The sequence below is a fragment of the Vulpes lagopus genome, chromosome 10 (genome assembly GCF_018345385.1).
Source record: "Vulpes lagopus strain Blue_001 chromosome 10, ASM1834538v1, whole genome shotgun sequence".
Lineage (NCBI taxonomy): Eukaryota > Metazoa > Chordata > Mammalia > Carnivora > Canidae > Vulpes > Vulpes lagopus.
In genome coordinates, this window is record NC_054833.1 from 102,103,974 (window position 1) to 102,164,921 (window position 60,948).

The 60,948-nt window shown below is 43.3% G+C and overlaps 2 protein-coding genes across 12 annotated transcripts; one reads left to right on the forward strand and one right to left on the reverse strand.

Moving 5' to 3' along the window:
* Positions 1-8,556: 8,556 nt before the first annotated feature.
* Positions 8,557-35,172, reverse strand: ZFP1 (ZFP1 zinc finger protein). 9 transcript variants are annotated; one of them, XM_041772561.1, is made up of 5 exons: positions 34,787-35,171; positions 34,129-34,255; positions 29,523-29,581; positions 13,436-13,587; positions 8,557-11,460 (listed from the first exon to the last, which is right to left on the reverse strand). In XM_041772561.1, exons 4-5 carry the CDS (start codon positions 13,584-13,586, stop codon positions 10,385-10,387), a joined length of 1,227 nt encoding a protein of 408 aa, XP_041628495.1. In that variant the 5' UTR covers position 13,587; positions 29,523-29,581; positions 34,129-34,255; positions 34,787-35,171; the 3' UTR covers positions 8,557-10,384. The 9 variants fall into 9 exon arrangements, with proteins under 9 accessions (XP_041628495.1, XP_041628502.1, XP_041628498.1 ...); XM_041772568.1 differs by lacking the exon at positions 34,129-34,255 and adding an exon at positions 16,359-16,432 and having other exon boundaries at positions 13,436-13,562; positions 34,787-35,170; XM_041772564.1 differs by lacking the exon at positions 34,129-34,255 and having other exon boundaries at positions 13,436-13,520; positions 34,787-35,172.
* A 19,085-nt stretch (positions 35,173-54,257) lies between these two features.
* On the forward strand, positions 54,258-59,909 carry LDHD (lactate dehydrogenase D). 3 transcript variants are annotated; one of them, XM_041772556.1, is made up of 12 exons: positions 54,262-54,392; positions 54,761-54,808; positions 55,362-55,474; positions 55,713-55,854; positions 56,072-56,213; positions 56,350-56,509; positions 56,768-56,967; positions 57,062-57,190; positions 57,270-57,397; positions 57,895-57,985; positions 58,070-58,181; positions 58,263-59,909. In XM_041772556.1, exons 1-12 carry the CDS (start codon positions 54,318-54,320, stop codon positions 58,426-58,428), a joined length of 1,506 nt encoding a protein of 501 aa, XP_041628490.1. In that variant the 5' UTR covers positions 54,262-54,317; the 3' UTR covers positions 58,429-59,909. The 3 variants fall into 3 exon arrangements, with proteins under 3 accessions (XP_041628491.1, XP_041628490.1, XP_041628492.1); XM_041772557.1 differs by lacking the exon at positions 54,761-54,808 and having other exon boundaries at positions 54,258-54,392; XM_041772558.1 differs by lacking the exons at positions 57,895-57,985; positions 58,070-58,181; positions 58,263-59,909 and adding an exon at positions 57,747-57,888.
* Positions 59,910-60,948: the final 1,039 nt, after the last annotated feature.

The following is a 60,948-nucleotide window of genomic DNA, read 5'->3' on the forward strand; positions in this document are numbered from 1 at the left end:
TCTCTCTGTCTCTGTGTCTCTCACAAATAAATAAAAATAAAATCTTTAAAAAAAATTACAGAAGGTGGTAGCTCTTGATGCCATTGGACCCACGTGATCCCCACTCACATGTGACTGTGGAGGTGTCTGCCACCTGTAGTCCTACAGACTGGGGCTTAGGGCAAAAGCCCATGAGCACCTCCACGGAGAGCAGGATGGAGTCACTGATGTCAAGCAGTGACGTAAGCAGCCCAAGGGCGTTGTAGCTATGGCCCTATAGCTCCAAAGCCAGCACAGAGCGATAGGACTAAGGACTGGTCATCTCTGAGGCAGTGTGAACCTCTCTGGAAGAACTGAGAGGATGCTCACTAGAACCAGGAGATGTGCAAAGGCTCAAGGCTGATGACACTCCTTGAAAAAGGCGGACTTTGGGAGCAGACTGTCGGACTCCCTAGGTGCCGTTTCATAGCCGACCACCTTAGAAAGGCAGCTGCCACCAAAGGCTCTGCCCCCTGATCTCTGGACATAACCCAGCAGCTCCAGTGTTGAATGTAATAAGCAGTAAGTGTCGACACCTGACCCGGACAGGACAGCACAGGGGCCTCATCTCAACCGCCTGCTCACAGACCCACTTCACGCCTGTTTCGTTAACTTCTTGCCCCTTGGGTTAGCTTTGTGGTGTGACTTTGTATTATTGGACTTGGCTCCGTATGTGCCACACAAAGCAAAGTTAAATGTGTAGTGAAATGTCATGGAGTTTGGAATCCTGAAACTGCTCTACAATTATGTTAACTTTGCTTTATGATTGAATAAAACTGCACCTTTTGGAAAAGATCTTGTGGACAGACAACGGGCAGAGGTGCTTTTATAACATGCTCGTCACCGCCTCCCAGTGGTGACTGGGGGACCTTGGACCAGAAAGTTCTCAGAGGGCAGATGTTGCGGCTGGTGTACACTATTTGAGCGACAGTTATTAGCCTGCTCTTGGGCACTGATTGAGACGCTTCCAGGGTATACCTGGAATCATGCAACCTGAGATGCTCATAATGTCTGGGGTGTGGTGTCTGAGAAACGCTCCAGTAAGGAAGGCCATGCCTAGAAGTGTTCTATAATAACATGGAAATCATGCACACAGGAGCACGCTGCATCCACAAGCAGGGAGACTTCCTCTGGGATAGTCTTTGGAGCCACCTGAGGAGCCATCAGAACTAACTGTCATGTGGATGGTGCCCTAGAAACAGCTCTCATCTGGCCAACACGAGCTGCTTGGTTTATGGGGGGAAGTATCGAGATGAATGGACAACATTCTGCTTGGAAATCTAGACCAGCACAATGGCCAAACCTAATGTCCCTTCCAAAGGGGGAAAATAGAAGTATAAATGGAGAGAAGGAAAAATAATGGCTACAAGTAAAGGATTGAATACATGGGTTATGTGATGAGGGAAAATAAATATTACATTAACACCTTGAAAGAGGCTCTGAGCAAAAGGATATACGGTCCTTAGCTGGACAACCCCAGATGCCCGAAAGGGTGCAGGTATCATTGAGACCACTCCTGCCTTTGGAACCCGACTGGACTGAATGGTAGCCTGCAAACCTGAGTGGCCTCACCATAGGAGACATTTTCACAGGACGTGATTGGATAGTTATCAATGACTGAATGGGATTCTAGTAATATGCCAGTAACTTCTGTTAAGATTTTTTTGCTCTAAGGGATCCATGTTTGAAAACAGGGATGGGCTGTGTGATGTTGTGATTCATGATAAATGTATACTTGGTCTTTGTCCCCATTTCTGGCACAGAGCTAATAAATCCTTGGAATTTCCTAAGTGATAAGAAGGATAAAGTTGTCTTTTGTTATATTAATAAGCTGACTTTTGGAACTCTGCTAAGGATGGGGGCTGGTTGCCAATGGAACCAATCAGGGGACTAGCAGGTTGGAACTTTGAGTCCCACCCCCTGACCTTTGGGGAGAAGCGAGAGCCTGGAGATTGCATTTAATCGCCAACTATCAATGATTTAATCAATCGTGCCAAAGTAATGAAGCCTTCATAAAAACCCCAAAGGGGTTTAGGACTGAAACTTTAATCGGTGGAATCTGATGTGATCTCTAAGTGGATAGCGTCAGAATTGAGCTGAGTCTTAGGGCACCCAGCTGCTGTCTGAGAATCGTTGCTGGCTGGTGTGGGGGAAACCCCACTCCCACACGTGCAGTGGGAGCAGGTGCAGAGCCCTTTACCGACGGAGCCAGCTACCTTTGTGCAGCAGGTGATGAGCCTCCTTAATGTTCTCCATTCACTGGGAGCCTTAGCTGTCCTCACTGTGATGGAAGGGTGGGCACTGCACCGGCGGTAAATATCCCAGTGATGAGAGGGAGGGCCCTGGTACAAGTGGGTGCTCTGGGGCCTGGACCTCCCCTTCTCCATCTTCCTCATCACTGCAGGTCTCCTAACCCTGGCAGCTTTTCTTCTGGCGGCAGGGGAGCCGTGTGAGGTAGGTTTCTTGGTTCTGCCCTGATCAGGTGAAAGCAGAGGGGGCTCCGGATCTGTGGCATCTCGGGGGACACAAGCCTATAACCCGGATGGATCTTTAGCAGGTTATGGGTCCTGTGGTCTCTGGACGTACTGGCCAGTGAAAGCATTTCAGCCACTGGGAGTGATAATGCAGAACCCAACCCCCACACATGTGAGAGCCAATCAATTCCCTTCTCTTTCCTGCTGCATAAAATCTTAAAGGCTTGAGTTTCAGTTAAGGTACAGTTTCTTTCTTTCTTCCTTTTCCTTTTCCTTTCCTTTATTCCTTCCTTTCTTTGTTTAAAGATCCTATCTACTCATTCATGAGAGACACAGAGGGAGGCAGAGACATAGGCAAAGGTTGAGGGAGAAGCAGGGAGCCCGATGGGGGACGGATCCCTGAACCCCAAGGATCATGCCCTGAGCCGAAGGCAGAGCCCAACCACTGAGCCACCCAGGCATCCCTAAAGTATAGTTTCTGATCTCAGTTTCTACTTTTGATTTTCTCCTGTTAACCCTAATCTCATGTTGCTGGAAAATCTGTGGATGATATTCTTGTGCACCCTCTTCCTAGGCAGCCAACTTTGCTTTCCGTGACCCCTCTGGGGTTGGGGGTCTGTCTCCATGAGTGCAATACTCACTTTGGGAAAAGCCCCTAGACCTCTGGAGTATTAATGTCCAAGACCTGGCAGTAGGCGTGCCATGGCACTGAGCAACGCCCCCAGGAACCTTTCACAGAGGTTTTGCATTTGTCAAGGGACTGATGGACCCCCTGAGTTTTTAGGGGATGCTGGCTACAGATGTTGTGGACATTTATATTTGTCCTTTTTTTTTTTTTTTTTTTTTAGTAGTATCACACCAGGGATTGAACCCACGATATCCCACTGGGTCAGGGGACTCAAAAGGACAGCAGGGAGGGAGGCAGTGACTCAGAGACCATAGTCCTCTGCTGCATTTCCCTTTCGTGGTGCCACTGGTTTCCATTTGCAAGGCTATTTCACTCGGGTTAGGATGTATTGTCTGGGCCCACTCACTGACCAGGTGGGCCCAGTGGAGGTCTCCTGTCCTTCTTGCTTGTGGGGTGAAGGGGTGGAGTGATGGATAGCCTTTCCTCACGCCTTCAGCCCAGAGCCTCTCCTCGGGTGTGACAACAGTCTTGTGATCCAGTGTACTCTCCTTAACTCCCCTAGGCTTCGAGGCATGGAGGACCCTTACATACATTAATAGTTAAGGCTTTTATAGCTACTGGACCAATCTTCTTGTCAGACAATATGGCCTTGACCCTGCTGCTCTGGGGAGACGCTGAATTATTCTGGACATTTTGGGATGAATGCCGCAGGCAACAAATGAGAGAGGTAACAGGCAAAAGCACACAGCAGTGTGACGGATCCTGGCAACTGGTGTTCCTTTCCTAGATTGTTACCCACTTGGGTTCGTCAGTAAACCAGTCGTAGCTAAAGGGCTTTCCTCTTATTTGAGTGCAAGAGCAATCAAGGAATCTTGCCGACTCTGCCATTATTTTGGTCTCAGCCTATCGGTGGTGTGGCTATCAGCTAGAAACGCCTGGGGGAGCTCACCTGGGCCCAGTGAACTCACCCCCAGACATCTCCCTTTTCTGAACCAATGTGGCTGGACCAGCCCTTCTTCCAATTGCAAGACTCCTTCAGTAATAACTATTGGGTTATTACTGGAAATTGTGTGTGTGTGTGTGTGAAAGGACACTGAGGTTTAGTATTCACAGGTTCTGGAGAGGACATGACCTGTCCCAGAGCCTATGTGAAGTTGGAGAGGAATATCAGTGAGTAGGCCTGGGGTTGAGGGTGGGGGCCTAGTGTTTTGAGTTCACTCTTCATTGGTGGATTTAAGGGCAGGAATTAAAATGCAGGCAGGGAAAAACAAGCCAAATAGTTACCTAAGTCAACCAGAGAGCTCTAAAATAAAGGAAACTTTAGGCGTGTGTGTGTGTGTGGGGGGGGGGGGGGGGTGAGGTCAGGGAGCAGCCTGGCTACTTACCCAGTTGTGTTGTGCTGGCAATGTGTTCTTTTGAAATAGTGATCTTTCAAGTGGATGGCTTGTCAGGCGCTTGCATTACAATAAAAAAAAGGACCGACAGTCAGGTGCTTACCCTACATTTATCTTGTTACTGATTTTTATTTAATTTTGTTGTGGTCAGAGAACACCCTGCAGGATTTCAACCCTTATAAATGCATTAAGACTTCTATGGCCCGGCATACATCTGTTTTGGTAAATGTGCTACAGGCACTTGAAAAGAATGTATATTCTGTAGCTGTTGGTAAAGTGTTCCATGAAAACCAATTAGATCAAGGTGGTTAATAGTGGTGTTCATATTTTCTATATTTTTTAGTTTTTGTCAAGTTGTCAAGTTTTCTATATTTTTGAGTTTTGTCAGTTGCTGAGAGGTGTTAAAATCAACTGTGCTTGTGGATTGTCTTTTCCTTTAAATATGTCCATTTTTGCTTTCTCTATTTTGAAGTCCTATTATTGGGCACCTGCATGTTTATTCTCCTAAACTGACCCCTTTATCATGAATTACCCTTTGTCTCTAGAATCCTGTCTTGAAGTCTACTTTTTCTGATATTAATAAGCTTCTTAAGTTTAGTGGTTATATGTAAGGTTTTTCTCACTTTCCAAATTTTCTTTATAATAAAAATAGCTCTACAGAGCATGTAGTTGGATCTTGTTATTATTCACTGGACAATATTTTTAATATGGTTGAACTTCAGGTCCACCGTTCTACTTTTTGTTTCCTGTTTTCCCTTCCTGTTTTGTTCCTTTTCTTCTTTCTTGCCTTTTTTGGGGGTTAAAAATATTTTTTTTTGAGTTCCATTTTATCTATTGGCTTTTTAGATATACCTCGTCATGATTTTTCTTTTTTGTGATGGTTGTTCTAGACTGTGATATACAACCTTAACTTTTCATATGCTTCTTAGTATTGTAACCACTTCATGTAGTTTGAGCGGGTATCTTGGCCTCTCTGAACTTGTTTCTTATAAACAATAAGAAACGTATGGGTAAAAAATAATGGGTTATTTGACTATTAAATGAGCTAATGCATATAAGGCAAGTAACATGCTGCCAAAAGCATAATAAGCAGGCAATACCTATTTACCATCACTACTAGCAGTACTGTTGTTACTACTACTACTGGTCTGGTGGCGGCTGTTGCTATTACTTTTTATTAGCATTTGACCTCCTGGGGCCACAAAGGAGCCATATTGAGTATCTGCAGTAGCTTGATCCATTTGGCCATGTTTTCTCACCTACTGTCAGTCACCCATTCCTCTAGATGGCCTGTTCCATCAATGACAGTTTGTCTCCACTGCCCCTTCCTTGCTCAGACCTGGCCATTCGGTGCCTACTCTTCAGCCTGATCCTGTATCCAGTACAGCCAAACCAGCTAACCACAGCCAGTCCCTGCCCCACTCCTTGCCTGATCCTTATCACAAAGTCTGGCTTTATTTTTCAACATTACAATGTCTATTGTCCTGAGTAAAATGATCTGAGGCCATGGTCCCACAGGCCTCCTGCTACCTTCAAATATATACTTCCCGGCATGAGAGGACTTCTCACACGTTGGTCTCTGCCTCAATTTAAAAGGGGCAGCCCCTGTCAGTCCTGGCCTCTCATTTTGCTAAGAGGTATCAACTCTCATGCACTATTCCTCCTTTTCTCACTTTCAGTAATGGCCTCAGCACCTTGCAGGGATTCCAGCCTCAGGTAACTCCCCTTCCCACATTCAGCACCAGCCAGACAGGGAAAGTGCTCAGGTCAGCCCTGTTCCAGATCACCTGGACAGTTATTCTAAATGTTCTTTTGGGTGTGGAATCCCAGAGTTTTGAGATGAGGATGGGCTCATGATTCTGGATGGTTCAAACACCAGAGACATTAGGAAGAGATCTATGCAGGAATTCAGGTGAACTTGGATCCCTGCAAGAGGATTTCTCATAAATTGCCAACAATCAGTGATGAAATGCTTAGTTGCTATTTGAAGTTTTGTTGAAAGCCACTGAAATGGGGGTCATGAGTTGGTAGAACTTTCTCTCTTAGGATTCTCTTCCTAAGTGGGGGGTTTCTATTTGAGGGATCTACCCCAATGCTCCTCCCAGTTAACATCAAGCTCACTTGTTAAAAAGCAGATGATGCTGTCCCTTATTTGAAGCTCTCCTATGGCTTCTCATTTTTCTCACAGGCCTTACCTATGTCTCTAGCTTCGTGTAGTATGTCCTCTGCCCAGGTTTTCCATCTGCTCCTGAGAAGCACTGCTAATACGTAAACACCTCCAAGACAGGAGCTCTCTGTCACCGTACGATCTTGTGTACTGCTGTAATCCCTGGCAGCTCACTTTGTTGGTGCTTAAAATGTCTTTTGGGATGAATGAATGTCCCCACATCCACTATCAGTGTCAACAGCTGTGGTCTTCTCATGGGGGTTATTCTCCCTTTACTACTAATAAAGTCTTCAGTACCCATCTTGGAGTTCTTTCACTAGCTTTTATAGGTGTGTTTTGGTTTGTTGTATTTTAACATTTTGACCATCCTTTTAAAACTGAGAAAGGTAGACTGTCCTTTAATCAAATGTGTTACATAGAATTCAGTGTGTATGTCTAAGATAGAAGAGCAGTCTCTCAGGACAGAAGAGGTAAGATTTGAGGATAAGAAGGTCACCAATTATGAGCTAAGATCTGGAAAACCGGAGCAGAGGGTCTGAGATACATTCAGCAGGATGAACTATGGAGTATTCCTCTTCAAAACCCCCAGAGCACAGACCTAGCCAAGTGAGGAGATACAAGTGGAGAACCAGGTACCAAGAGTCCTCTCTACTTTGGACATCAGGATTTGATGGGACAATCCAGGCAAGTAGTTGAGTCAAGAAAAATTATGGCCAGACAAGGCCTGAGGATGGCTCAGGTTGCTGACGTCCCGTCCCAAACCAGCTGTCCAGTAGGGAGAGGGGCTCTGTGTCATCATGCAGCTGCAGAGAATGAGGACAGAGCAGGAGTGGCTAGATGAGATCTCTAGCTACATTCCACAAAGTCACCTCCCAACCCCGAGGACCCATAGCATCTCACATTTCCATGTTTTTTCAAGCTTTGTGCCTTGGCACCTCAACCCCCATTTTCCTTAGATACACAATCCCCCCATCATCCTTACACTTAAGAGAAATGCCAATTAGATTTATCGATGCCAGCTTTATGACAAGATGCTCCCCAACTTTAGATTTATAAAGTGTTAAGTACTTAAGCATTTTAGCTATGAAAAAAATCAATGGAAATAGAAACTATGAAATAATATCAAATGGAATAAAGACAGATAACAGGGCCAAGTGCAGTGGGCATAGGTGTTAGGAGTCAGGTAGGCAGAGGTTAGAATCTGGAAACAGCCCCTACTGGCTGGGTTTTGCTGTGCAAAGTGCACTGCCTTTGGCCTGCCGTACCCAGAGAACTGCAAGGCTGAAATGCAGTCATATGCCCAGGCTCTAAGAACCTGTTTCAGGAGAATATCAGCTAAAATGACTTTGGTTAATAAGGATTACGAGAGATTTATTTTTTTAAATTCTGATATGGATTTCTAGGGCCTTGGTAGCAAACAGCTCACAAAATATAGTCACCCCAATGGTGACCTTTGCATTTGTAAGGGTGGGAATGTTTTGTCAAGGCATTTGTAATCTGCTGATTTCTAATAATGACCTTGACGTTCCTGGCAATTTTTTCACGGATTTTTCTGTCTTGACTATTTTTTTTTTTGAATTAAAGGTTTCCTTGTGTGAACAATGAATGTCAAATATCTGTTTTCGTGGAGAACATAGGCTCAAGCATATCATAAAGCTATGAAAACTAGAGCCTGAGAACAGCAGACAGCCATTTTATAAAGTAAGAGAACCTGCTTTATGTTGTTAACTAATGTTAATTATCTGTGTTATGAGTTATGGTGTTATTTTAGTATAAATACGTTAATTTAGGGACCAAGGAATGCTTGAAACATTTTCCATTAGACTTAATGGTAATTATATTTTTTGACATAGAATTCTATTCTCCAGGACCATAAAATCATACAAATACGCATAATGTTCTTAGATCTTTATTTTAAAAATGTGGTGTACACACATAAACTTCCTTCTCTCCCCTTCCCTCTCCCTCTTCTCATCTGACCTGGAGGCATTTGCTCCTACATTCTTTTCCATGGAATGCCATCCAGCATGGTATATTTTTACTGAGGTTTATTCATTCTCTTACTGATGGTCATTCACATTGTTTTTGTCTTTATCAAAAAATACAATATACATTGATAAACATATAATCTTAAATACTGGCACTTTATTTTTTCTTAGGGATAGATTCCCAGGAGTGAGACTCCTGGATTGAAGGGTATGTGTATTCTTAATGTTAGAAGAGTTATACTTTACACATTTCTAACAGCAGTGTATGAGATGAATCTTTTCCCCTGCTTCCTTGCTTGGTAGTAGACAAGATGACAATTTGGAAAGACAAAGACTTACTGGACATAGATGTTCTGGTAAATCTGTTCAGGTCACTCATATTCATATATAGTCACAGCACATCAATGACATTCAGAAGCAAGGAAGAAAAAAGGCCAGTTATAGTTGCCAGTGACAAATCTAGTGTGTGATTTATGACTGATCAGGAGAGAAACTTGGGAATCTGAAATCAATACTTTGCCTCTGAGTTATGCAAAAAGCTTTTTTTAGGTTGTTAAACATATGGAGAGATAGCTGAAAAGTCTAACTTATAACCTTTAATGTGTGAACCTTTAAAGGAAAGGCTTAACTTATACTTAAGTTCCAAAGGGAGATGCTTCTGGTTGATGACCGTGAAACTCAGGGAGTGGAAATGCCTCCTTTACACAGAATGGGGCAAAAATGCATTTCTAAAGTGGGTTGTGCACATGGACACTTAAAAAAGCATTAAGACATTTACTGACAGTTTAAATTTTTTCTCTAAAGTCTCTAAAATGTAACATTTGTGAACCACATACATATTCTACTTTTTGTAAGACAATTTGTAAAATATTAAGAGAAATAGGGAAACACGCAAATAAAAGTACAAGTAATTTCTGGGTTATACAATGTTAAAAGACATGCATTTGTATGTAAACACCCCACCGCAAAGTAACTGCGCACTAGAGATGGGGCGCACTCTTCAGCTGTGGTGCCTATGGAGAGACGGCCCACAGTGGTCTGTCTCTAGATCTCCTCTTAATTCTCTCTCACGTACATATTTATATGAATAATGCTTCTAGCAACCCCAGAAACAAGCTAAAACTTCAACTTTGTCTTCTGTTTATTGAAGAGGCAGCTGAATAATGTTGGTTGGACCGACTCTCTATGCCAACGAGCAATAGGAGAAAACATATGCAACATGCCACTGAAACTCTGTTACCTATTTCCTGTGGAATGCATACTGGCTTGGAAAGGTACTGAAAAACACATGTTTAGCATGGAAAATCTTATTCATGTCCCAATTATAAGAGGACAAGGATTTCAAACTCCCAATGAGAGTGTTAAATTTACATGTGTGGATCTAAGATAGGATCACACACAACCACTAAATTCCTAAGGTACCGATCCTTAATGCTGCTGCTCAGAATATTTCATTCTTGAGTAATTCACTGTAATACAACTAAGCATGTCTATTTACAATTGGATATATGCTGATATATATTCCTTAGCTGGGCATCATATCTAACTTTGGGTATAACATTGTTCTTAGGGGACCCTGTTTTTACGTGTTTTTTGATTTGGTAGATTGTATCTCACTGTGAACTTGTACGTTCTGTCAGTACCTTTGTGCAGTTTTTCCCCAACGGGAAGGGTTAGGGTGGAAGGGTTTCCCACAGTTCCAGCTGGCTGCAGTCTCAGGGCTTTTCCCTCATGTGAACTCTCTGATGGACACTGAGTCGGGACTTCCTGCTGAAGGCCTTCCCACATTCCGAACACTCATACGGTTTCTCTCCTGTATGGATTCGCAAATGCAATCTAAGGGTTGACCTCTGGCTGAATGTTTTGCCACATTCAGTACATTCGTAGGGTTTTTCTCCCGTATGAGTTCTCATATGTATAATGAGTTGTGAGTTCTGGATAAAGGACTTTCCACATTCACTGCACTCGTAGCGTTTCTCCCCCGTGTGAATTTTCTGATGTATGATGAGGTTTGATTTCTTAAAGAAGGTTTTTGCACATTCGTTACACTCATAGGGTCGTTCTCCTGTATGAATTCTCTGGTGTGTAGTAAGTTCAAATTTCTGGGCAAATGTCTTGCCGCAATCACTGCATTCATAGGGCTTCTTCTCCATGTGTGCTCTCTGGTGTACAATGAGGTTTGACTGGTGCGTGAAAGCTTTTCCGCATTCAATACATTCAAAGGGTTTCTCCCCTGTATGAATTCTTTGATGTTTGATGAGGTTTGCCTTATGGGAGAAAGTTTTCTTACACACATTACATTCATAAGGTTTCTCTCCAGTGTGTATTCTCTTGTGACTAATGAGTAGTGACTTAAAGGAGAAAGCCTTGTCACAGTAATTACAAATAAAAGGTTGGACCAAATTTCTTATTTTCTGATGTTTAAAAATGGATTCTTTAAAGACTTTCCCACTTTTATTATATTCAGAGTATTCTAATCCATTATGGGTTTTCTCTTGCTTCAGATAGAGGAGTGCTTTTCCAAATCCATTACACTCATCAGCTCTCTTTCTTATATAGCTTCTATTACTATTAAGTAAGTCTGAATTTGATTTCAAAGTTTTTTCATATAAGTCATATTTATAGGGTACTTGCCTTAAAGAAACAAAATCTGTGCTCAGATTAAATGTTTTTCCAAAGAGATTCCCTCTTTCCTCAATTGGGGTTTGGTTTTTAAAGATGATAAATGGTCTCGCCTGCTCATCTGGGTTGCTGTGGTCCCTCTCCATCTGGTCGTCAGCCTTCCACACCTCTAGGAAAGAGCACACAAAATATGATCTGTCAGCCCCTTCCCTATAATGTTAGAGAATGTGAAATCTCCACAAATGTTCCATCGGGGGGCTGCCTCTTTAGGTAGGATTTGGTCTTCCAGTATTAAAAAGTCTCCAATGCCTGGGTGGCTCAACACCGCCGTCGGGCTCCTTGCAGGGAGCCTGCTTCTCCTTCTGCCTATGTCTCTGCCTCTCTCTCTCTCTCTCTCTCTCTGTGTGTCTTTCATGAATAAATAAATAAAATCTTTTTTTTTTTAAGTCTCTAATGGAAATTTTGCCTAATTCTTAAACTTTGAAAAAGAAATGGAAACGGACAATGGACACAAGTAGCATTGCTAGATTACAAAATGACCCTAGAAGGTGAAATAAAAACAAAAGGCAGCAAACATGATGTGGGAAGGAGATTCAAAATTATCCTTAAGGACACCAAACAGCACGGATCAAGAAAATAAGGAGTTGGGGCAGCCCGGGTGGCTCAGCGGTTTAGCATCGCCTTCAGCCCAGGGTGTGATCCTGGAGACCCGGGATTAAGTCCCACATTGGGCTTCCTGCACGGAGCCTACCTCTTCTGCCTGTGTGTCTGCCTCTCTCTCTCTGTGTCTCATAAATAAATTAAAAAGTCTTAACATCTTCATCTCCTTTTCTTTAAGAGAAAAAAGCCAAGGCAGATCTGAGTTGAGCAACTATCCCTCAAGCTCTGAATTACTGTGGTCTGCTCCTCTCTGCCACACAACTTCCTAAAGCCAACACTTCTCACAGGTCTGCAGAGCTGATCCTATTGCAAAGATCCAAATCTCTAAAGTCTGACTTTTGCAAATGGATGTCAAGACCCAGAACTATTTTGTGGGAAACAGAAAATTAATCAAGGGTCCAAGAGCCTTTTGACAGAAACATTTTACTACTTTTTTCTACTACAATATTTTTCTAATATGTTCCATTTCTTCTTAAACCAATCTTGTCCCTGCTTTTATTTGAAGGAAATTTACCCAACCCTTGACCTTTAATAACCTTTATTTTCATCTATGTGTTCCTGATTATTCCTGACTCTTGTGATCTTGCTGCCATTTGTGTTTAGGACAATATCACCCCACACTAAAAAAAAAAATAAGTGTGTGTGTGTATAATCTGTATTTTCCTTAAGGTTGTTAAGCCAATTTCATGACCTAAAATATCAAAGTCACCATTCTGGCAAGCAGAGAATACAAATGAAAGAGCACAACTAATCACAAAGGCTTAAGACAGGTAGACAAATGCCAAATGTGAAAGGAAAAATGTAAGACTGATACTTTAGGGATATGATTCTGAGACCTGAGGAATATAGGTCATCCAGTTTGGCCATCACTGAAGGTTTGGAGATCTGAAAAATTGATTCTTAAAAAATATTTTAGGGGTACCAAGGTGGCTCAGTCAGTTAAGCATCTGCCTTCAGCTCAGTCATGGTCCTGGGATCGCGCCCCACATTGGGCTCCTTGCTCAGCAGGGAGTCTACTTCCTCTGCCCCTCCCCGCTGCTTGCACTCTCGCGAGTGGGTATGCACTCTCAAATAGATAAAATCTTTTAAAAAAAATTTGAAATATTTCAACCCATTCATAATCCCTAGGCTATCATTTCCATTGGCTTCTGGTTCTCCTTCCCTCTTTCACCATCTTCCCTAGAAAGTTGTGAACTTGCAATTCTTAATATGCTATCTATACCTCTTCCTGATGCTTGAAAATTATATCTGGTTTGATAATATCAGAGAACTTGCTACTGGAACATAGCTTCTAACTGCTTTGACTTCTGAAATCCCTAAAATAAAGAGTGCAGACTCTCAAGTTCTTCCTTATTGCTCAGCTTTAACAACTGAAGCTCAAGGCCAAAACTACCTTGTAATTCAGAAGCTCAGAATTTTTGGTTAATGCAGGAAGTACATAAATCATAGGCAAACACTGAACTACACCCGAAAGCTGTCCTTACCCACTGACAGTAAGTTGCTATAATTCTCCAGCATCACATCCATGTACAGGATCCTCTGTGAGGGGTCCAGTTGCTCCCATTCCTCCTGAGTGAAGTCCACAGTCACATCCGTGAATGAAACAGATCCCTGAAATGGCATATTGCTATTCATTCTGAAATGATCAACATTTGGTGATGTAGAAAGGATATGGGAAAACTTATTCTTACCTTGTTATAAAACATTCATTCACCATGAAAATTTATATAGAATACCAGTTATACATCTTCAAGGTTTCATGTTTCCAAAAATATTTTTTATAATAGTTAAAGCATTTATTTAGATTCCCCTATACCTCTGGCACTATCATAGCTGACAAGCATCTAAGATTATAAAACAGTGTTCTCTGAAAATGTATATATGGAGATTAATACATAAATATGCAGTATTTAGTGTTACCAGGGCAGAGATGGTGCTCTGGTGTTTTTGTGGTATCAAACCAGACAGTATTAAAGAGTCAATTAAAGCTCTGAATATTTAAAGGCAAAATATGAACTTCTAATTATAAGACAAAATGTCAGGCATAAACAGAACTCTACCATATCCAAGTGATAAAAATGATAGGCAGAAATAAAAAAGTGGACCTATATCAAGCTAAAAGTGTTCTGCACAGAAAGGAAACCATCAATATAAGGAAAAGGCAACCTACTGAATGGAATAAAATACTTGCAAATCATCTGATACGGGGTTAACATCCAAAATCTACAAAGAACTCACGGCTCAATAGCAAAACAATCCAATTAAAAAATGGGTAGATCTGAACAGACATTTTCCCAAAGAAGACCTATATATGGCCAACAGGTACATGAGAAGATTGCTCAACCCATCACTAATCGATTACCTCATATCTGTTAGAATGGCTCTTATCAAAAAGATAAGAAATGTTGGCGAGGATGTGGAGAAAAGGGAACTCTTGTGGACTGTTGGTGGAAAGGTAAATGGTGGAAAGGTAAACTGGTATAGCCACTAAGGAATACAGTATGAAGCCACCTCAAAAAACACAACTATCACATGACCCAGCAATTCCACTTCTGGTATTTATCCAAAGAAAACAAAAACTAACTTGAAAAGATCTATGCACTCCCATATTCGCTGCAGCCTTATTTATGATAGCCAAGATATGGAAACAACCTAAGTGTCCAATGACGAATGGAAAAGGAAATGTGGCAAGCACAATGGACTATTACTCAGGTAAAAAAGAAAATTTGTGGTCACTTGTGACAACATGGACGGATCTTGAGGCTATCATGCTAAGCGAAATAAGTCAGAGAAAGACAAATACTGTATCATTTCACCTATATGTGGAATCTAGAACAACCCCAAAATAACCAAGCTCATGAATACAGAGAACAGACTGGATGCCAGAGTGGAGGGTGGGGAGTCGGCAAAATGGGGGAAGAGGGTTTGTTAAAAAGATACAAACGTCCAATTATAAGCAAAGATGTGGTGATGTAATGTGCAGCACAGTGACTACAATTAACAATACAGTACTGCAAATGTGAAAGTTGCTAAACTCTCATCACAAGGAAAAAAAACTAATGTGTATAGTAATGGATGTTTATCAGAATCACTGTGGTGATCATTTAGCAATATATATTGAGTCATTACACTGCACATATGAAACTAATAATTCTACGTCATTATACCTCAAAAAATTTTTTAAAAATGTTCACACATTTTACATTAAGAGCCCAAAGCTGGAAAAACAAATGTTTATCAATAATAGATTAATATCCTATGGTATATTAAAGCAACTGAGTCCTATAAAGCAATGGAAATGAACTAATTCCAGCCACACAGGGAGGATTTCACAAGAGCTTCAAGAATCCTGGCTAATATCTATTTCTTGGCCTGAATGGTGGCTACATGGATTTTTTTTTTTAAGATTTTATTTATTTATTCATGAGAGACAGAGACAGAGAGAGAGAGAGAGAGAGAGAGAGAGAGAGAGAGGCAGAAACACAGGCAGAGGGAGAAGCAGGCTCCATGCAGGGAGCCTGACGTGGGACTCGATCCAGGGTCTCCAGGATCAGGCCCTGGACTGAAGGCGGCACTAAACTGCTGAGCCACCGGGGCTGCCCAGCTACATGGATTTTATTCATCTACATCCACTTGACCAAAGTTCTTAGTACAATAAGAAATTTTGTATGGCTGCCAGACCAACAAGGAGGATAAACCTGTGGCACATTACTTTGACTCAAATAAATTAACTTTGACTACAATAATTTAGAAATGACTCCAACATCAAATGTGAAACTATTTTGTTTTTTTTTTCTCAGTGTTATTCTTCCATACTCTATACAAACAACTCAAAAAATTGTTGGATGAAACATAATTATGATCCAAGAGCATTAAAAGTGATATAAAGCATGACTGACTTGAAAGACTTTTGTCAAGACAGTATATTTTCCATCTGGAATGAATTTGGTGTTCTGGGTAGAAAGCCTATGCCCCAAGTAGAGTAGATATTTCACATCCAGAGCAGACTATTTTTTAATACTCCTTCCTCAACTCTTCAGACTGTTAGATCTTAACTTATGATGGGGTTACACCCTGATAAACCATAATTGTGAAAATATCTTAAGTTGAAAATGCATTTAGTACACCTAACCCACTAAACATTGTAGCTCTGCTTAGCCTACCTTAAATGTGCTCAGAACATTGACATTAGCGGACATGTGCGCAAATCACTCAACTCTAAGCCTATTTTACAATAAAGTGTTGAATATTTCATATAATCTATTTAAATCTATACTGAAATGATAAACAGAATAGCTGTATGGTATAGAATGGTTTTAAGTCTACTGGTTGTTTACCCTCTTGATCATGTGGCTGAGTGGGAGCTGTGGTTTGCTGCCACTGCCCACCATTACAAGAATATCCTACCACATAGTGTTTGCCCAGGCAAAGTTCAAAATTCCAAGTACAGTTTCCACTGAGTGTGTATTGCTTTCACAACACTGTAAAGCAAAAAAAAGAATAAGTTAAACAATCTCATGCTAGGGGCTTTCTACATATCTAAACTGTTGCCTCAACTTCACTTTTGAGTACAAGAATTTTCTTTAACCTATTCACATTTTCTCTATTCTGAATCTATAATCTTTCATCTTCAGTTATGACCTTTGATTCCTTAGGCCTTTGTGATTCTTCCCAACTCTCACTGTCCATGTAAGATTCCATATCTCCAAAATCTAGATTACACTTGTCACCATCTTTAAAACCCTTGCCCTACTGACTTCTCAGCATCTCCCATTCATAACTCCAAGCCTTGAGAAAAATTTTAAGAAAACAAAGGACATAAAGGTCTGAGTATTACAAATGACCTAGTTATACTCCACAAATTTGCAAGTAGCTTAATCAGCATTATTTCATGACATCTTCTAGGATTTTTTAGCCACTTGGCATGAAAGTAGAGAATGTAGGTCGTGGGTCATACCTGAGATTAAGGCCATGGAGGGTCAACAATCAGAGAATCAACATTTTCTCAGTAGTAAATATTTATTACTATTATCAGATCGCTTCTAAAGTTATAGTTCAAAAAACAAGATCACTAGGAAATTTCCAAGGGACTAAATTAAGTACTAGGGACACAAAAAGCAAGACCAATCTTCCCCTTATAGGCAAGCTAGAGAACCCCTCAAGTCTTTCATCTGTTTACTGTTTCCACTGCCACCCCAATTATTACAAAAGCCTCCTCTTATTTTCTGTCTCCTCTTATTCTCATCTACCTTATATTCTAAAACTAACATCATTTTTCTAAAGAGTAGCTCTAGTATATGATACCTTGAGTAGATACTGAAAACTAATAAATAACTATCTCAGTATTCAACATCATTCAAATTTCTTTTCCAACCCTCTTTCCCATGGCTCTCCTCTCTGAAAGATCTTTCCAGGAAGATCACATTCTAGATTACTTAGGTGTGATCCTTTCATATTTTGAGTTTCTGCTCAGTTTTAAACCCAGGGATATTTTATATTTCTTGTGGCAATTTTACCTTGCTTTCTTTTGTTAAATGTGCCTTATTCCTTCCACTTCCCCCACTAGATAATTTTTAAGATTTTATTTATTCATGAGAGACACAGAGAGAGGCAGAAACACAGGCAGAAGGAGAAGCAGGCGCCCCACAAGGAGCCCTATCCTATGTGAGACTCGATCCCAGGTCCTGGGGTCATGACCTGAGCTGAAGGCAGATGCCCAACAAGTGAGTCACCCAGGCGTCCTGATAAAATTTTTTAGACTAGAAATTGTATCTTGTTCATCTTTATATTCCTGTTAGCACAAAGTACATTAGTATGTTAGGCACAAACAAATAAAATAATGCTAAACTGAATGGAGTATTCAGTTTTATTTTTCATTATTTTCTTCTTCCTGGAGACATGCCACATAATTCCTATAGCAACATCCTAAGTAGCCAGCCAAAATAATATAGTATCTGTACTGTTCATACTCAGATTATGTAAAGATTTTTTTTTTTTAAAGATTTTATTCATCTATTCATGAAAGACACACACAGAGAGAGAGACAGAGACATAGGCAGAGGGAGAAGCAGGCTCCATGCAGGACCCGATCCTGGGACCTCAGGGTCACGCCCTGGGCCAAAGGCAGGCGCCAAACCACTGAGCCACCCAGAGATCCCCAGATTATGTAAAGATTTTGGTAATATTTGCTAAATCCTAATATATGGCTCATTTCTCTAAGATGTCATGCATGCTCCAATATGCTTGTCTCCTCATTAAAAATGCTTTTTATTCAGTTTTTTTAAAAAGATTATTTATTTATTCATGAGAAACACAGAGAGAGAGAGAGAGAGAGAGAGAGGCAGAGACACAGGCAGAGAGAGAAGCAGGCTCCATGCAGGGAGCCCAATGCGGGACTTGATCCCGGGTCTCCAGGATCACACCCTGGGCTGAAGTCAGCACTAAACCGCTGAGCCACCTGGGCTGCCCTTTATTCAGTTTTAATCTATATGTTACTAGATCAATTCTAGCTTTATTTGTACTTGACAATTTCATTTGTATCTGGATATCAGTTTTACTAGTGGTTAAGCTTTTCATCACCCAAGATATGATCACTCCATTCATGAAGTAAAAGTGAAATCACCTCCACATTGTCAGCATAACGTACGTAGAGACAAACAATGTGACTTGTCATCACCCAGGCATAAGTCATGGGTCACAAGGGCACCTGGGTGGCTCAGTGGTTGTGTCTGCCTTTGGCTCAAAGCGTGATCCTGGGATCCTGGGGTCCTGGGATTGAGTTTTTCATCCAGCTCCCCATAGGGAGCCTGCTTCTCCCTCTACCTAGGTCTCTGCCTCTCTGTGTCTCTCATGAATAAATAAATGAAATCTTAAAAAAAAAAAAAGTCATGGGCCACATAACCTCTCACAAAAGAAAGGAACAGCACAGAGTAAAACTAAGCAGGAAAGAAAGAATATTAGAAAACATATTTTTAAAATATGTAACTGGATTTAACAGCAGGTTAAACACACCTTAAAAAGATGACTTGAAAACTGGATAGGTCAGTAAGGAACGGAGACTGAAACTGAGAAAGAACAAAGGATGGGAACACATCAAAGAGACTAAAAGGCACATGGTTTTAAACTAAAAAGGCATAATATGGGGCAGCCCGGGTGGCTCAGTGATTTAGCGCTGCCTTTGGTCCAGGGCCTGATCCTGGAGCCCCGGGATCGAGTCCTAAGTCGGGCTCCCTGCATGAAGCCTGCTTCTCTCTCTACCTGTGTCTCTCTGCCTCTCTCTCTCTCTGTCTCTCATGAATGAATAAATAATCTTTTTTTTTTTTTTTTAAATGATAGTCACACACAGAGAGAGAGGCAGAGACACAGGCAGAGGGAGAAGCAGGCTCCATGTACCGGGAGCCCAACGTGGGATTCGATCCCGGGTCTCCAGGATCGCTCCCTGGGCCAAAGGCAGGCGCTAAACCGCTGCGCCACCCAGGGATCCCAATAAATAATATTTTAAAAAATAAATAAAAAATAAAAAGGCATAATATACTTGTAGTTGGGAGTCCCAGCACGAGGCAAAATGCAAGGAAACTACATGGAGACAATGGCTTAGAATTTTCCAAAACAGCTCACACATCAGACCATCAAACACCATTAACCCCAAAAAGAACAAATACAAAGAAAAACACACTTATATACACTATACAACTGCTAAAAATCCCAGAGGAAAAAAGATGCACTGCCTACAAAGGCACAATAAAACTGACAGCTGACTTTTCAACAGAAACAATGTAAACCAGAAAATAACAGAGTATCTTTAAAGTGATGAAGATACTAGAAAATGAGTTGGCAAACTTTCTATAAAGGGCCAAGCAGTAAATGTTTTTGATTCTGCAGACCACATGCAGTCCCAACTATAACCAATAAAGTCTGTCATTGTATGGAGACAGCCGCCATAAAAAATATGTAAATAAATGGGCATGGCTATGTTCCAATAAAACTTGATTTATGGACACTGAAATGTGAATCTCATAATTTTCACACCATGAAATACTATTCTTTTGATTTTTTTTTACTAGCCATTAAAAATGTAAAAAACACTCTTAAGCTGTGGGCCATACCAAAGAAAGCAGAAGGCCATTTGGCTCACGGGCATAAGTTCAACAACCTGATTTAAAATGATGGCTACTAGGCACCTGGGTGGCTCAGTGGGTTAAGCACCTGCCTTTGGGTCAGGTCATGATCTCAGGGTTTTAGGATCAAGCCCCATATCAGGCTTCTTGCTCAGTGAGGAGTCTGCTTCTCCTTCTCTTCCTCCTTCCTGCTTGTGATCTCTCTCTCTCTCTCAAATAAATAAATACAATCTTAAAAAAAATGGTAGCTACTAAATAATAAATGTCAGGTAAGTGTTAGCTATTTTTATTTACTACTATTGAATGATATGAACCATAAAGAAGAGTCAGTTGGATGCAAAAAACATCAGGGAGCAAAAAAGTCAGCAAAATATGTTGTTAAAATAAGTATATATGGGGTATGGGAAGAAGGTATTAAATAGTTAGCTGAAACTAATTTTAGGATTCCAGCAATTGTAGCAGAGGGAAAATAGGAAAATATTGTGTTTGGAAGGAAAATATAAATTGTGATTAACTTTTTAAACTTTGTTTAAAATATAAACAACAAAAGAGTAAGCTAAATCGTTAAAAGAATGGAAATAGGGGTGCCTTGATGGCTCAGCTGGTTAAGCATCCAACTCTTGGTTGGGCTCCGCATGGAGTCTGTTTAAAATTCTCTTTCTCCCTCTCCCTCTTCCCATCCCCTTCACTCTCTAAAATAAATATGTAAAAATCTTAAAAAAAAAATGGAAATATATTTTGACAGACCAGTAGAGGAAGAAAAGTGCTAAACGTGCCAAGAGAAAGAAAAGCCTGCTTCTCTCACTCTCTCTGCTGTTCCCCCCACCTGTGTTCCCTGGCTTACTATCAAATAAATGAAATCTTAAAAAAAAAAAAAAAGAATAAACATTTATTTATTTATGTATTAGAGATTTTATTTATTCATGAGAGACACACAGAGAGAGAGAGACAGAGAGAGACAGAGACACAGGCAGAGGGAGAAGCAGGCTCCATGCAGGGAGCCTGATGTGGGACTCGATCCTGGGTCTCCAGTATCAGGCCCTGGGCTGAAGGTGCGCTAAACCACTGAGCCACCCGGGCTGCCCCAAATAAACATTTAATAAAAGGTTAAGACCCTTAGATAATTTTTTTAAGGTTTATTTATTTTAGTGGGGGAGGGACAGAGGGACTTTCATATAGCTCAACATAATACAATTTTATTTGTATTTCTCTGCATTTTCACACTTTACAAAATCAAACAAAGGTGAGAAAAAATATAAACTACCATGCTGCAAACAGGAATTAAAAAACAATCAGAAAATTTTACAATCCTGAATACAAAGAGGAAAGCCTACTAGTTTCAGTAGAGAACTGAAAGGTCACATTCTGGTAAGTAGAAAGGCCTTTGGACTTCATGCCTACAACACTAAAAAGCAATCACTTTGAAATTCTGAAAGAGAAAAACAATAAAAGCTGGACAAATATATAAAACAATTTGCAGGCACAGGAGAGCAACCATTGCAGGACTATAATTATTGAAAGGACAGTGAACATGAGGGAACCCTACATCCACAATGATGATAAAAGTGCTGAAAAATCAATCTTGAATTCTATATACAGCAAAAACCTCCCTAAAGGTATTTCTAAATGGTAGCACAGAGAAATAGAACCTAAGCAGCAAATGGCACTGCTGCTACATTGAAAAAATAAAAATTAGGGATCCCTGGGTGGCGCAGTGGTTTAGCGCCTGCCTTTGGCCCGGGATACGATCCTGGAGACCCGGGATCGAGTCCACGTCAGGCTCCCAGTGCATGGAGCCTGCTTCTCCCTCTGCCTGTGTCTCTGCCTCTCTCTCTCTCTCTCTCTGTGACTATCATAAATTAAAATTAAAATTAAAATTAAAATTAAAATTAAAATTAAAATTAAAATTAAAATTAAAAAAAAAAGAAAAAAGAAAAATTAGCATTTGGGTCTGCAAAGCAACTGAGATTTGGAGGCAAGGTAATGAAGATAAAGAAGACACAGAGAAGGGGCTCTAAAATTCACCTCAGATCTTTGGCTGGTTCCTAATATGTGCAGGTAGGGCAAGTCTCTAGGAGAAATAGCAGATGGCAATAGTTTTGTTCTGGTAGACAAGTTGTTGGCAAAACAAAATTTAACATATTTTGTTATGTGTCATACTTGTGTCCAGCATATAAACAAAAATTACTAGACATATGGAACACCAAAAAAGCAGTGATGCTTTTTTTTTAAAAAGGGGGGGGGGGAGAGATGAAAAGGGGGGGGGGGGAGATGAGAGATGAACAGTCAACAGTCTATATGCAGAGATAATCCACTGATTACAGTTACTGCATAAGACTTCTGGGGATCCCTGGGTGGCTCAGCGGTTTAGCGCCTGCCTTCGGCCCAGGGCGTGATCCTGGAGTCCCAGGATCACATCCTGCTCCCTGTGTGGGGCCTGCTTCTCCCTCTGCCTGTGTCCCTGTCTCTCTCTCTGTGTGTCTCTCATGAATAAATAAATAAAATCTTAAAAAAATCTTAAAAAAAAAAAAAACCTTCAGATTAACTGTAAAGCAGTATGTAAAAGAATACAGAAAGGGGTGCCTGGCTGGCTCAGTTGGTAGAGCATGTGACTCTTGATCTTGGGGTCATGAGTTCAAGCCCCACATTGCGGGTATAGTTTACCTAATAGAAAAAAAAATACAGAGAAAAAGATGGATAATGCATATAAAAATATGGGAATATTTCAACAAAGAACTAGAATCTACAAAAAGGAAGCAGATGGACATACAGAACTGCAAAATATATTTTTTAAATAAAAAGATCATTTATTTGAGACACAGAGAGAGAGAGCATGCACGTGAGTTGGGGGGACAAGACAGAGGGAGATGGAGAAGCAGACTCCCCCATAAGTAGGAAGCCCAACGTGGGGCTGGATCCCAGGACCCTGGAATCACACTTGAGTGGAAGGCAGACACTTAACTGACTGAGCCACCCAGGCACCCCTGCAAAATATAGTTTTTAACTAAAATTAAGAACTCACAGTATAGACTTTAATAGAAGACTAGACACAGGAGAAAACAAGAATGGACTTGAAAACAAGCCAATAGGGATCCCTGGGTGGCGCAGCGGTTTGGCGCCTGCCTTTGGCCCAGGGCGCGATCCTGGAGACCCAGGATCGAATCCCACGTTGGGCTCCCGGTGCATGGAGCCTGCTTCTCCCTCTGCCTGAGTCTCTGCCTCTCTCTCTCTCTCTCTCTCTCTCACTGTGTGCCTATCATAAAAATAAAAAAAAGAAAAAGAAAAAAAAAAGAAAACAAGCCAATAAAAATATTTTCAAGTTAAAACAGAGAGGAAAAAAAAATGGAGGAAAACCCAAAACATAAGAAATGTGATATGCCCAAAAAGTTTAAAGTACTACTGGTTAAAATATTTTTCAAAATAAAGGTAGGGACATCTGGGTAGTTCAGTCATTTAAGTGTCTGCCTTCGGCTCTGGTCATGATCCCAGGGTTCCGGTATTGAGCCACACACTGGGTTCCCTATGCAATGAGGAGTCTGCTTCTTCCTCTCCCCCCTGCTGATGCATGTACATGCTCTGTCTCTCTAATAAATATATAAAATCTTTAAAAACAAAAGTAAAACAAGGGTGTCTGGGTGGCTCAAATGGTTGGGTGTCTGCCTTCGGCTGGGGTCATGATCTCTGGGTCCTGGGATCAAACCCAAGTTGGGGTCCCTGCTCAGTGAGGAGTTTCCTTCTCCCTCTGCCTCTCCCCTCCACTTATGTGCTCTCTCAAATGAATAAATAAAATCTTTTTTATTTTTTTTTTTATTTTTATTATTTTTTTTTTAATTTATGATAGTCACACAGAGAGAGAGAGAGAGAGAGAGAGAGAGAGGCAGAGACACAGGCGGAGGGAGAAGCAGGCTCCATGCACCGGGAGCCCGATGTGGGATTCGATCCCGGGTCTCCAGGATCGCGCCCTGGGCCAAAGGCAGGCGCCAAACCGCTGCGCCACCCAGGGATCCCAATAAAATCTTTTTTAAAAAAGGTAAACTACGGATGCCTGGGTGGCTCAGTGGTTGGGTGGCTGATTTCGAATCAGGTTGTGATCCCAGGATCCGGGACTGGGTCCCGCATTGGACTCCTTGTGTGGAGCCTGCTTCTCCCTCTGCCTGCATCTCTGCCCCCCCCCCCCCCATCTGTGTCTCTCATGAATAAAGAAATCTTTTTTAAAAAAAAAAAAAGGTAAACTAAAGGGCAGCCTGGGTGGCTCAGCGGTTAAGTACACCTTCAGCCCAGAGTGTGATCCTGGAGACCCGGGATTGAGTCCCACGTTGGGCTCCCTGCATGGAGCCTGCTTCTTCTTCTGCCTGTGTCTCTGCCTCTCTCTGTCTCTGTGTTGTGTCTCTCATGAATAAATAAAATATTTTTTTAAAAAAAGGCAAACTAGGGGATCCCTGGGTGGCTCAGCAGTTTGGCGCCTGCCTTTGGCCCAGGACGTGATCCTGGAGTCCCGGGATCGAATCCCATGTCGGGCTCCCTGCATGGAGCCTGCTTCTCCCTCTGCCTGTCTCTCTGCCTCTCTCTCTCTCTCTCTCTCTCTATGTCTATCATGAATGAATGAATGAATAAATAAATAAATCTTTAAAAAAAAAGGTAAACTAAAAGCATATATAGAGATAAAAGCTTCAAGAATTCACTGCAATATCATGTTCCTGGATCATACTGAGGTACTATAATAATAATTCAAGGTGATCTAGGTGATTAGTAAAGTATATAAGCTGTAATCCCTACAGAAACCACTTTAAAAATACACCACAAAAGCACTAATCATAAAAAGGTAAGTATGGCTGTATTTATATAACCACAGATAAAGACAGGCATTCCAAAATGATAGAAAGATAAATCCATCAGGAAAACAGAATAATAAACGCACATGCACTCAATAACACAGCTTCAAATTACATCAAGCAAAACCAGACAGAACTAGAGCAATGAATGGACACATACACATTCATACTATCTATCAAGCAAGTATCACAACAGAATGAAGACATTTTCAGAAATGCAAAGTCTAAAAAAAAATCTCTCTTACATACTTTTTTTTTTTTTTTTTTTTTAATGATAGTCACACACAGAGAGAGAGAGGCAGAGACACAGGCAGAGGGAGAAGCAGGCTCCATGCACTGGGAGCCCGACGTGGGATTCGATCCCAGGTCCCCAGGATCGCGCCCTGGGCCAAAGGCAGGCGCCAAACCGCTGCGCCACCCAGGGATCCCTTACATACCCTTTCTTAAGAAGATACTGGAGAACGTACTCCAATAAAACAAAAGTAACCCAAATAAGACAAAGACATGGGAAGAGGCAAACAATAACAGAGCTGAAGGAAATCCCTAGGAGAAGAATGAAAGAGACTGCAGGATGACAGTGATTCTCTACTGATTCCAAACTGCTTGTCATATAGTTTGGAATAGTGTAATTCAAAAGCAGGCATCTTGAGGGCTGTCATAAACAAGATGCCAACTGTATTATACCACCTTTTTAACCTGAGGGCAGGATGCCTGGGTAAGCCTGGCTCAGATTCTTATCTGTACTCGGTTTGACTTGTTTGGAACATGTGCTGATCTAGGATGCCTTGGATCAGGTAAGGACACTCACTTCTTGTGTTCTGCTTTGATCTACTCCTGAGAGTTGGCAGTTGACCAATGAGCTAAGAAGCAAAGAATACAGAGCAACCCACTTGCTCTAATTATATTTCTACCAGAAATTCAATACCTGATCCATACTTTGACCCTGCCAGATGGCCCAATCCCATGAGCCCTATGTTTTCCTATGTTTCTCATGACCTTGCCAATGACTTCTCCAAATGGGATTTTTAGAAACTCTCAGAAAAGCTGAAGCCAGACTATGACTCAGAAATTCTATTCAGCTCATCTTCTCTTAGAAGCCTTTATTCATTAACAGCAAAATTTCTAGACACAACTAGACTTACGCTTACTTGATAATTTTTGCCACACTGTTCCCCAGTAAGGCCATATCATTTCAGACTATCACTAATAACACAAGTGGTTACATCTCTTTAGCAAATACTGGCTGATGTAATTTGAAAAAAAATGATTAAAAAAACCTCAAAGAATATAAATGTAGTGATCTGAAGGGGCACCTGCATCCCAATGTTTATAGCAGTAATGTCCACAATAGCCAAGCTATGGAAAGAGCCCAGATGTCCATCAATAGATGAACATATGAAGAAGATGTGGTAGATATATACAATGGAATATTACTCAGCCATCAAAAAACCTGAAATTTTACCATTTGCAATGATGTGGATGGAACTAGAGGGTATTATGCTAAGTGAAATAAGTCAATCAGGAAAGACAATTATATGATTTCACTCATACGTGAAATTTAAGAAACAAAACAGAGGATCATAGGAAAAGGGAGGAAAAAATAAGATGAAATCAGAGGGGGAGACAAACCATAAGAGACTCCTAACTATGGGAAAAAAAACAGGGTTATTGGAGAGAAAGTAGGTAGGGGGATGGAATAACTGGGTGATGGTCAATAAGGAGGGCATGTTATATCATGAGCAGAGTGTTATATGCAACTGTTGAGTCACTGAACTCTACCTCAGTAACTGATAATACACTATATATTAATTGAATTTAAATAAAAAAAATTTTAAACCCCCCCAAAACAAAAAACACCCAAGTCTTAGCCGAGGGAACATGGGTGCATAAAACAGTATCTTTAGATCTTAATGTCTGGAAGAAAAAGAAAAAACTCCACCAATCAGACAGAAAACTATGCAAAACAAGGTAATATAAATTCCAGTTATAGTTTCTCAAAATTGAATTTTATATTGATTAGGGATATAGATAAGTGGTAAAATCTTTAAAGAAAGGATAGTAATTCACAAAAATGTCAAGATAGTGGCTAGTACTAGGAAGACTGAATCAGAGAATGTACCATAAAGAACAGGGAACATTTCTTATTTTTTAAAAAATATTTTATTTATTTATTCATGAAAAGACACAGAGACAGAGAGGCAGAGACAAAGGCAGAGGGAGAAGCAGGCTCCATGCAGGGAGCCCAATGTGGGACTCTATCCTAAGACTCCATTATGCCCTGGGCCGAAGGCAGGTGCTAAACTTCTGAGCCACCCAGGCATCCCTTCTTTTTTTTTTTTTTTTTTTGTAAGATGTTATTTATTTGAGAGAGAGAGAGAGAGAGCCCATGCGCTCACATATTGGGAGTGGGCAGACTGAGGGGGAGAAGCAGGCTCCCTGCTAAGCAGGGAGCCCAACTCTGGGCTCAATTCCAGGACCCTGGGATCATGCCCTGAGCCGAAGGCAGATGCTTAACCGACTAAAGCTACCCAGGTGCCCCAGAGAATGTTCTATTTCTTAATTTGGGTATGATACATGGGTGCCCATTTTACTATTACTCTTTAAGATATACATATTTGTTATACACATTGTTGGGTTCTTTTTAAAAAATATTTTATTTATTTATTCATGAGAAACACACAGAGAGAGGCAGAGACATAGGCAGAGGGAGAAGCAGGCTCCTTGTGGGAAGCCTGATGTGGGACTTGATCCCAGGACCCTGGGATCACGACCTGAGCCAAAGGCAGACACTCAACTACTGAGACACCCAGGTGCCTCTGTTATACACATTGTTATACTGTGTATAGAGTATTACAATGCTCTAAATACCCTTCTGTATATATGCTACATTACACAATAAAAAAAAATTGAGGAAACCCTATGTTCTGATATGTAAAGTCTTCAGATATGTTATTCAGTGATAAAAATATAAAATCAAGAGAATGAAAAGACAAGCCACAGGGAGAAAATCTTTGCAAAATAGGTAACTGATAAAGGACTGGTATCCAAAATATATAGAAGAATTCTTAAAAATCAACAATATGAAAGTAAACAGCCTGATTTAAAAATGGGCCAAAGAGACCTCACAGACACCTCATCAAATAAAATATACAGATGGCAAATAAACATATGAAAAGATGCTCAACATGTCATAAAGGAATTGTAAGTTAGAATGAAATACTGCTATGCACCTATCAGAATGGCCAAAATCTACAACACTGACAGCACCAAATGCTGACAAGTGTATGGAGCAACAGGAACTCTCATTCACTGATGGTGAGAATGCAAAATGGCACAGACACTTTGAAAGACACTCTGGCAGTTTCTTACAAAACTAAACATACTCTTACCATATAATCTAGCCATTACACTCCTTAGTATTCTCTCAAATTATTTTATCTCCTGCACAGGACTGTCTGTAGCAGGTATCATAACTGTCAAAACCTGGAAGCAACTATTCAATAGGTGAATAGATAAATAAATGGCGGTATATCCATATAACAGAATATCATTTGGTGGTAAAAAGAAATGATCTATCAAGCCATGAAAAGATATATAGGAACTTCACATGCACATTTCTAAGTGAAAGAAACTGATGGTTATATACTGTAGGACTCCAACTATATGACATTCTGGAGAAGGCAAAACTATGTGCACAGTAAAAAGATCACTGGTAAAAAAAAAAAAAAAAAAAAAAATCACTGGTTTCCAAGGGCTCAGGAGAGGGAGAGGAGGATGAACAGATGGAGCACAGGGGATTTTTAGGGCAGGAAACTATAGTGGTGGATACATGTTATATATTTGTCAAAATCCATAGAATGTACAATATCAAGAAAAAAACATAATGTAAATACAGATTTTAGTTAAAGCGTCCATATTGGCTCATGAATTGTAACAAGTGTTCCACAGCAATGCAAGATGTTAATAACAGGGTTAACTGGGTGGAAAGAGTGAAGGAGTATATGGGAACTCTGTACTTTTTGCTCACATATTCTGTAAACTCAAAACTCCTCTAAAAAAATGAAGTCTTTTAATTAAAAACAAAACACATAAAACAAATCAGCATGATTAATATGCTATCTCAAATAACCTATATTTGTACTTGTATAAATATGTACATATAAACTCTGGAAAGCTACTCAAGAAAGTAATGACAGTGGTTACTTGTGGAATTTGGGGGAGAATTTAAATACATATCCAAAGATTTACTGAGTTCTCTGGCATTATGCTAATTTGATTGAAAAAATAAAATACACACAAAACCCTGTATTTACAATGAAGAATGCTATATAAAATAACCAGACACAAACTGATAAACCCATTGTTTCTGAGGATGTCCAAAATGCCATCTATATGAAGATCCATAAAGTTTATTCAGACCTAATACCAGAAAACCAAGGAGATGATACTCATAATTCAAGGCAATTAACTTGGTTTGCTTTTTGGCTTCTGGTATTGATCAATCATTCTTATTATGTTTCCTTGAGTTTCAGTCATCTATGCCTTTCTATTTCATTTTCTGGGTCTTTATAAACTTCCTCAGATGCACTAAAAAATAAAGTTGGGAAAAACAATCAACTCACCTGGGATTTGTTCATTTTTTGCAGTTTTTAGGGGAAGGCTGAGAACTATGAAAGCAGAACTGGAAGAGAAAAAAAAAGGAAGATATTTTTATTAATGATCTGACCTGCCTGGGAACCCCTACAATGACTTTTTTACAGATCCTTACACATGATTTAGGAAAACACCAACTACTAGGATAGTCCCTTGCCTTTTCAGAAGAGACAAAGAGAGGGCACCTGGTGGCTCAGTTAGCTGAGCAGCCAACTCTTGATTTTGGCTCAGATCATGATCTCAGAGTCTTGGGATTGAGCCCTGCATTGGGCTCCTTTTTATAAAGATTTATTTATCTATTTTAGAGCAAAAGAGAGGATGAGCCAGAAGTACAGAGGGAGAGAGAATCTCAAGCAGACTACACACGGAGCACAGAGCCTGATGCAGGGCCCAATCCCATGATCCTGCAATCACAACCTGAGCCAAAATCAAAAGTTGGACACTTAATCGTCTTAGCCATCCAGTTACCCCTAAATAAATCTTTTTTGAAAAAAAGAAGGGACAGGAAGGATTATACTGTCAGCACTCACCTTCCATCAAACATTATGAGACACCAGAAAGGCAAGACTAAAACAATCTACTATCAAGAGACAAAACAACCAACACAAGCTTCAATGGATGAAATTATCAGACAAGGAATTTAAAACAAAACAATTATGACTCATATTTTAAAAGCTTTAATGGAAGAGATGGACAACATGAATAAACAAATGGGAAATTTGAAAAGAGAAAGTCTGTTTGAGAAATCAAACAGAAAAGACAGCACAGTAACAGAGCTGAAAGAATATCTTCAACAGGTTCAATAGTGGACTCAGAGGAAATTTTCAGTAATTCTGAAGACAAGTCAAAAGAAATTACCCAAAATGAAATACAAAGTAGAATGAAAATAAATAAACAGAATCCAAAGGCCATAGTACAATATCAAACAGCCTAACAAACATGTTGTTGGAATCCCAAGAGGAAAAGAGAAAATGGGACAGAAGTAGTATCTGAAGACGGGATGCCTGGGTGGCTCAGTGGTTGTGTGTCTGCCTTCTGCTCAGGTTGTGATCTCAGGGTCCTGGGATCGAGTCCTGCATCCGGCTCCCTGTGGGAAAGCGGTTTCTCCCTCTGCCTAGGTCTCTGCCTCTCTCTGTGTCTCTCACGAATAAATGAATAAAATCTTAAAATATCTGAAGACATACTGACTGAGAATTTTCCAAAAATAAGGAATGATATCAAACTATAGGTCCAAGAAGCTCAAATAATTTATTCAAACAGGATAAACACCAAACCAAATCATATGCAACACATCATATTCAAACCATTGAAAACTGAGGTTAAATAGAAAGTCTTAAAAGAAGCCAGAAAATTGACACATTATATAGAGGATCAAGATGAAGAGTCATAGCCAATTTCTCATTAGAAATTGTACAAGCCAGAAGATAATGCAGTGACATCTTTAAAGTACTTAAAAAAGGGAGAGGGGCAACTATCAACTAATTCAGTATTCTATACCCAACAAATATATCTTTCAAAAACTGAAACAAAAACCAGAATTCATTACCAGTAGACTTGTACTACAAGAAATATTTAAAGTAGTTCTTCAGGTTGAAGAAATAGGATACCAGACAAAAACCTGGATCTACATAAAGAAATAAAGATCTCTGGGAATGGTTAAAATAACGATGACTCTAAAGGAAAGTTTTTCTTACTTTTAATCACTCTAAAAGATAACTGATTTGTCAAAAAATAGCAGCAAAGTTTTATAGGCTTACGGCATATGTAAAAGTAAAATACGTGATAATAGCACAAAAGATGGGATGATGAAATTAGAAATATACTATTGTAATGATCTTATATTACACATAAAATGATATAATATTACTTAAAGGTCCACTGTGATTAACCCCAGCTGTATATTGTAAACCCTACAGCAACCACAAAAAAAATTTTTTATAAGAGGTATAAATGATAAACCAATACTGGAGATAAAAAATGAAATCAGGGGCAGCTCCAGTGGCTCAGCGGTTTAGCACCACCTTCAGCCCAGGGCCTGATCCTGGAGACCCAGGATCGAGTCCCACGTTGGGCTCCCTGCATGACCCTGCTTCTCCCTCTGCCTGTGTCTCTGCCTCTCTCTCTCTCATGAAAAAATAAATAAAATCTTTAAAAAATGAAAGCATAAAAGTACCGACTAATCCAAAATAGTCAGAAAACAAAGAAAATAGGAATGAAGACCAAATAGAACAAGTAGAAAAACCAGCAAGATGGCAGATTTTTTTTTTTTTTTTTTTTTTTAGATTTTATTTATTTATTCATAGACACAGGCAGAGGGAGAGGGAGAAGCAGGCTCCATGCCGGGAGCCTGACACCGGACCGATCCCAGGTCTCCAGGATCACACCCCAGGCTGCAGGTGGCGCCAAACCGCTGCGCCACCGGGGCTGCCCAAGATGGCAGATTTTAATCAAACCACACTGATAGTTGGTATAAATACACCAAGTAAATGATAGAGGTCGTCAAATTTTGGGGGGGGGGGGGGGGGAGCCAGGCCAAACTATTTATAAGCAGTTTGAAACATAAAAACATAGCTAGATCAAAAGTAAAAGGGTGGGGGCACCTGGGTGGCTCAGTCAAGTATATCTTACTTTTGGCTCAGGTCATGATCTCAGGGTCTCGAGATCAAGCCCTGCATGGGGCTCCATGCTCAGTCCCTCTCCTGCTCCTCTCCCTACCACATGCTCTTTCTCTCTCCCTCCATTTCTCTAAATGAATAAAATCTTCTTTTAAAAAGTAAAAGGATGAAAAAGATATGATTTGTAGACACTTTCAAAAGAATACTAGAGTTATTACATTAATATCAAACAAAGCAGACTTCAAAATATTATCAGCTAGTGATATTACATAATGTCACTGTGATAGGGAACACCTGATAAATGTGTCAAATGACCAGGAGACATAACAATCCTAAATGTGGGCTGGGTGGCTCAGTGGTTGAGCGGCTGCCTTTGGCTCAGGTCATGATCCCAGGCTCCTGGGATGGAATCCCACATCAGGTTCCCCACAAGGAGCCTGCTTCTCCCTCTGCCTATGTCTCTGCCTCTCTCTGTGTTTCTTGTGAATAAATAAAATCTTAAAAAATACAAACAAAAAAACCCGAACAATCCTAAATGTATATGTACCCAACAAAAGAACTTCAAAATACAAGAAGTAAAAATTGATAGAACTAAAAGAGAAAAAATAGATAAATCCACAATAACGGTTGGAGACTTCACTACTCTTTTCTCAGTGAGCAACAGAACAGGTAGAAAACCAGTAAGGTATAGAAGAATTGAACCACCCTATCAACCACTCTGACCCATTTCATACTTATAGAAGAGCCCACCAACAGCACAAGTCATTAAAGTACATATTAAAAATTCCTAAGATAGATCATATTTTTGGCCAGAAAACAAACCTGAAGTTTTAAAGAACTGAAATTTGTAACACAGTATATTCTTTGACCTAAACAGAATTAAACTAGAAATCAATTAAGAAATGGAAATTCCTTCCTTCCAAATATTTGGAAATTAAACAGACTTCTAAATAACCAAGGGGATGAAAAGTCACAAAGAAAGCTTCAAAAAGCATAGGACTGAATTCATGGAAATGAAAGCACAACATATCAAACTTGGAGGGATATAGCAAAGTAGTAATACAGCATTAAACTATTAACTATATTAACTGTAACTATAAACGTTGCATTAAACTATATCAGAAAAGAAGATTTTAATCAATGACCTCAGCTTCCACCTTGAGAAATCAGAAAAAGTTAAACCCAAAGCAAGCATAAGGAAGGAAATAATAAAGCATAGAAATCAATAAAACTCAAGACAGAAAAACAACAGAGAAATTCAATAAAACCAAAAGTTATTTGAAAAGATCAGTAATACTGAAAAACCTCTAGTCAAACTGACCAAAAGGAAGGAAAAAAAAATGGAGAACACCAATTATTAATATCAAAAATGATGGAAGAGTCACTACTACAGATGCTATAGATATTAAAGAGTTATTCTTTAATGAAAATAACCATCAGCCACACTAATTAAAGAGGCAAAAACAAAAAGGGGGGAGAAATCCCAAATATACAAAATAAGAACAGTAGAAAATATCAACAAAAAACGAGAAAAAATATGAAATGGGAAAATGATTACATCTTAAATAGCAATAAAATACATATGAATAAAGCAGAGAAAAATGACAAATTTCTGAAAATAAGATTATAAAGTGCTGTTAAGGGGGACAAAACAAAACAGGACCTGAACACTGGTAAGGCCTACAGTAAGACCCAACATCATAAAGGTGTCCACTGCCCCATGTTAAATGCAGCCATTAATAGGATCATAATAAAAATATAGACAGAATTTTTTTTAAAACTATAACTGATTCTAAAGTACCAGTGGGAAATCATAAGTCAACTTGCAAAATCTCAAAGTGGTGAAGGCTTCTGGACGTCATAAAAAAGGAAGAGTAAACTAACTATAGAGAAATTCAAAACGCCTGCAGGGCAAAACTACCCGGGAGCGAAATCAAAAGGCACATGGAAAAACACGTGCCGTTCGCACAAAGTGGCTGGCCGTGTGCTGTCGGGTGTTCCGCCCTCTGAGCCTCGGGTCTTCTACAGCTGCAACTGAGATGCTGGCGGCGTCCCAGGCGAGGTGTAAGGATTAGACGAAGACCTGGCTGAAGAGGGTTTTGCAAGGAGGTCAGCGCCGTCACTTGGCACGCCGTGTGCGTCAGGTAACTTGCCGGGGCTCTCACTCCGCGCTGCACCTGGCGAGGCTCGCGGACGCCACGCGCGGCTTCCGGGCGCCGCCAGGTGTGTCCGGCCCCGGCCCCGCCCCCGGCCGGGCCCCGCGCCCTCGGGGCCTGGCCACGCGCGCGCCCGCTCGGGCTTCCGGACTCGCTCCCGCGCGGCAGGAGACCCCGGCGGCCGTTCGGCGGCGCTTCTCCTGACAAAGGGAGCAAGGCGAGCCCTCGCCGCCGCCCTCCCTCGCCGCCGCCGTCTCCGCCCCCGCACGTCCGGCCAGGCTGGCCCCGCCAGCCCCGCGCCGAGGACAGCGCCGGGCGGCCCCCGACGCCGCCCCGAGGGTCACCGCCGCCTGCGAGCAGCCGAAGTTTGGGCTCCCACCCCGCGCGGACAGGAGCCCATCCCTCATCTCCTTCCCCGCGGCCCCCAGGCCCCGCGGAGCTGCGTGGCGGGCCCCCTCATACCTGGAGGGGCACGGCCTCCACTTGTGGCTCAGTGCCAGGCCGGGTCACGGCGCGTGTCGGTGAAGACGCGCGGAGACCGGGGCCCTGTCACCCACTCGCGGCAGGAGGTGGGGGAAGGGCAGCCACCGGCGCGCTCGCAGCATTGCACATGCGCAGATGCAAGGGCTGCTCGCCGTCCCAGGGTCCTCTGAGGGGTGGCTTACGGGACTTCAGGACTACATTTCCCATAAGTCTTGGCGGCGGCGGGGGTGTGTTCTTGCTCTAGGGACTCTCAGGAAAGTCTTCGCCTAGTGGCGCCGGTAGCGTGAGGCTGAGCAAAATAATCCCTGGCGGAGGCGATAATCCCGCTACTGAACTGTTCGTTTACCCCAGAAAGGGTTATGAATTACAACCACCTCCTCCCCCTAAATACAAAAACCCGGCTTTTAAAAATAACACAGGTAATCTATGATAACTGTATGTAAATTTTTTAAAATGTATTAAAAAAAATGTCATCTCTAATTCTTCAAAGACAGCCATCATTAAGTTCATACCTTTATGGGTTTTTTGTTTGTTTGTTTGTTTTTTAATAAAATTGACCAGGGGAGCTTGGCTGGCTCAGTCCATGGAGCATGTAACTCTCAATTTTAGGATCATGGATTCGAGCCCCATGCTGGGTATAGAGTACTTAAAAATAAAATCTTAAAAAAATAAAATTGGCCACAAATATATCACACACTACAACTAGCTGCTTTTGTCTTTTTTTTTTTTTTCCTCTCGGGCAGTTTTATGTTCACAGCAAAATTTGAGAAGAAAGTCCGTACACCATTTGCCCCTGCACATGCAGTCTCCTCCACTATCAACATCCCCTACCACAGTAGTTAATTTGTTACAATGAAATGTACATTGACACATCACCCAGAGTCTATAGTTTACATTAGGATTCACTCTTGGTGCTGTACATTCTATGGATTTTGATATGTATATATACAATGTATAATATATAATGACATGTATCCATCACTATAGTATCATACAGAATAGTTTTTCATCCCCTGTGCTGCTTCTATTAATCCCTTCCTCCCTCTCCCTGAGCCCCTGGAAAACACTGATCTTTACATGTGCATAGTTTAGCATAGTTGGAATCATGTAGAATGTAGCCTTTTCAGATAAGGTTCTTTCACTTAGAAATATGTATTAGAGGTTCCTGTATATTTTTTCATGGCTTGATAGCTGGTTTCTTTTTTAAGATTTTGTTTTTTGATTTTTAAGTAATCTCTACAGCCAGCATGGGCCTTGAACTCACAACCCTGAGATCAAGAATTGCATGCTCCACTGACTGAGACAGCCAGGTGCCCCAATAGCTCATTTCTTTTCACCACTGAATAATGATCTGTTATATGGTTGTACTACCATTTATTTATCCCTTCATCTATTGAGTGGCTGCTTCCAAGTTTTGGCAATTATGAATAAAGCTACTATAAACTCATGTGCAGGGTTTTGTGTGGACATAAAGTAACCTACTTGGGTAAGCACTAAGGAGTATAATTGCTAGCTCACATGGAAGGAGTTTGTTTCATCTAGTAAGAAACTGCCAAAATGTCTTTCAAAGTGGCCATGCCATTTTGCATTCCCATCAGCAGTGAATGAGGTTTCCTGCTGCTCCACATCCTTGCCAGCATTTGGTATCGTCCATGTTGTGGCTTTTGGCCATTCTAACAGGTGTGTAGTGGTAGCAACTAGCTTTTAATCAAAACAATATATAGTCTCAAAAAGGTACTTGTACATCTATGATGGATGATCATAGAGGCATTATTCACAATAGCCAAATGGTAGAAAGATCCCGAGTGCCCATCAACAAAAGAATGGATAAATAGGGATCCCTGGGTGTTGCAGCGGTTTGGCGCCTGCCTTTGACCCAGGGCGTGATCCTGGAGACCTGGGATCGAATCTGACGTCGGGCTCCCGGTGCATGGAGCCTGCTTCTCCCTCTGCCTGCGTCTCTGCCTCTCTCTCTCTCTCTGTGTGTGTGTGACTATCATAAATAAATAAAAAGTAAAAAAAAGAATGGATAAATAAATGTTGTATATACATATAATGGCATATTGTTCAGCCAAAAATGAATGAAGTTCTGAGATATGCTGCAATGTGGATGAACAGTGTAGATATGCTAAGTGAACTAAGCCAGTATTGTGTAGTATCACTTACAAGAAGTATCTAGAATAGGCAAAATCATAGAGAAAGTAGAATAGAGATTACCAAGGATTAGAGGGAGGGAGGCATGGACAGTTCTCAATGGTAGGGAGTTTCTATGAGGGACAAGAAAAGGTTCTGAAAAGAGATAGTGCTAGGGGCGCATGGGTGACTCCATCTGTTGAACACCTGATTCTTGATTTCTGCTGAGGTCATGATCTCAGGGTCGTACTTGGTGGCACAGAGCCTGCTTGAGATTCTCTCTCTCCCTCCCCCCTGCTCACACACTCTCTCTCTCAAAAAATAGATAAATAATATTTTTAAAAAAGATAGTGCTGGGGGCTGTACAACATTGTAAATATGCTTAATGCTACTAAATTATGTGCTTAAAATGGTTAAAATGGCACATTTCATGTATATTTTATCAGAATTTAAAAAAAATAATATACTGGATTGAAGTGATGGATGCATAACTATAAATTACTAAGAGTTTTGTTACTTACTAATTACACTTTTCCAGTTATTTTTTTGTTTTGTTTTGTTTTATGGAATAATTCCATACTTCAGAAAGAAAAACAGACTACTCAGGACATTTTTTTTTTAAAAAAAGAGAGACTAAGAGCTATTAGACATAAAAATGTATTACACAAAAATAGGGGATCCCTGGGTGGCTCAGCGGTTTAGTGCCTGCCTTTGGCCCAGGGCGCAATCCTGGAGTCCCTGGATCAAGTCCTGGAGTCCCGGGATTGAGTCCCACATCGGGCTCCCGGAATAAAGCCTGCTTCTGCCTCTGCCTGTATCTCTGCCTCTCTCTCTGTCTATTATGAATAAATAAATTTTTTTAAAAATGTATTACACAAAATAATGAATACCTTTTAGTACTGGCCCCAGAAACAAAAAGGCTCAGGAGTATATATTACTTCAGTGTCTGTTTTCACAGCACTAGTGAAAGACTGGAGTATTCCATAATCATTCTTGGGCTACTAAGTAACAATTCAAAGGAAAAAATGTTAGATTCCCAAGACTGTACATTAAAACAACTAAGTGTAAGCTTGATTCAAGATTGATTGGTTGATTGATTTAAAGATTTTATTTATTTATTCATGAAAAACACACAGAGACAGAGAGAGAGACAGAGACACAGGCAGAGGGAGAAGCAGGCTCCATGTAGGGAGCCCAATGCAGAACTCGATCCCGGGACTTCAGAATCAGTGCCTGAGCCGAAGGCGGACACTTAACCGCTGAGCCCCCTAGGTGTCCCTCAAGATTTATTTATTTGTTTCATGTTTTTGTTTAAATTTTAGTTAGTTAACATGTAATGTTAGTTTCAGGAATAGAATTTAGTGATTCATCACTTGTATACAATATCCAGTGCTCATCACAAGTGCCCTTCTTAATGCCCATCACCCCATGTAGCTCAGCCCTCATCCATCTCCCCTCCAGTAACCCTCAATTTGTTCTCTATAATTAATAGTCTCTTATGGTTTGCCTCTCCTTATTTCCCCTCTTCCTTCCCTTATTATGTTCATCTGTTGTGTTTCTTAAATTCCACAGGAGTAAAATCATATAGTATTTGTCTTTCTCTGATTGATTTTGCTTAGCATAATACACTCTGCTCCATCCACATTGTTGCAAATGGCAAGATTTTATTCTTTTTTATGGCTAATATTCCACATATATATATTCCATATATATGTGTAGACATAGGTGTGGTGGTGTGTGTATATACATATGTGTGTGTGTGTGTGTGTGTGTGTATCTGTCTTCTTTATTGATTCATCAGTTGATGGGCATTTCAGCTCTTTTCATAATTTGGCTATTGTTGATGATGCTGCCATAAACATTGCCGTGTATGTGCCCCCTTAGAATCAGTATTTTTTTTAAAGATTTATTTATTTATTTATGATAGACACAGAGAGAGAGAGAGGCAGAGACACAGGCAGAGGGAGAAGCAGGCCCCATGCCGGGAGCCCGACCCCGACGCGGGACTCGATCCCGGGACTCCAGGATCGCGCCCTGGGCCAAAGACAGGCACCAAACCGCTGAGCCACCCAGGGGTCCCTAGAATCAGTATTTTTGTATCCTTTGGGTAAATACCCAGTAGTACAATTGCTGTGTCCTAGGGTAGTTCTATTGTTAACTTTTTGAGGAACCTCCACACTGTTTTCCAGAGTGGCTGCACCAGCCTGCATTCCTACCAACAGAATAAGAGGGTTCCCCTTTCTCCACATCCTCACCAAGACCTGTTGTTTCTTGTGTTGTGAATTTTAGCCATTCTGACAGGTGTGAGATGGTATCTCATTTGGTTTTGTTTTGTATTTTCCCTGATAAGAAGTGGTGTTGAGCACCACTTTTCATGTGGCTGTTGGTTGTCTGGATGTCTTTTTTGGAGAAATGCCTATTTCTTTTTTTTTTTTTTTTTAATTTTTATTTATTTATGATAGTCACAGAGAGATAGAGAGAGAGGCAGAGACACAGGCAGAGGGAGAAGCAGGCTCCATGCACCCGGAGCCCGACATGGGATTCGATCCCGGGTCTCCAGGATCGCGCCCTGGGCCAAAGGCAGGCGCCAAACCGCTGCGCCACCCAGGGATCCCTTTTTTTTTTTTTTTTTTTTTTTTTTTAATTTTAGAAATGCCTATTTCTTAAGTGGATTATTTGTTTTTGGGGTACTTTGATGCTTTTTTTAAAAAAGATTTTGTTTATTTATCTGAGAAATATTGAGAGAGACAGAGCAAAAGTGGTGGGGAGAAGCAGACTCCCTGCTGAGCAAAGAGCCCGACTTGGGGCTTGATTCCAGGACCTGGAGATCATGACCTGAGCCAAAGGCAGATGCCCAGCCGACTGAGCCACCCAGGTACCTCTGATTAGTTCTTTATAGATTTTGGATACTACCCCTATATCAGATCTGTCATTTGCAACTATCTTCTCCCATTCCATAGGCTGCCCTTTAGTTTTATTGATTGTTTTCTTTACTGTACAGAAGATTTTTATCTTGATAAAGTCCCAATAGTTCATTTTTACTTTTGTTTCCCTTGCTCCTGGAGATGTGTCTAGTAAGAAATTGGAATGGCTAATGTCAAAGAGGTTACTGCCTATGTTCTCCTCTAGGATTTTGATTGTTTCCTGTCTCACATTTAGGTCTTTTGTCCATTATGAATTTATTTTTGTGTATGTTGTAAGAAAATGGTCAAGTTTCATTCTTCTGCATGTTGCTGTCTAGTTTTACTAACACCATGTGTTGAAGAAACTGTCTCTTTTCTGTTGGGTATTCTCTCATGCTTTGTCAAAGATTAGTTGACCATATAGTTGTGGGTCCACTTCTGGGTTTTCTATTCTGTTTGTGTGCTGGTACCACACTGTCTTGATGACTATAGCTTTGTAATATAGCTTGAAGTCTGGAATTATGATGTCTCCAGCTTTGCTTTGCTTTTTCAGGATTGCTTTGGCTATTCAGGGTCTTTTGTGGGTCAATACAAATTTTAGGATTGTTTGTTCTAGCTCTGTGAAAAATGCTGGCGGTAGGGTGCCTGGGTGGCTCAGTTGGTTAAGCCTCTGACTCTTGACTTCGGCTCAGGTCATGGTCTCATGGTCTTGAGATCAAGCCCTGTGTTGGGCTCTGTGCTCAGTGGAGATTCTGCTGGAGTTTCCTCCCTCTCCCCCTGGCCCTCCCCCATATCTCTAAAATAAATAAGAAAGAAAAATGCTGGTGGTATTTTGATAGGGGTTGCTCCACTTTAAAATTTAACTCTTGAGGGGTATTTGAGTAGTTCAGTTGGTTGACTCTTGGTTTCAGCTCAGGTCATGATCTCAGAATCCTGGTTCCAAGCCCCACGTCAGGCTCCACACTCAGTGGAGAGTCTGCTTGAAGATTCTCCATCTTCCTCTGCCCCTCCCCCTACTCACACTCTCTTTCAAATAAATGAATAAACTTAAAAAAAATAAAATTTAAATCTTGAATCCACAACAAGAGATTTAGAGATTACATAAATAAATAAATAAATAAATAAATAAATAAATAAATAAATAGTAAGGGAATGTTTTTTATATTCTTTGGGTGAGGAGGTATGACATCAAAGGAAATCATAAGGAAATAATTGATAAATTCAAATACAGAGAAAATAAAAGTCTTTTTTCCCCCAGTAATCTCTACACCCAATGTGGGGCTTGAACTCATGACTCCAAGATCAAGAGTTGCATACTCTACAGACTGAGGCAGCCAGGTGCTCCTAGAGAAAATTAAATTCTGAAAAAAAATTGCTATAAGCAAAGTTAAAGACAAATAAATTGGGGAAATATATATGGTACATGTATGAAAGAATAAGGAATTTAATTTATAAACATTTAAAAAAATATTTTATTTATTTATTTTAGAAAGAGACCATAAGCAAGAGCGAGGAGGGGGGGAGGGACAAACGAAGAGGGAGAGAGAGCATCTCAAGCTGACTCCGCTGTGTGCGGAGTTAGACATGCAGCTCAATCTCATGACCTTAGATCATAACCTGAGCTGAAATCAAGAGCCACTTAACTGACTGAGCTGACCCTGTGAGGAGCCTGCTTCTCCCTCTGCCTATGTCTCTGCCTCTCTCTCTCTCAGTCTGTGTCTCTCATGAATAAATAAATATTTAAAAAAAAAACCCCAAACTGGCTGAGCTGAAATCAGCCATATAACCCGAGCTGAAATCAGCCACTTAACTGACTGAGCTACCCAGGTGCCCCTAATTTATAAACTTTTGCAAGTTAATTGAACCCCAATAAGAAAAATAAGGGTATGAATGGCCAATTTAAAAAGGAAGCACATGGAACAATAAAGTATCAAAAATGCCTCTCTTTATTAAAAATCAGTATTATAATGTATGTAGTATCCTTTGATCTATAAGATTGGCCAATATTTAAAACAATAATGATAGGCAGGGTTGGAATAATTTGGAAAAACATTTTTGTATGATTCTGATAAGACCTTCTTTCTGAAGGTCTTGTCAAATCAAGTTAAAAAAATTTTAAATTATCATAACCCTTAATTGTGTACAAAGGTGCATATACAAGAATGTCCTAACATTGCAGCTTACATTTGTAAAACATTGGAAACAAGCTAAGAATAGTTCAATAGATATAAGCAAAAGCAATTGAGGTGATATATAAGTAGAATTTGGAGAGGCAATGAAAATAGTTATGTATACTAACCACATGGGAGAGGTGTCTAATACGTTGAGAAATAAAAAATTTAGACCACATAAGACAATGTAGAGTATTATACTATTTTTGCAAAAAATATGCATATTTTGAAAAGACTACTGGAATGTACAAAAGGAGGGAAGAACCCCCACTCCCCATATGCACACACAAAATAAATTCTCCTACCACCTTATGCCTAACAACACAGAATACTGTGTGTGTGGACTGTTTCTGAAGATCTTGAAAAATTGAAAACCACATTATTTTCAATTAATTTCCTCTTAGGAATAAAGACAAGTGTAGAGAATGATTTTGGAAAATACATTGCATATTTTTATTTAAACGTTGCTTTTAGGGGCACCGGGCTGGCTCAGTCTGTAGAGCATGTGACTCTTGACCTCAGGGTTGTGTGTTCAAGTCCCACGTTGGGTGTAGAGATTACTTGAAAAATAAAAGGAAATCTTAAATGTTGCTTTTAATTTTTTGACTTTCTACTGAAGTTTCACTGAGTGTCGTCTTCTCAGTCAACTACCTGGTATATCCTACAGCTTGCTAGATCTCCTTCTAAATGTGTTGTAATATCTATTTCTGTTCCAATAGACCCTAGCACCAATATTAGGTGCTTGTTTGGATGGCACTGCCATAGAATGTAAAGGGACTTTAATTGTAATAATGGTAACCTATTTCAAGTAGAGCACATAAATATTAGTGTGGATTGTTTATAGACATTAACAAAAAAAGTTTTCATTTTTGTTAACTTGCTCAAATGACATCACCATCGGGCAGAGATCATCTATCACAACATGTGACCTTATCAATTAACTTTTGTACTTTGTTATATTAAAATCCATTGGTCTTTCTTGCACTTTAAAAAAAAAAAAGAGGGGATCCCTGGGTGGCGCAGCGGTTTGGCGCCTGCCTTTGGCCCGGGGCGCGATCCTGGAGACCCGGGATCGAATCCCACGTCGGGCTCCCGGTGCATGGAGCCCGCTTCTCCCTCTGCCTATGTCTCTGCTTCTCTCTCTCTCACTGTGTGCCTATCATAAATAAATAAAATTAAAAAAAAAAAAAAAAAAAGATTTTGGGATCCCTGGGTGGCGCAGCGGTTTGGCGCCTGCCTTTGGCCCGGGGCGCGATCCTGGAGACCCGGGATCGAGTCCCACGTCGGGCTCCCGGTGCGTGGAGCCTGCTTCCCCCTCTGCCTGTGTCTCTGCCTTTCTCTCTCTGTGACTATCATGAATGGATAAAAATTAAAAAAAAAAAAAAAAAAAGATTTTATTTATTTATTTATTTATTTATTTATTTATTTATTTATTTAAGGGAGAGAGCATGTGTGCATGAGCAGTGCATAAGGGAGAGGGAGAGGGAGAAGCAGACTTCTTGCTGAGCAAGGAGCCCATTACGGGGCTCAATCACAGGACCCTGAGATCATGACCTGAGCCAAAGGCAGCTGCTTAAGCCACTGAGTCACCCAGGCACCCCTTCCTCTTGCACTTTGAGTGGATCATTTATCCGGGCATGATTTTGTAACATCATGCCAAGGTCATTTGAAAAATAGCTGGCTCACTGAGTCATGAAGATCTTTTAAGTGTTAATACATTTTATTACATAGTATGAAAGGACCACAATAATATCACCACTGGTCTCATCAAAAGAGCTTTAAGTATTGGGAAGCAGATACAAGTTTTTGCCAAAATTCTGATTTTCACTTGAAAGCTCATTTTATCATTGGGCAACAAATATAGTCAGTTCTTTTTCTTGAAGTGTCAGCTCACTTCATTCATTTTTGAGAAAATGTCTGCCAAACACCCAGCCTTCATTTGACTGTCAGCCAATCAAATAAAAATGGTGTTCCATGAGCAAAGCAGCTAGTTCAGCTCATAACTCAAACAGTTGCACAAGTGATTTTCCTGGAGACAACCATCATGCTCCTGTGTGTGGCAGAAGCACTTATGTGTTCTTCCTTTTTCATCAGAGTATTAAAAGTATGCTCAAAAGCTAAGACTTAATACAATTAATAATTTTAACTGCTCCATCAAGGCCATTCTGAAGTGAAATGAACATTTCTTCTCTATAATTGTGTGAGAGTACAGAATGCAATGACGACTACATCAGCTGGGTGCCACTATCTGGAATCCTGCTGTGGTACCAGGAGGTCCCCCCTCTCCTCCAAACTGCATCTGCACCATCAATGCAAGTGTCAGTTCAATGAAACAGGAAGGTAATGTCTAAATATTATTTATCAAAATAATCTTGACCTCTTGGATTTCCTGTATCTTGGGAACCCCAGGAGTCTGCAGACTACATTTATAGCATAATCTTTGTGTGCCATTATGACACCTAAAAAAATTAACATTGTTTCCTTGGTAGCAGTCAAATATCTAATATTTGACAAAACTCCCTCCCCTTGTGAGCTTACATTCCAGTTGGTGTTCATATTTCCAAATTCTTTCCATAAACATCATATATGTATATATATATACACACATATATATATTTAAAGATTTTATTTGTTTATTTGAGAGAGAGAACACAAGCATGGAGAGCAGCAGGTAGAGAGAGAGAGAGGGAGAAGCAGGCTGCCCCTGAGCAGGGAGCCCCATGGGAGGCTTGATCCTAGGACGCCAGGATCATGACCTGAGCCAAAGGCAGATGCTTAACAAACTGAGCCACCCAGGTGCCCCAAACATAGTATATTTCTTCAAATTTCTATAACTCAAGATCCAGATGAGTCCACATCCTGTGATCTATGTCTTTTATTATGTAGGTTCCTCTTCCATATCATTTCTTTTCTTTGCCATTTATATGTTGAAAACAGTGCTGTTTATTCTGAAGAATTTCCACATTTGGATTTTCCTAATCATGTTAAATTTTAATTATCAACTTTCCTTTTTTTTTTTTAAGATTTTATTTTATTTTATTTATTTTTTTTGAGAGAGAGAGAGAGAGAGAAAGAGCACAAGTTCAGGGAAAGGCGCAAAGAGGCAGACTCCTTGCTGAGCAGGGAGCTCTATGCCAGGGGATTCCCAGGCCCTGGGATCATGACCTGAGCCTAAGGCAGACACTTAACCAACCTAGCCACCCGGGTGCCCCTAATTATGAACTTTCTTTTCCTTCATCTGGACTCTGAACCTGAGGTGGTCAATGTTTACAAAGAATTTTTGACCAAATATTAATAGTGATTTCCTATTCCTTGCCAGGTCTTAAAATAATTCTTTTTCTAAAGTATTGAGTGACAGGTTCAGGTTTTTCCACACAGTGTCTTTATTTTCTACCCCTTGATTCAGCATTCCTGCAATCAAGGTTTATCAAGCACCAGTGAACGCAGAGCTGTGAGCAGCAGCGCACAAAGCTCCCTCCCCTGTGAGCTTACATTCCAGTTGAGGGACTGGTAATAAACAAAAGGTAAAATATGCAGCATGTCAGGTGACATTCACCACCAAGGAGGACATATCAGGAGTGTTGTCCCGGGGTATGTTTTGGAACAGAGTGGCTAGAGAAGGCTTTACTGAGCAGTGAGGTTTGAGACAAAACTCGCAATCAGGGAAGCCTGAGTGACCCAGTCGGCTAGGGTCATGGTCCCAGGGTTCAGATGAGCCCTGCACTGGTCTCCCTGCTCCGTGGGGAGCCTGCTTCTCCCTCTCCTGTTCGCCCTGCTTGTGCTCTCTCTGTTCAATAAATTAATTTAAAAAAGACTCCACAATCAGGTAATTACCTCCATAATCATAATTCCAAAACTATAAATCAGGTCCCCCCTACTGGCAGATGCCCTTGGTTATTACCAGTGTTTGACAACACCACTCCATCTGGTTTCCATTCCTCCCAGCAAGTCAACCTGCCTCCCTCTTTCATACCTGAGATGATGAAAAGGAAGGATACCTGACCACAGCTTTTCCTTCCTCATCTGGGGGCTCTGAGAAATGGCCTTTAATCTATTTTTCTCATGGCAAAATTACAAAGTAGGAAGCTTGCAAAAAATTCTCCCAAATCCGAGCAAAATGAATACCTTATGCTTTTGTTCCTTCATTTTATTATTTTTAAAAATATTTTATTTATTTATGAGAGAGAGATCACAGGCAAGGGAGGAGGGATAGAGGGAGAAGCAGACTCCCTACTGAGCAGGGAGCCCGATGAGTTGCAAGACTCGATCCCAGGACCTTGGGATCAAGATCTGAGCCAAAGGCAGATGCTAAACCGACTGGGCCACCCAGGCGCCCTTGTTCCTTCATTTTAAACATAAATTAAACATCAGCAGAACAGCTTGAACCTTGCAAAATCCAGTTATCTTACTGAGCAGCTCACAAGTTATCTTTCTCCCTGATGAGTGAAGGATTCTCACATGGCCAATGACTTAGAAAGGGTTCATCCAAGGATCCCTCAGGTATATGAGGACTGTTTCATTTATCTCTGTCTTTCCAGTAGTATGCTTGGGATAGATGAATAATGAAAGGATGACAGGAGCAGGAACTTATGATGCTTAAAATGCAACCATGACCAGGACCATACAATTTTGTAGTCCTAGTCACCTGAGGGTACCAGGTACTGCCTATGCAGCCTGCATCTTACCTGAGTGGGTAGCTACCAGCACCACCCAACTTTAATGCTGTGCACCTGAGGGGAACATGTGGCACCCATGCCAGAAGAGAGAGCTGCCCCTTCAGCCTGTTTCTCCTCCTGGCCAGATCCTGGGTCTGCAAAAAGTCATTGTAATTCTGAATGTGTTAGTATTGGATGCATTATTTTTTTAGAGATAATTTCATATCGGTCAGAAAGACATGGGTAGGGGTGCCTCCGTGGCTCACTCTGTTAAGCATCTGCCCTTAGTTCCAGTCATGATCCTTCGGTCTTGGGATTGAGTCCTGCATCAGGTTCCCTGCTCAGCAGGGAGTCTACTTCTCCCTCTGCCCCTCCTTCCTGCTCATGATCTCTTTCTCTCCCTTACTCTCAAGCTCTCAAGTAAATAAAATCTTAAAAAAATTTTAAAAAGACATGGGTATGAGTACTTTTGGGCCAAGTATTATTACAAAATCAGGCAGCTGAATCGAAGATACTTTTTTTTTTTTTTTAAAGATTTTATTTTATTTACTCATGAGAGACACAGAGCGAGCGAGCGAGCGAGAGGCAGAGGGAGAAGCAGGCTCCATGCAGGGAGCCCGACGTGGGACTCGATCCCAGGTCTTCAGGATCAGGCCCTGGGCCTCAGGTGGCACCAAACCACTGCGCCACTGGGGCTGCCCAAAGATTCTCATTTTTCATGAGTAGATCCAGAAACAGAATGGATCAAGGTGTCTATTGGTCCAAATACCTCTGTTTACAAATAGAAAGACTAAAGCTCGGACTTCCTGGCCTCCAGAGCTATGAGAAATATATGTTGTTGTTAATGGATTCAGGAGCTCTGATGGACTAAGGGATAGGCCCTTCTTGGCTGTGACTGTTTCTCTGATTTTTCTCGTTTATGATGACTTTGAGAGTTTTGAGGAGTTTTAGTCAGCCATTTCATAGGATGTTCCTCTATTGGCATTTGTTTGGTGTTTTTTTCTCCTCATTAGGCAGGAGTTACGAGTTCTGAGGAAGAAGAGCTCAGAGGTAAAGGACCATTTTCATCATATCACGTCAAGGGTACTATATCAATTTCCTAGGGCTGTCATAACAAAGAACTGCTAACTGGCTTAAGATAACATGAATTTGTTCTTTCATGGTTCTGGAAACTGGAAATCTGAAATCAAGGTGTTGGCAAGGCCATGGCACATCTGAAACCTATGGAAAAATCCTTCCTTGCTTCTCTCTAGCTTCCACCAGTTTCCCTAGCTTCCCTGGTTCCTGTTGCAGCACTGTCAATCCCTCCCTCCACTGTCCCATGACATTCTCAGCTCTTAACCCTATGCCTCTTCTCTTTTCCTTACAAGGACATCAGTCATATTGGATTAAGGGCCAAACCTACTCCAGAATCACCCCATCTTAACTAATTACAGCCTCAATGACCCAATTTCCAAATAAGGTCAAATTCTGAGGTCTTGGGAAGGAATTGTGGGAGGATACTCTTGAACCCAGCACAGGTACATGTTACCAACATGATCTTTGGCTGTTGATGTTGACCTTGGCCAAAGTGTGTTTGTCAGATCTCTCCACTGCAAAGTGACTCTTTTTCTTTCCCCTTCTCATACTGCAGTCTTTGGAAGGAAGTCACTATGAACGGCCCCCATTTTTGGAGTGGGAAGTTATGCTCCCTATCTTAGGGTAGAGTATCTACAGAACTTATTTGGAATTCTTCTGCATGAGGAACTTGTCTCTTCTCCCTGTTTATTAATTGATTTGATCAATCCCATATATATGTATGGTTATATCTGAATGGTTAATTCATGCCCCTGTGGTACTGGCTAGAGCATAGTACGTATGGGCAGTTCCTTTTGCCTTTAGTCTTACATGCCCCATTCCCAAATTTACTTGGGTCAGCACTTCTTTCCCCACCCTCTTCAGTGAGGTTGCCTCATACATTTAGAAAGATACAGTTGGATTCTCTTATCACAGCCTGCATTCTTTCCTGGGATCTTCCAACCCCCTAAATGATTTTTTAAAAAATTTGTTTGCAGTAAGGTTCATCTTGGTGTTATAGAGTTCTGTAGGTTTTGAACATTGTATAATGTCATGCATCCACCATTACAGTATCATACAGAATAGTTTACCACCCTAAAAATCTCTTTTAGTTCATGTATTCATCCCCCACAGCTCAAATCCCTGGCAACCACTGGTCTTTTTACTGCCTCCCTAGTTTTATCTTTTCCAGAATGTCACATGGTTGGAATCATACAGCATGTGGCTTTTTCAGATTGATTTCTTTTACTTGGCACTATGCATTTAAGATTCCTCTGTGTCTTTTTGTGACTTTTTGTAGCTGACAAGTATTTCCTCGTATTAATGGGTTATGGTTGGCTTACCATTCACCTTTGGATGGACATCTTGGTTGTTTCTAGTTTTTGGAGACTATGAATAAAACTGCTATAAACATTCATGTGCAGACTTCTGTAGGGACATACGTTTCAACTCAGTTGGGTAAGAACTTAGGAACATGATTGCTGGATCATATGGTAAGACTATGTTTAGCTTTGTAAGAAACTGTCAAACTGTCTTCCAAAGTGACTGTACCATTTTGCATTCCCACCAGCAGTGAATGAGAATTCCTGTTACTCTGTGTCCTTGTCAGCATTTGATGTCAGGTTTGTTGTTGTCGTTATTTATTTATTTATTTTTGGTCATTCTAATAGGTGCATAGTGGCATCTTATTTTAACTTGTAATTCTATGATGACAGGTGATGTAGAGGATCTTTTCATGTGCTTTTTATGTTCCATCTGTATGTCTTCTTTGGTGAAGTGTCTGTTCAGATCTTTTGCCCATTTTTAATCACATTTTTTCTTTTCTTATTGTTGAGTTTAGGAGCACATTTAACACACAAATCTCGAGTTCTAAATACTATTCTCCACTAAAAGAGGCTTTGGAAACTTGGTTGGTTACTGGTCTGAGCAGGGGAAAGACAAGATGAGCTACATGTTTTACTAGAAAGTAAAACAGTGCTCAAAAAAAGGTGCGGACTAGTCTAAAGGGCAGAGAAACCCATAGACAGAGGCCTTGGTGGCCGGAGCCAGAACTGACAGAGCAACAAAATAATGATGGTATTAGATTATAACCTATAGGGCAGCCCCGGTGGCGCAGCGGTTTAGCGCCGCCTGCAGCCCAGGGCGCGATCCTGGAGACCCTGGATCGGGCTCCCTGCATGGAGCCTGCTTCTCCCTCTGCCCGTGTCTCTGCCTCTTTCTCTCTCTGTGTGTGATTATCATGAATAAATAAATAAAATCTTTTTAAAAAATTATAACCTATACAATAAAATAAATATTCATGAATCCATATTGGTAATATATAGATAATTGACTAAGTAAATAAATAAATAAGGCAGAAGGGATAGCTCTTCCCTAGAGAATAATTCTTTTTTTTTTTTTTTAATTTTATTTATTTATGATAGTCACAGAGAGAGAGAGAGAGAGGCAGAGACACAGGCAGAGGGAGAAGCAGGCTCCATGCACCGGGAGCCTGACGTGGGATTCGATCCCGGGTCTCCAGGATCGCGCCCTGGGCCAAAGGCAGGCGCCAAACCGCTGCGCCACCCAGGGATCCCCAGAGAATAATTCTAACTAAATAATATAGAAGGAATAAGAGAAGTAGAAAATCACCATTAGAACACACAATACCACAATAACAACTATTGCAGGCAAGATCCACCATTAGATGCTAATAGCAGATGAAAGTGAGGTGAAACAGGATATTTGCACAGTCTTCAATATCTACTCCAATATATTTATTAATTTAAAAAACAGAAAAATAGTAACTTCACTGTGCAGAAACCCCGCAGACATGACCTAAACCTGTTGTGCGCAAGACTGCGAATCCGAGAAACCACCAAGGAGCCAACACCGATGCAAACACACGAGGGTTTATTTACAAGCTCGAGCTTGGGTCCAAGTGTACCCGACACAGCGGAGCAGGGACTTGGACCCCAGGTGGGTTTCAGCTTAGTTTTTATAGGCTGGTCTAGGGGATCTTCAGAAGAGGTGGAGGAATTTCTAAAGTTCTGTTTACATTTTGATATGGGGCTTTCCAGGGCGTTGAGCTCTGTTCTTATTCTAATAGGGGCTTCCTGCCCTTGGCTTGGGCTCTGGTCTCATTCTAATAGGGGCTTTCTAGGATGTTAAGCTGCAAGCTGTTTTCTTCCTGTAACTGAAGTAAGGTAAAGTTCAGCTCTTATTCACAGGGGCCTGGGATGGCTGCACTTGTGATAACGCTGAACTCAAAGTGGAATGGCCTTAATTTTCTCAGCCTCCACAAACCAAGTGATCAAAGTTAACATCACTACTAATAAGACATATTGACGTCTTAAACTGCTGATATAATATATATTGAGAAGGGTGCATTGCTTCTGTGGTATTCTTGCCAAAAACGCATGACCTCAGTCTACTCATAAGAAATAGCAGAATCAAATATCCAATATAAGATATCAAAAAAAAAAAAGAAATATCAAATATCTTCAATCCAAATTGAAGAACATTCAGTAAAGTAACTGACCAGTACTTCTCAAAATGTCAAGGTCAGAAAGACAAGGGAAGACTAAGGAATTGTTACAGATTGTAGGAAACAAAAGATCAAGACAACTAAATGTAGTATGAGATGATGGATTAGATCCTGGACCAAACAACACCCCCGTCCACCCAAACAAGAGGACATTAGTGGAAGAGCTGGTGAAATCAAATTTGTAGTTCAGTAATGTACCAATTCTCTATTGATGAATTTTTTTTTTTTTTTTTTTTTTTTTTTTATGATAGTCACAGAGAAAGAGAGGCAGAGACAGAAGCAGGCAGAGGGAGAAGCAGGCTCCATGCACCGGGAGCCCGACGTGGGATTTGATCCCGGGTCTCCAGGATCGCGCCCTGGGCCAAAGGCAGGCGCCAAACCGCTGCGCCACCCAGGGATCCCTATTGATGAATGTTTTACTAGTTTTAACAACTATACATATGGTTATGTATAATGTAAACACTAGTGAAAAACAAGTTAAGACTATATAGGAATTCCCTGGACTATTTTTGCAGTTTGTCTCAAAGTCTAAAGTTATTTCAAAATAAAAAGTTGAGGGATGCCTGGGTGGCTCAGCAGTTGAATGTCTGCCTTTGGCTCAGGGCATGATCCGGGAGTTCTGGGATCATCAAGTCCCACATAAAGCTCCCTGCAGGGAGCCTACTTCTCCCTCTACCTCTACCTCTCTCTCTCTCTCTGTCTCTCATAAATTAATAAATAAAATCTTAAAAACAAAAACGGTTGAAAAGAATTTTGATACTCACCTTTTTTTTTTTTTAATTGATTTATGATAGTCACACACAGAGAGAGAGGCAGAGACATAGGCAGAGGGAGAAGCAGGCTCCATGCACGGGGAGCCCGACATGGGATTTGATCCCAGGTCTCCAGGATCGCACCCTGGGCCAAAGGCAGGCGCCAAACCGCTGCGACACCCAGGGATCCCGATACTCACCTTTTATCTTATCTGTTAGTTATATAAAAATATCTTCCTCTTCTGGCACTACAGTTGAGTAGATGCATCTCCAAGTTGGTGCCTTAGTTGTACCTTACAAAGACCATTGCTCTATAAGGTCAGTAGCCGCTGACCTGACCGCCCCCCCCCAAAAAAGTGGGTTGTTCCGCCTGAGGTATACAATGTTAGTGGATCAAATACTCTGTGAGCCTTTAGACAGTAGGGCTGGCTGAGGCCATGGAGGCAGGAGAGGCAAATCCATACACATAATATGTGTTTTGTTGATTTCAAACTTCTTCCCTTTCAGAGTGGAAGAGGTCTAATGTAATTGACTTGTGACCAAGTGGCTGGCTGGTCTCCCTGAGGAATGGTACTATGTGGGGGATTCAATGATGCAGTAGGGTGAACACTCAGCGATGGCAGTAGCCCAATCAGCCTTAGTGAGTGGGTCTTTGTGGGCACACTCACCATTGTAACCAGGACCTAGTAGTGGGCCAGGGGCACTTATCTGAATGGTATAGAGTCTTTGTTAGAAATGTCACGACCCTGCTCCCCAACCTTAGGGATTTACATTGTGGTTCTTCTTTTAGGGTTTGCCACAAATGCTCCCTGGCATCTCTCTTCCAAACATAGATACCTCCAGTACCATTAGCTACATGTGGCTAATGGAAGCACAGATACAGAACACTTCCATTAGTACAGAAAGTTGTACTGGACAGCGCCACATCTTGATCTAACAATTTACATGAAATACAGAGACCACAGGAAGATATTAAACAATACCACATGGATGCAATCATCCAAATACAGAATGTGGAAAATTCTGCAGAACAAGTGACCCAGTTTCTTTAACAAATAAATAGCATAGAAAAAAGTGAGGTGGGGGGAGAGAAACTGCTAGGGATGAAAAGAGATTTATGAGACATGTTAACCAAATGCATTGTGTGGACTTTCACTGGATGTTGATTTGAACTAACCAACTGTGAAAGAGACTTTTTTTTTTTTTTTGAGACAAGCCAGTTAAGCATCACGCTGAGAATGGAAATGTGAATTCATTCAAATGTGGTTGGGGAGAAGGACCCAAGTAGGAGTTTGTATTCGTGATTCAATTGAGAAGAAAAACAAAGCTGGGAATAGCTTTATCTTAGTAATGTTAGCAACATGCTTCTCCAAATTTGCTGTGGAGGGAAAACGGAGCTTGGAAGAGTTTCAAGAGCGGCAGCCACATCACTGCAGGATGGATCTGAAATCCACCCAACCAGAGGGTGGAGATGAAGGGACCACTGTCGTCTCTTCACAGAGCTGGTGAACTACTGCACATCCTTAGCTCTCCTCTTCCAGGGAGCTTTCCTGGTTTGCCTCACCACCCTATTCCATCCTATCCCGAAGTTGCCTCCATGCACTTTCCTTTTTTTTTTTTTTTTTTTTAGATTTTATTTATTTATTCATAGAGACAGAGAGAGAGAGGCAGAGACACAGGCAGAGGGAGAAGCAGGCATCATACAGAGAGCCTGACGTGCGACTCGATCCAGGGTCTCCAGGATCAGGCCCTGGGCTGCAGGCGGCGCTAAACCGCTGCGCCACCGCCACCGGGGCTGCCCTCCATGCACTTTCCACCTCAGAGTCCTGCTCTCAGTCTCTTCTGTGAGACAAGCTGACACTTGCAGGATAAGAGAGAGGAAGGGTGTGCGCCAAGGCCCTAAACTGACCTGGAGCTCAGGGGATACAGGAACCCAAAGGGAAATGGGAACTTAGAGGATAAAGAGGAGACTGGAAAGACGTGGGGTAGGTGGAGAGGACAGCAGGAACCAGCAGGACCTTTAAGGCCGTGGCGTGGAGCCTGCCTTCTTTTGAGAGGCCAAGGGAAGCCACCACAGAGCACAGGGCGTTAAGCCAGCGAGAGGCTGCTATGCTGTTTCCCTGTGTGTGAGGTGAGCCTCACCTCTCCTGCAGAAGTACTGACGCGTGCCTGCTGCCATGCTGGACTCCGCAAGGTCTGGTGGGGCCACCTTAAGGCCGTGCGACCTTAAGCAATCCCGCCCTCCCCACTCTCCTCCCAGTCAATTCACTGGTGCGGCCACTTGGCCACCTGCCTCAGTGGCAACAGCCGAGAGATGGCCAGTCTGCTCCGGGCTGCTGCAACTTTGGGGCTGTTCCCCCGGAGGGGCTACTGCTCCAGGGGGGCGCAGGTAGGTGGGAGGCCCACTGGAGGGTGGGGGGTCAGATGCCAAGTTTCCAGCAGGCTCTTGCTGTACCAGTGCCCTGTGACCTTGAGCAGAGGATCACGGGGCTCACTCCATGCCAAGCGGGGGTGGGGGGGTGGGGGTTGTTGAGTGAGATGGGCGGGCCTAGGCCCCCCTCACCCCGCTGCCTACAAATGGGGCTGGGGGGGGTGTAAAATCAAAAGCTTGTGGGCTCCAGGGCGCCCTCTTTGGGGATCCCAAATGTACAGACTACATTTTGAAACAATGCCCGGGAGGTAAGGATGGTGGGGATGGGGTGCACCTCAGCTGACTGGCAACAGAGCTTTTCCTTCCCGTCCTTCCTTTATCTCTAGCTCAGTGTTCCCTGGTGTCCCTGGGACAGTGTTGGAGGAAATGCAGAGATAAGTAACCTTTCCAAGCCACTAAGGCAGGGCTCGCTATGTTATGGAACCCTGGGATGTTCCTTTTTTTTTTTTTTTTAATTTATTTATGATAGTCACACAGAGAGAGAGAGAGAGAGAGAGAGAGAGGCAGAGACACAGGCAGAGAGAGAAGCAGGCTCCATGCACCGGGAGCCCGATACGGGATTCGATCCCGGGTCTCCAGGATCCCGGGTCTCCAGATCGCGCCCTGGGCCAAAGGCAGGCGCCAAACCGCTGCGCCACCCAGGGATCCTGGGATGTTCCTTTTTTGTAGAGTGAACCTGGTTCCTATTTTTACCCACGTGGTGTGTTTTCCCAAGTGAAACACTGACTTCGATGGTTCTGTTTGGAAAGGGGCATTCTTATAGAGTGGGTTTGCTTCCAGTGGGCCCAGTGGCGAGGCCTGGCTGCGCTGGCCCTCCGGTGCTGTCAGTGGGGGACAGGGAGGACAGAGGTGCCTGCATTCCCTGCCCCACTCCGGGACCTGCCACAGGTGCCTCCGAGTGACTGGCAGTGTGTTTTTCCTTTGCAGGGTGAGCTCAGCAAAGGCTTTGTGGAGGCTCTGAAGGCAGTTGTGGGGAGCTCTCACGTGTCCACGGCTGCCGCCCACCGAGAGCAGCACGGACACGATGAGTCCATGCACAGGTGTGGGGGCCCTCCCCCATCAGAGCCAGGGGGGCTGGGCTGCTGGGAGTAAGAGTCCTGGACTGTCTTCTCCCCCACCCATCTGTTTTAGGGGGGCTCTGGCATTCTCTACCTCTCCTGCACATCCATCCCTCCCCAGCCGTGTAGCCTCAGGCCCTGTGATATCTTGGGGCTCCTTAGACAAGAGCAGGACTAGAGGGTGCCATGCTCCCAGAAATTGCTGAGGGTCTGGTTCTAGGTGCCAACCTCCAGACGCCGTGGTGTGGCCCCAGAATGTGGAACAGGTCAGCCAGTTGGCAGCCCTGTGCTACAGCCAAGGAGTGCCCATCATCCCATTTGGCACTGGCACGGGGCTTGAAGGTGGCGTCTGTGCAGTGCAGGTATGCAGCGCCCCCCTCCCCCGCATCCCCCCACCATCCTGCCTGGGCTCTGGCCCCCTCCCATATGTCACATTTGTGGCTGCCTCCACCCTGCCTTACCTGCCGCCTGGGGGCTCCAGACTGGCCGCCAGGTCAGTCCCTAGATGGGGTCCTATGGAATGTGGCCTGGCCCTGGAAAGACGGAGGTCAATCAGCAACTTGGCGCCCTTCCTGTCAGGGTGGTGTCTGCATCAACCTGACCCATATGGACCGAATCCTGAAGCTGAATCCAGAAGATTTCTCTGTGGTGGTGGAGCCAGGCGTCACCCGCAAAGCTCTCAACACCTACCTGCGGGACAGTGGCCTCTGGTTTCCTGTGGGTAGGCTAGAACTTCAGGCCCTTCTCTGGGGCCCTGAGGGCTCCCAGGTGGCAGGGCTGTTTTGGGGGCTTGAGGGGACCCCTGTATCTCTGGGCACTTGCCCCAGGCTGCCTTCTGCCTGCACTCTGCCCTCCAGACCCAGGCGCAGATGCCTCTCTCTGTGGCATGGTGGCCACCGGGGCCTCGGGCACCAATGCTGTGCGCTATGGCACGATGCGTGACAACGTGCTGAATCTGGAGGTGGTGCTGCCTGGCGGCCGGCTGCTTCACACCGCAGGCCTAGGCCGTCACTTCCGGTGAGCACCCTCCACCCCCGGGAACTGAGGCCTCCTCAGGCTTCTGAGGGGGCTGAGACGTTGAAGGTTTGGGGGTTCTTCCCACACCAGGCCAGTTTGGGCTATGCAAGGAAACACCTGCCTCGATGGCAGGCCGGCCAAGTCCCCGCCTGGCGGGGGCCTGGGGGACCATGCTGGGCTTTCAGCTCAGGCTTATGGCTAGAAACCCATCGTCTCATGGCTGGGCACTCACCTACCTTCTGTGTCCCCGGGGTCCAGGAAGAGCGCTGCTGGCTACAACCTCACGGGGCTCTTTGTGGGCTCTGAGGGGACACTAGGACTCATCACAGCTGCCACCCTGCGCCTGCACCCTGTCCCTGAGGCCACGGTGGCCGCCACCTGTGCGTTTCCGAGTGTCCAGGCAGCTGTAGACACCACCGTTCACATCCTTCAAGCCGCAGTGCCCGTGGCCCGCATCGGTGAGCTGGGGCCTGGGCAGTCTAGGTGGGCTCCTCGGAAGAGGCAGCCTTTGAAGTCTGGGCCTCCCCTCCCCGGCCTTCTCCTTGGCCCCAGAGTTTCTGGATGAGGTCATGATGGATGCCTGCAACAGGCACAGCCAGCTGAACTGCCCTGTGGCGCCCACCCTCTTCCTCGAGTTCCACGGTTCCGAGCAGGCGCTGGCCGAGCAGATACAGCGGGCAGGTGCGCTGGGGTGCCATGGGTGGGGGGCGCAGGCTGGCCAGAATGAGGCCCCGCATCCACAAACCCTGCTCCCCTGCAGAGGAGATTGCCGGGCACAACGGAGCCTCCCTCTTCTCCTGGGCCAAGGAGGCTGAGGAGCGCCGCCGCCTGTGGGCCGCACGGCACAGCGCCTGGTACGCGGCCCTGGCCCTGCGGCCCGGCTGCAAGGTGAGTCGGGCTGAGCCGGAGGTGGCCCCCCAGCCCCACCACCCCGCTGTCTGGAGCAGCAGGCGGAGACCCACCGGGCAGCATGCCCTGCCCAGCTCTTCCCAGGCACTAAGCGGGAAGGTGGTTGTGGAACCCTCAGGAGGGGCGCTGGCCCTGAGCGGGGCCTGGGCACGCTCCTAGGGGCTGTGAACGTGGAGGTGGCTCGAGGGAGATGAGGAGGTGGGAGGGGTCAGGCTGACTGGGCTCTGCGCAGCTAGGGGCCGCCGGGGCCCCTGCAAGGTGGGAACTGGGAGGGCCTCTGCGGGCAGGGCTGGGAACTCACCCTCCTGCCATTTGTCCGGTTGTCCAGGGGCAACGGGCCCAGAGCAGAGCAGCTAGTTTCTGTGGGTGAGGCCAGGCCTCCTCTGAGCTGCTCTTAGCCTTGACCACAATGACCTCTTACCTCCGGCTGGCGACGGGGCGAGCGGGGACAGCCTCACAGACCTGCTCCCACCTAGGGCTATTCCACCGACGTGTGTGTGCCCATCTCCCGGCTGCCGGAGATCCTGGTGCAAACCAAGGAGGACCTGAAGGCCTCGGGACTCACAGGTCTGCACGCCCCCAAACGCGGGAGGGGAGGGGAAGCGGAGGACAGCAGGGCTGGGGCAGCAGCTCTGTCCTCTGGGCCCCCAGGAACCATCGTTGGACACGTGGGCGACGGCAATTTCCACTGCATCCTCCTGGTGGACCCAGAGGACACCGAGGAGGTCCGCAGGGTCATGGCCTTTGGAGAACAGCTGGGCAGGTGAGAGCAGGACCCTTGGCAGGGAGTGGGGTGGGGGGTGGGGAGGAGCACCCCGCTGAGGATCTCTTCACTGCCACCCAGGCGGGCACTGGCACTCCATGGGACGTGCACCGGGGAACATGGCATTGGGCTGGGCAAGCAGCAGCTACTCCAGGAGGAGGTGGGTGCCGTGGGCATGGAGACCATGCGGCAGCTGAAGGCCATGCTGGATCCCCAAGGCCTCATGAACCCAGGCAAGGTGCTATGAGGGGCTCCCAGCACTTGGCCCACAAGCTCCAGACAGCGGAACCTCCTGTTCTAGAACCTTCCTTCTTGTCACAGGACAGTTCTGCCTTGGCTCAGAACTGCTGGGCTCCTTACCTGCCTTCCTCTTGGTCTGGTCCTCCCTGCTGCCGGGGAGCTGGGGGTGCGGGGAGGGAGGCAAGGCCTCAGAGACTCAGCTCCCTTAGCCCTACTCCACCTGCCTGGTGACAGGAACATGCCTTTCCTAGTGAGGGTCTCCTTGTGCCCCTGAAATAAACCAGAACCCCATTTGCAGCAGCCTGGAGGTGAGCAGACAGTAACTGAATGGCCTGCTGTGCCTGCCCTCCCCACCTCCATCACGTTCTCTGTCCTTTGTCCTTGTCTCTCATCCCTCCTCCCCTGCCTGGGAGGGGCCCAGTATGGCTTAGGCTACAGAAAGTGGCTTTCAGGGACAGGGTCCCTGTCCCATCTGCTGGTGAAAACCCCAGTGCCCGAGGCCTTGCCCATAGCCCACATCCCTCATGACAGACTACTCAACTGAGCCTGGCCTGGGCCTAAGAGCATTCTGAACATGTTCAAGTGGCTGTGGTCAGTTTGAAGTGAAGATTTTCTCCTTGTATTCTACTTCTCCCTGGTGTGATGGATTATATTACTAGCTTTTTACGCTCAAAGTCAGAATCTGCCCTCCCCTGGGCCTACCTGACCCTTAGGATCTCTGGCCCCACCAGTTGTCCTGCACACTGGTCAGTTGTTCCGAAGCCCACGAGAGGGCGCCCGACACCATAGGATCTGCTCAGGACTCAGCCTCTGACGGGGCCTGTAGTGCTCTGCCCAGGGACACCTCCCTCCCTCCCACCTTCCCAAGGTTGGGGTGGGGGAGGCTCAGGGTCCCGGAAACTCTCATTTAAACTCCATCCCAGGAGCCTATCATGCGGGCTTGCCTCCTTTGCCCCGTGGCCTTGGCCTGATCAAAGCAGGGAGACCGATGGGACCTTCCCAGCTCACCTTACCCTTACAAGCCACTGTTGAGCTCCTTTGCTGCCTCCACCCCCTGGACCCCTCCCTGCCTCTCCCCATCAGCCTTCCAGGCCCTGGGCAGAGGCTGCCTTCTGGGACTCCTCAGCCAAACTTGGTTCTTGGAAGCTACTCCTGGACTGAGCCCAGTTTGCCCCTTTAGTACATTTCTACCCCTGTGCTGTGTGAGAGCAGTCTCTGTGCCAAGCGGTGGTGTGGGGGCAAGCCTCATTGGCTCTCCCCAAGCCACCCCCCCACCCGATCTAGTGTTAGCCTCATACGTCTGGACACACAGCTCACTCACACCCTGCCTCCACGTGGATTGCCTTGCCCCCCGAGCCCAGGGGAGAAGTCTGCAATGGAGGTTTCTCCCCTTACTGGGGATGACTCTTCTTTGATGAGCTGAAAGAACAAGCACACTGTTCACTGAAATATCAGCCCCTGAAGATTCAAGTGACTATTTTTGCCTTATTTGCTTTGTGTGTGTACTTTCTGGGGAACCATCTGGAATTGAGTTACACATTTCTTGACACCATTTACCTATAGAATTTAGCATCTACTAAGCCGAACAATGCTAGAGAAACCTCAACACTGTGAAATGGCTGCTAGGTGAATGGTCTCAGTGAGGTGCTTCTGCCCAGGAAGCCCCCAAAGTGTCCTGGGTCCTTAGTGGAGGGTGGGGATGGAAGCCACCTTGCAGTTCCTGCCGGTTCCCTCCACTCCCAGAAAGACAGAGCTTGAGAGAGCTGCCTGGATGGCGCATGAATGACAGACCAGTCCTACCAGGGAAGCCTGGACAAACCCTGGCCACCCCCACCTGAGGAACTGGCAACCCGGGTGGATTCCGAGGACGCTGCAGCCAGCAGAGGGCTGCCGTGTGCTGGGTGGGAGTGGAAGTCGCTGGGGGTGGGGATAGGCACCAGCCCCAGGAGCCTGGAATAGCGCCCAGCGCACCCAGCACCCAGCGTGGGCTCCAGCCTGCCCCCCACCACCCAAAGGTCACGACCACTTGGCTCACCCAGGGTGCTGTCAGGGCCACCAGGCCTAAGCCACCAAGGTGGTCATAAAGGCCTCTGCCTGCAGGCCCAGGGGTCAGGCAAGGAGATCTTCAGGGCCAGCTCTGCTAGAGGAATTAAATTTAGAACAGGGAGACACAGTTGCCAGGCAGAAGCAGGAGGTGCTGTGAATAGAACAGTGCTCTCTGCGATGACAGAACTATGAGGAAGCCTGCTCTGCATGTGCCAGGGGCTTCCGGGCAGACTCCCTGACCCTCCCGGTGACCTCAGAGCTGGGCGGCTTTGTCCCTACTCACATGCGATTGAATCTGAAATCCAGAATGAAGTTGTCTCCCCCACATGATTCTACCAGAGGAACCCACACGCAGTTTAGAGCTCATGCTCTTGCCGCCATGGGGACGGATGGTCCCCGGAGAGTCCCCATGCCAGTTGGGTCTGACACTAAGGCCCAGGCTCAGACCCACAAATTCTTTAGCAGTTCTCTGAACATGCCT

Excerpts from the sequence above, each read along its gene's own strand:
- ZFP1 (XM_041772559.1), bottom strand. The coding sequence starts at position 13,586 with ATGAATAGCAATATGCCATTTCAGGGATCTGTTTCATTCACGGATGTG. Across the intron at positions 11,461-13,435 it reads TAGCAACTTACTGTCAGTGG|AGGTGTGGAAGGCTGACGAC; the intron begins GTAAGGACAGCT and ends GCTCTTTCCTAG.
- LDHD (XM_041772556.1), top strand. The coding sequence starts at position 54,318 with ATGGCCAGTCTGCTCCGGGCTGCTGCAACTTTGGGGCTGTTCCCCCGG. Across the intron at positions 55,475-55,712 it reads CACGATGAGTCCATGCACAG|GTGCCAACCTCCAGACGCCG; the intron begins GTGTGGGGGCCC and ends GTCTGGTTCTAG. Across the intron at positions 57,191-57,269 it reads CGAGCAGATACAGCGGGCAG|AGGAGATTGCCGGGCACAAC; the intron begins GTGCGCTGGGGT and ends GCTCCCCTGCAG.